This window comes from Camellia sinensis, chromosome 12, assembly GCF_055761805.1.
Source record: "Camellia sinensis isolate YWXY chromosome 12, ASM5576180v1, whole genome shotgun sequence".
NCBI lineage: Eukaryota > Viridiplantae > Streptophyta > Magnoliopsida > Ericales > Theaceae > Camellia > Camellia sinensis.
Window position 1 is genome coordinate 163,963,430 of NC_138972.1, and position 72,089 is coordinate 164,035,518.

Sequence of the window (72,089 nt, forward strand, 5' to 3'; positions counted from 1 at the left end):
AGCAATTTGTACCAATCCTATATGGATGTACTTATAATCTTTCAGAAAGGGGACAAAATCATTAACATGAATTAATCTAATAAGTTCATCATTATTCTGGATACAAGATGCATGTTCAAATGTCTTGATAATTGTTCTGCTGAGGAATTGGAATTTTCCTTTTCTGTATATGGTATATGGATCTACTGATGGTATGGTCCATTTATCTAGGGCCTGTTTAACATCCTGATAGGCAACTAATTCTGCAGCTTCGGCTAATGAGGAAACGGTATTTCCTACTGTGGTTACTGATTCAGTTCCTGGTATTTCTACGGTATTTTCATTTTGTTCAGCCATGGTTGTATTGTGATCATATATGTCTAATTTATTAAATTTATATGATTATTATATGTTAATTAAAACTTGGCTCTGATACCATGAAAGGTGCTCACTAAAGGTAGGTTTAGCACGTCTGTCAACGGTTTACGGGCATCAAACGGTCAACGCACTCTCTGCAACACGACCTAAACCCTTCGCGACTTGGGTGACGTCCCACTAACCCTATCATTTAATTAACCTTACAAAAGCACAAACCCAAGAATTTATATACATATAATAATGACATAAATAAAATAAATTAGGACATATATGATCTCATAATACCTTTACTGTTGGGGTGGCGGAGGCCTTCTGGTCGCCCAAGCCACCAGATTCTCGTTGATCAGCACCTGGATTTCTGCAAGGTTCTGTTCACACCGTGTTAATTGCTCTGAGATATATGGTTGCGTATATCGGTCTGGATTAAGGCTCAGATAATATCTTTTGCGATCAAGCCAGAATTGTTGTGCTGATAATGCTAATTCTAATAAATTAACAGAGGGCATACATTCTTAAACACGAATAGCAAACTTTTATTGAGAAAGTAAAATATTTTACAAGAGAGGGTTTGGAAGAAGGGTACAAGAGACAGAAAACGTAAAAATAAAAGAAGAATTGAAAATTTCTAAGTACCTCAACAAGGGTGAGGACATCCCTTAAATAGACAAAAGAAGATAAGATACAATTATTATATAAGGACAGGTGGAGATCTTCTATTGCACCGACAGATTACACCTATCTCTTTATCTTCAAAATTGGCGGAAGTGGGGAACATTTTTATCCCTGATACTGATGGAGCATCTGCTTTCTGAAAAGTTGTTTGTCCTGATGTGCCGACGCTCTTAAAGCTCGGGGCCCTTTCCTTTATTGCCTTTGTCTTGAGCCATTTTGTCTGCTATGGCAGCTGTAAAAGAGTCCCAAAAGTCGCCAAGAGTGACTTCTGCCTCATCTTCTGATTGTGATTCTCCTGCTAACACGTGGTCGGCTGGATCAGCTTCTGATTCGGATTGGGTATGACTGGTGCCTGACCTCATTGAGGTGTCATCTTCAGGATTAACGGATTGGAGGAATTGTTCTTTCAGATAATCCATACTTTTAAGAATTAATTCATTATCTGAAAGGTTAGGAAATTTCTGTTTTAATTCCTTCTGCATTTGGACAAAAGGATTAGTGACAGGGGAAGAGGGTGCTGGTGATAAAGCAGGCTGTTTGACAGAGTCCCAGCAGGCTTTGGTATGCTGTTGTATTTTCGGAATGAGATCCTTAAGATCCATTTTATCCCACCATTTAATAAAATAAATTCTTTTTAAACGGGGAACTTTATTCTGGTAATCACATGCAAAGTCCCATTTCCAGATCCATGGAATGCTGAAGCGGATAGAGAAATGGACTATAGCTTTTCGGATGGAAAGTTCTCTGTTTTTATTTAGATATGAATAGGCACGAGAATAAGCAACATGCCATTCATCAAATTCTGTTCTTACGGAGTCTGGTAAAATGTCAAGAGAAAGTCCGAACTTATCCCACCAAACGAGGAACCAGGAAGGGACATCGGTTTTGAGAACATCGGACGTGATACGGATAAACCAAGAATGATTCTTGATGGGGTTCTGGTAATAGAATACCTGAGTAAAGGCATCAATATAGTCCCAGTAAGAGTATTTGGTTTGTTTGTTCCGTAGATCAATATCCCGGGTGGTGTGCGGATGGATGCCCCAAGTAGCAATGGGCATAATATTACGGATGACCATTTTACTGAATTGAATAGGGCTGGCAGTCTTGTTGGCATCATGCAATGTATGCTTGATTTCAACAGCTCCAGTTTCAACAAGTATCTGTTCGTAAATATATCGGTATTGATCAAAATGAGGAGGGGACTGTTGGGTGGTGAGATAACGACGTTTAATCTCCCACGGGTCTGTCATCCACTGTTCATCTGACGGTTCGATCCAAAGGACCGTTTCATCAGAAAGACTGTTAGGAGTATACGGGTCTTCCGGCCTTAGGAGAACATCCCTTGCCGTTGGATTACTGGTTTGACCTCCTCCACGAGAGAGGGGTGGATATTCGGATGGATCATAGCGAGGGTTGGAACCCCGGCCACGACCTCGACCTCTTTGGCCTCTACTGGTCATTTGCTGATTTCTGCAAATATTCACGGGTCAAAAAGTCAGGCAAAGAGTTAGTTTCTCCTTTAATATATTCAATATCAAAATCAAAATTGGATAAATAACCCTGCCAGCTTACGAATATCTGTTTTGAAACAAGATTTTTAACATCTTGTTTAAATATCTGTCTAGCAGCAGAGCAATCAACTCTGATGATGAAATGCTGGTTTAATAAATCATCCTGGAATTTCATAACACATTTAACTATGGCTAAACATTCCTGTTTAATGGTTGGATAATTTAAAGCAGCTTGATTCCAATGTCCAGAATGAAAACGTAAAAGTTCTTCTTTCTGAGTTTTGGGATTAAACTGTTTTAAAATACCACCAAATCCTTCATTGGAAGCATCAGTTTCCACAATTTTCTTCCATTCAGGATTAGGTAAATTTAAGCAAGGTAACTGTTGGACTTTAGCTTTGATTTTCTGAACAGCTAAAGTGTGTTCTGGAGACCATGGAGGTGGATTCTTTTTTAACCTGGTATACAAGATGTTAGCATCTGCAGATAAATTCTGGTAATAGTCACGAATATAATTAAGACTACCTAAAAATCTCTGTAATTGAGTTTTGTCTTTAATTTCATCTGGAAATTTAGAGGCAAACTCCATACTTCTGTTAATAGGAATAATACTACCATTAGAAATATTATGTCCTAAATATCTGATGGTGGTTTGAAATAATTGCATTTTCGGTGCAGATAAAACTAAGCCATTTCGGATAATAACATTCTTAAAAATATTAAGATGTTTGACATGCTGGTCAATTGATGAGGAAAATATTAAAACATCATCAATATAGGATAAAGTAAATTCTGTAAATGGATTAAAAATATCGTTCATGATATGCTGGAATTCTGAAGGGGCATTCTTCAAGCCAAAAGGCATAACATTCCATTCATAATGCCCAAAAGGTACTGTAAAAGCTGTTTTATAGCGATCCTGTTCAGCAATTTCAACTTGCCAATATCCTGATTTTAAATCAAATTTGGAAAAAATTATGGCATCCTGGAGGCGATCTAAAAGATCCTTTTTGTTCGGAATAGGATAACGAATCCATTTCAATTTATCATTTAACGGTTTATAGTTAATTACAAGGCGAGGAACACCTCGTTCTAACTCTGCATTTTTATTCACATAAAAGGCGGTACAACTCCACGGGGAGTGACTAGGACGGATGAGTTTCTTCATAAGAAGATCTTGAATTTCTGTTTTGCACATTTCCATATATTCCTTTTTCATTTGACTAGGGCGAGCTCTAGTTGGAATATATTTTTCATCAAAATCTGGTTCATATGGTAATGTTACAATATACTTTTTACGATTCCAAAAAGCATTAGGAACAGTACCACAGACTTCTGATTGAAATTCCTTTTCAATTAATTTAATTTTCTGTTGAAAAGCAGATTGATTAAGCCTTTGTTCTGTTGTTAAAAAAGAGACTTCTTTTTGAATCAAATTTATCTGATTTTGTTTAACAGAAATTAAATCACGAATCTGATCTAATTCTTTGGTATACGGTTGAGTGATAAATTCAAAAGTAACTGTTTTTCCTTGTAATTGGGAATAAATACCTGTTGAATCAATTTTCTGGATAGGCATCAAAAGACAAAGGAAAGGTGTGCCTAAAATAATATTTGTAGCAAGATTTCTGACTAATACAAAAGATGTGGGAAGGCAGAGATCTTCATTACAAATATAAGCTTCTGGAATTTTATACCTGATCTGGAGAGAATTTCCACTTGCACTGGTAAGACTTTGGGTAGTTTTTGCAAAATACCTGGTTGGAACTATACCTTCTTGGATACAGTTCATATCTGCTCCACTATCAACTAAGGCAATTGCATCCTTAATGATAAAATCCGGTTTAATCATAAAAGAAATTTTTATGTACCATTTCTGAAAAGTAACCTGATTAACAAGTAATAAATAAGGAGTTGAGGATTCTGGTTCTTGCTTGTTAAGATCAAGTTTTTGTTCAGTTTCTTCTGCTTTCTGTTTAGGAATTTGAGTATGAAGATATTTAATATCTTTGATAGCGGCTGCACTTGCAGTTTGCAAGTGTTTAACTTCTGTTTTAAGGATATTAATTTCCATTTTTAAATCCTGGAGGGTAGTAGGCTGTTCTACTATGGATTTTGTCTGGATTCTGTTAATGACTGTTTGAAGATTATAAGAATAATCTGGTATATGAGGGGTTTCTGTTGTTGCTTGTTGGTGTTCATAACACATCTTTAAATATTTTATTTTTATTTCTGGATCTTGGATCTGGTCTGCAACAGCAAGCATATCCTTTTGGGTATCTGTTAAAACATTTATACTACTTGGTTCTCCTAAGTGTAAACCATTCATTTCCACTATGGATTTCCAGTAATTAATTTCTGATATTTGTTCCTGATTTGTACTACAGGGACATGACTCTTCTGGATTATCTTCATCAGAGGAGGAAGAGTATAGCTGGTTAAGCTCATCCTCAGAAGGGATTTCATCTTCAGTTGAAATTTCTTCAGCTTCTAAGGCTTGGATTAACTGGTCTTTAATGTCTGGATCAAGGTCTAATTCATTAACCTTAGATTTAGCTTTAGATCTACATCTATTAGCATAATGTCCTGTTTGGCCACATTTATAGCACTTAACTTCTGATTTAGATTTACCTTTGAGTTTACTGGTAGATTTCTTCGGATAAAACTTCTTGGTAGGTTTCGGATGGCTAGTCTTGGGATAAGACTTTTTTCTGTAAGGTTTAGAGGATTTCTTATGAGATATTTTTCTGGTTTTAGCAGGGTATTTAATTCCTGGCTCATAAGCAAACTGGTCACAGAATTCTCCTAATTCTTTTCTGCCTGTTAAATTTTGTTGTTTCATTTGATACTGGAGTTTGAGGTCATTACACAAAGAAAGACCTTCATCTGTAACAATGGACACAAGTTGTCCATAAGTATACTGTTCATAAGGAATAGACATCCGGTCATGGCGATCCCGAAGTTTTTTCCTGACACGTTCAGCAAAGAGGGTTGGAAGGCCATCAATAAATTTGGCTTTCCAATGAGTACTGTTAGCATCGGAGCGTTGGGTAACCTTAAGAAGGAAAACATCCTTATACCAACGGAAATGGGTTAAGGAAGGACAACGCAGATTCTGGAGGAGCTCACGGCCACGGTCCTGAGTAGAGGTACTGGTGCCAACAAAATGGTAAATGATAGTCTGTATAAGGGTATAAACAGCATCAGACTGTTGTACTTGCTGGTTAGTAGTGGGATCAAGTTCAAGCTTGATAGCAGTGAGGATTTCTGTTTGTTGGAGGGGAGTCATAATATTATCCCACCATCCTTTAAGAATACCGGTAAAGCCATTAATAATAAACTTAGCTATGGCCTGATCATTATTACTGTATTGGCGACAAACAGTAGCATACATCATCATTTGATGTAGCTTTTTGTAAATACCAAATTCTGATTCACCATCAATATTCCATTCATAAATGGTTTTACCATGGTAACTATTCTGTTCATTTAGATAAGCTTCTTCATAAAGAATATCTGGTGGAGTAGGTCTAGAATAGTAATTTCTGGTGTGAGGTAAAAATCCTGGTTTAGCTGAGCTGTAATAGTTTAGCTTATTTACTGATGAGGGTTCCTGAAAGTTCAATTGAATTTCTTGAATTTGGTCTGGAGATAAAATATCCTGGTCAGGGTTGGTGTCAGCTCTAAGCATGTGGATAGTGCCACTGCTAGATTGGTCTGGAGGTTTAGGAGGTTCTGGAGGGCGAACATTAAGAGTTTGCATTTTCTGTAATAAAGTGTCCATAAACTCAGTATTAGACGATTTTAACTTAAAGTTAGTAATGTCTAATGATGGTTTAATAGATACAGGATGGAGAGTCGAGACTCCAGTCACACTCGGACACTTATTCGGACTCTCTTTCACGATGGCGGATATGTAATTATGATGCTTATTTGCCATTTTTCATGCATTAGGGTTCGAACACTCGGACACTTATTCGGACCCTCTTGCATGATGTCAGATATGTAATTACGGTGTTTACTTCCCATGTCTCATGCATTAGGGTTTAAACACTAGGACACTAATTCAGACCCTCCTGCATGACGGCAGATATGTAATTATGGTGTTTACTTGCCATTTCTGATGCATTGGGGTTCGAAAACTCGGACACTTATTCGGACCCTCTTTCAAGATGGCAGATATGTAATTATGGTGTTTATTTGCCATTTCTCTTGCATTTCTCACGCATTAGGGTTTAAACACTCGGATCCTTATTCAGACCCTCTTGCATGATGGCAGATATGTAATTATGGGGTTTACTTTCCATTTTTCATGCATTAGGGTTCGAACACATGGACGCTTATTCGGAACCTCTTGCATGATGGCAGATATGTTATTACGGTGTTTACTTGCCATGTCTCATGCATTAGGGTTTGAACACTCGGACAATAATTCAGACCCTTCTGTATGACGGCAGATATGTAATTATGGTGTTTACTTGCCATTTCTCATGCATTAGGGTTCGAACACTCGGACACTTATTCAAACCCTCTTGCATGATGGCAGATATGTAATTATGCTGTTTACGTGCCATTTCTCATGCATTTCTCACGCACTAGGGTTTAAACACTCGGACCCTTATTCAGACCCTCTTGCATGATGGCAGATATGCAATTATGGTGTTTACTTGCCATTTTTCATGTATTAGGGTTCGAACACTCGGACACTTATTCGGACCCTCTTGCATCACGGGAGATATGTAATTACGGTGTTTAATTGTCATTTCTCATGCATTAGGGTTTAAATGCTCAGACACTAATTCAGACCCTCTTGCATGATGTGAGATATGTAATTATGGTGTTTATTTGCAATTTCTCATGCATTAGGGTTCACACACTCGGACACTTATTCGGACCCTCTTGCATGATGGCAGATATCTAATTATGGTGTTTGCTTGCCATTTCTCATCCATTGGGGTTCGAACACTCGGACACTTATTTAAACCCTTTTACATGATGGCAGATATGTAATTATGGTGTTTACTTGCCATTTCTCATGCATTTGGGTTCGAACACTCGGACACTTATTCGGACCCTCTTGCATGGTGGTAGATATATAATTGTGGTGTTTACCTGCTATTTCTCATCCGTTAGGGTTCGAACACTCGGACACTTATTCGGACCCTCTTGCATGATGGCAGATATGTAATTGTGGTGTTTACTTGCCATTTCCCTTGCATTAGGGTTCGAACACCCGGACCCATATTCGGACCCTCTTGCGTCATGGCCGATATGTAATTACGGTGTTTACTTGCCATTTCTCGTGCATTAGGGTTTAAACACTCGGACACTAATTCTGACCCTCTTGAATGATGGCAGATATGTAATTATGGTGTTTACTTGCCATTTCTCATGCATTACGGTTCAAACACTCGGACACTTATTCAGACCCTCTTGCATGGCGGCAGATATGTAATTATGGTGTTTACTTACCATTTCTCATGCATTAGGGTTTAAACACTTGGACACTTATTCAGACCTTCTTGCATGATGGCAGAGATGTAATTATGGTGTTACTTACCATTTCTCATGCATTACCCAGCACTTATTCGGACCCTCTTGCACGATGGCAGATATGTAATTATAGTTACTTGCTATTTCTCATGCATTTGGGTTTGGACACTCGGACACTTATTCAGACCCTCTTCCATGATGGCAGATATGTAATTATATGTTTATTCGCCATTTCTCATGCATTACGGTTCGAACACTTGGACACTTATTCAGACCCTCTTGCATGACGGCAGATATGTAATTATGGTGTTACTTGTCATTTCTCATGCACTAGGGTTTAAAAACTCGGACACTTATTCGGACCCTCTTTCATGGTGGCAAATATGTAATTATGGTGTGTATTGGCCATTTCTCATGCATTAGGGTTCGAACACTCGGACACATATTCGGACCCTCTTGCATCCTGGCAGTATGTAATTACGGTGTTTACTTGCCATGTCTTATGCATTAGGGTTTAAACAGTCGGACACTAATTCAGACCGTCCTGCATGACGGCAGATATTTAATTATGGTGTTTATTTGCCCTTTCTCACGCATTAGGGTTCGAACACTCGGACACTTATTCGGATTCCCTTGCATGACGGCAGATATGTAATTATGGTGTTACTTGCCATTTCTCATGAATTAGGGTTTAAAAACTCGGATACTTATTCGGACCCTCTTTCATGAGTGCGGATAAGTAATTATGGTGCTTATTTGCCATTTCTCATGCATTGTGGTTCGAACACTCGGACACGTATTCGGACCCTCTTGCATGATGACAGATATGTAATTACGGTGTTTATTTGCCATCTCTCATGCATTTGGGTTTAAACACTCGGACACTAATTCAGACCGTCCTGCATGACGGTAGATATGTAATTATAGTGTTTATTTGCCATTTCTTATGCATTAGGGTTCGAACGTTCGGACACTTATTTGGACCCTCTTGCATGACAGCAGATATGTAATTATGGTCTTTCCTTGCCATTTCTCATGTATTAGGGTTTAAACACTCGGACACTAATTCAGACCCTCATGCATGACGACAGATATGTAATTATGGTGTTTACTTCCCATTTCTCATGCATTAGGGTTCGAAAACTCGGACACTTATTCGGACCCTATTGCATGATGGCCGATATGTAATTATGGTGTTTACTTGCCATTTCTCATGCATTTCTCACGCATTAGGGTTTAAACACTCGGATCCTTATTCAGACCCTCTTGCATGATGGCAGATATGTAATTATGGTGTTTACTTGCCATTTTTCATGCATTAGTGTTCGAACGCTCGGACACTTATTCGGACCCTCTTGCATGATGACAGATATGTAATTACTGTGTTTACTTGCCATGTCTCATGCATTAGGGTTTAAACACTCGGACACTAATTCAGACCCTCCTGCATAACGGCAGATATGTAATTATGGTGTTTACTTGCCATTTCTCATGCGTTAGGGTTTAGACACCCAGCACTTGTTCGGACCCTCTTGCATGATGGCAGATATGTAATTATGGTGTTTACTTGCCATTTCCCTTGCATTAGGGTTCGAACACTCGGACACAAATTCAGACCCTCTTGCGTGATGGCAGACATGTAATTACGGTGTTTACTTGCCATTTCTCGTACATTAGCGTTTAGACACACGGACACTAATTCCGACCCTCTTGCACCATAGCAGATATGTGGTTACGGTGTTTACTTGCCATTTCCCTGGCATTAGGGTTCAAACACTCGGACACTTATCCAGACCCTCTTGCATGACGGCAGATATGTAATTATGGTGTTTAGTTGCCATTTCTCATGCTTTAAGGTTTAAATACTTGGATACTTATTCAGACCCTTTTGCATGATGGCAGATATGTAATTATGGTGTTACTTGTCATTTCCCATGCATTAGGGTTTAGACACCCAGCACTTATTCGGACCCTCTTGTATGATGGCGGATATGTAATTATGGTGTTACTTGCCATTTCTCATGCGTTAGGGTTTGAACACTCGGACACTTATTCGGACCCTCTTGCATGATGGCAGATATGTAATTATGTGTTTGTTTGCCATTTCTCATGCATTAGGGTTCGAACACTCGGACACTAATTCGGACCCTCTTGCATGACGGCAGATATGTAATTATGGTGTTACCTGCCATTTCTCATGCATTGGGGTTTAGAAACTCAGACACTTATTCGGACCCTCTTGCATGGGGGCAGATATGTAATTATGGTGTTTATTTGCCATTTCTCATGCATTAGGGTTCGAACACGCGGACACTTATTCGGACCCTCTTGCATGATGGCAGATATGTAATTACGGTGTTTATTTTGCCATGTCTCATGCATTAGGGTTTAAACACTCGGACACTAATTCAGACCCTCCTGCATGACGGCAGATATGTAATTATGGTCTTTATTATCCATTTCTGACGCATTAGGATTCGAACACTCGGACAATTATTCGGACCCTCTTCCATGACGGCAGATACGTAATTATGGTGTTCACTTGCCATTTCTCATGCATTAGGGTCTAAACTCTCGGACACTTATTCCCACTCTCTTGCATGATGGCTGATATGAAATTATGGTGTTTGCTTGCCATTTCTCATGCATTAGGGTTCGAACACTCGGACACTTACTCAGACCCTCTTGCATGACGGCCGATATGTAATTATGGTGTTACTTTCCATTTCTCATGCATTACGGTTTAAACACTCGGACACTTATTCGGACTCTCTTTCACGATGGCGGATATGTAATTATGATGCTTATTTGCCATTTTTCATGCATTAGGGTTCGAACACTCGGACACTTATTCGGACCCTCTTGCATGATGTCAGATATGTAATTACGGTGTTTACTTCCCATGTCTCATGCATTAGGGTTTAAACACTAGGACACTAATTCAGACCCTCCTGCATGACGGCAGATATGTAATTATGGTGTTTACTTGCCATTTCTGATGCATTGGGGTTCGAAAACTCGGACACTTATTCGGACCCTCTTTCAAGATGGCAGATATGTAATTATGGTGTTTATTTGCCATTTCTCTTGCATTTCTCACGCATTAGGGTTTAAACACTCGGATCCTTATTCAGACCCTCTTGCATGATGGCAGATATGTAATTATGGGGTTTACTTTCCATTTTTCATGCATTAGGGTTCGAACACATGGACGCTTATTCGGAACCTCTTGCATGATGGCAGATATGTTATTACGGTGTTTACTTGCCATGTCTCATGCATTAGGGTTTGAACACTCGGACAATAATTCAGACCCTCCTGTATGACGGCAGATATGTAATTATGGTGTTTACTTGCCATTTCTCATGCATTAGGGTTCGAACACTCGGACACTTATTCAAACCCTCTTGCATGATGGCAGATATGTAATTATGCTGTTTACGTGCCATTTCTCATGCATTTCTCACGCACTAGGGTTTAAACACTGGGACCCTTATTCAGACCCTCTTGCATGATGGCAGATATGCAATTATGGTGTTTACTTGCCATTTTTCATGCATTAGGGTTCGAACACTCGGACACTTATTCGGACCCTCTTGCATCACGGGAGATATGTAATTACGGTGTTTAATTGTCATTTCTCATGCATTAGGGTTTAAATGCTCAGACACTAATTCAGACCCTCTTGCATGATGTGAGATATGTAATTATGGTGTTTATTTGCAATTTCTCATGCATTAGGGTTCACACACTCGGACACTTATTCGGACCCTCTTGCATGATGGCAGATATCTAATTATGGTGTTTGCTTGCCATTTCTCATCCATTGGGGTTCGAACACTCGGACACTTATTTAAACCCTTTTACATGATGGCAGATATGTAATTATGGTGTTTACTTGCCATTTCTCATGCATTTGGGTTCGAACACTCGGACACTTATTCGGACCCTCTTGCATGGTGGTAGATATATAATTGTGGTGTTTACCTGCTATTTCTCATCCGTTAGGGTTCGAACACTCGGACACTTATTCGGACCCTCTTGCATGATGGCAGATATGTAATTGTGGTGTTTACTTGCCATTTCCCTTGCATTAGGGTTCGAACACCCGGACCCATATTCGGACCCTCTTGCGTCATGGCCGATATGTAATTACGGTGTTTACTTGCCATTTCTCGTGCATTAGGGTTTAAACACTCGGACACTAATTCTGACCCTCTTGAATGATGGCAGATATGTAATTATGGTGTTTACTTGCCATTTCTCATGCATTACGGTTCAAACACTCGGACACTTATTCAGACCCTCTTGCATGGCGGCAGATATGTAATTATGGTGTTTACTTACCATTTCTCATGCATTAGGGTTTAAACACTTGGACACTTATTCAGACCTTCTTGCATGATGGCAGAGATGTAATTATGGTGTTACTTACCATTTCTCATGCATTACCCAGCACTTATTCGGACCCTCTTGCACGATGGCAGATATGTAATTATAGTTACTTGCTATTTCTCATGCATTTGGGTTTGGACACTCGGACACTTATTCAGACCCTCTTCCATGATGGCAGATATGTAATTATATGTTTATTCGCCATTTCTCATGCATTACGGTTCGAACACTTGGACACTTATTCAGACCCTCTTGCATGACGGCAGATATGTAATTATGGTGTTACTTGTCATTTCTCATGCACTAGGGTTTAAAAACTCGGACACTTATTCGGACCCTCTTTCATGGTGGCAAATATGTAATTATGGTGTGTATTGGCCATTTCTCATGCATTAGGGTTCGAACACTCGGACACATATTCGGACCCTCTTGCATCCTGGCAGTATGTAATTACGGTGTTTACTTGCCATGTCTTATGCATTAGGGTTTAAACAGTCGGACACTAATTCAGACCGTCCTGCATGACGGCAGATATTTAATTATGGTGTTTATTTGCCATTTCTCACGCATTAGGGTTCGAACACTCGGACACTTATTCGGACTCCCTTGCATGACGGCAGATATGTCATTATGGTGTTTACTTGCCATTTCTCATGCATTAGGATTCAAAAATTCGAACACTTATTCGGACCCTCTTGCGCGATGGCAGATATGTAATTATGGTGTTTACTTGTCATTTCTAATGCATTAGGGTTTAAACACTCGAACACTTATTCAGACCCTCTTGCACGATTGTAGATATGTAATTATGGGGTTTACTTGCTATTTCTCATGCATTAGGGTTGAAACACTCGGACACTTATTCCGACCCTCTTGCATGATCGCAGATATGTAATTATGGTGTTTATTTGCCATTTCTCATGCTTTAGGGTTTAAACACTCGGACACTTATTTAGACTCTCTTGCATGATGGCAGATATGTAGTTATGGGGTTTACTTGCCATTTCTCATGCATTAGGGTTTAAACACTCGGACACTTATTCAGACTCTCTTGCATGATGGCAGATATGTAATTATGGTGTTTACTTGCCATTTCTCATGCAATAGGGATCAAACACTCGGACACTTATTCGGACCCTCTTGCTTGACGGCAGATATGTAATTACGGTGTTTACTTGTCATTTCTCATGCACTAGGGTTGAAACACTCGGACACTAATTCAGACCCTCATGCATAATGGGAGATATGTAATTATGGTGTTACTCGCCATTTCTCATGCATTAGGGTTCGAACAGTCGGACACTTATTCGGACCCTCTTGCATGATGCCAGATATCTAATTATGGTGTTTACTTGCCATTTCTCATCCATTAGGGTTTGAACACTCGGACACTTATTTAGACCCTTTTACATGATGGAAGATATGTAATATAGGTGTTTACTTGCCATTTCACATGCATTAGGGTTCGAACACAAGGACACTTATTCGGACCCTCTTGCATGATGGTAGATATGTAATTATGGTGTTTACCTGCCATTTCTCATCCATTAGGGTTCGAACACTCAGACACTTATTCGGACCGTCTTGCACGATCGCAGATATGTAATTATGGTGTTTACCTGCCATTTCTCATCCATTAGGGTTCGAACACTCAGACACTTATTCGGACCGTCTTGCACGATCGCAGATATGTAATTATGGTGTTTACTTGCCATCTCTCTTGCATTAGGATTCGAACGCTCAGACACATATTCGGACCCTCTTGCGTGATGGCTGATATGTAATTACGGCGTTTACTTGCCATTTCTCGTGCATTAGGGTTTAAACACTCAGAAACTAATTGCATTGTGGCAGATATATAATTGTGGTGTTTACTTGCCATTTCTCATGCATTAGGGTTCAAACACTCGGACACTTATTCAGACCCTCTTGCATGACGGCAGATATGTAATTATGGTGTTTACTTGCCGTTTTTCATGCATTAGGGTTTAAACACTCGGACACTTATTCAGACCCTCTTGCATGATGGCAGATATGTAATTATGGTGTTACTTGCCATCTCTCATGCATGATGGTTTGGACACCCAGCACTTATTCGGACCCTCTTGCATGATGACAGATATGTAATTATGGTGTTACTTGCCATTTCTCGTGCAATAGGGTTTAAACACTCGGACACTTATTCGGACCCTGTTGCAATATGGCAGATATGTAATTATGTGTTTATTTGCCATTTCTCACGCATTAGGGTTCGAACACTCAGACACTTATTCGGACCCTCTTGCATGACGGCAGATATGTAATTATGGTATTACTTGCCATTTCTCATGCATTAGTGTTGAAACAGTTGGACACTTATTCGGACCCTCTTGCATGATGCCAGATATCTAATTATGGTGTTTACTTGCCATTTCTCATCCATTAGGGTTCGAACACTCGGTCACTTATTTAGAACCTTTTACATGACGGCAGATATGTAATTATGGTGTTTACTTGCCATTTCACATGCATTAGGGTTCGAACACTAGGACACTTATTCGGACCCTCTTGCATGACGGTAGATATGTAATTATGGTTTTACCTGCCATTTCTCATCCATTGGGGTTCGAACACTCGGACACTTATTCGGACCATCTAGTATGATCGCGGATATGTAATTATGGTGTTTACTTGCCATCTCTCTTGCATTAGGATTCGAACACTGGGACACATATTCGGACCCTCTTGCGTGATGGCAGATATGTAATTACGGTGTTTACTTGCCATTTCTCTTGCATTAGGGTTTAAACACTCGGACACTAATTGCATGATGGCAGATATGTACTTATGGTGTTTACTTGCCATTTCTCATGCATGAGGGTTCGAACACTCGGACACTTATTCAGACCCTCTTGCATGACGGCAGATATGTAATTATGGTGTTTACTTGCCATTTTTCATGCGTTAGGGTTTAAACACTCGGACACTTATTCAGACCCTCTTGCATAATGGCAGATATGTAATTATGGTGTTACTTGCCATTTCTCATGCATTAGGGTTTGGACACCCAGCACTTATTGGAACCCTCTTGCGTGATGGCAGATACGTAATTATGGTGTTACTTGCCATTTCTCGTGCAATAGGGTTTAAACATTCGGACACTTATTCGGACCCGCTTGCATGATGGCAGATATGTAATTACGGTGTTTACTTACCATGTCTCATGCATTAGGGTTTAAACAGTCGGACACTAATTCAGACCCTCTTGCATGACGGGAGATATGTAATTATCGTGTTTATTTGCCATTTCTCACGCATTAGGGTTTGAACACATGGACATTTATTCGGACCCTCTTGCATGACGGCAGATTTGTAATTATGGTGTTTACTTGCCATTTCTCATGCATTTCTCATGCATTATGGTTTAAACACTCGGACACTTCTTCAGACCCTCTTGCATGATGGCAGATATGTACTTATGGTGTTACTTGCCATTTCTCATGCATTAGGGTTTGGACACTCAGCACTTATTCGGACCCTCTTGCATGATGGCAGATATGTAATTATGGTGTTACTTGCCATTTCTCATGCATTAGGGTTTAAACACTCGGACACGTATTCGGACCCTCTTGCAATATGGTAGACATGTAATTATGTGTTTATTTGCCATTTCTCACGCATTGGGGTTCGAACCCTCGGACACTTATTCGGACCCTCTTGCATGACGGTAGATATGTAATTATGGTGTTACTTGCCATTTCTCATGCATTAGGGTTTAAACACTCGGACACTTATTCGGACCCTCTTGCATGATGGCAGATATGTAATTATGGTGTTTATTTTCCATTTCTCATGCATTAGGGTTCGAACACTCGGACACTTATTCGGACTCTCTTGCATGATGGCAGATATGTAATTACGGTGTTTACTTACCATGTCTCATGCATTAGGGTTTAAACACTCGGACACTAATTCAGACCCTCCTGCGTGACGGCAGATATGTAATTATGGTGTTTATTTGCCATTTCTCACGCATTGGGGTTCGAACACTCAGACACTTATTCAGACCCTCTTGGTTGACGGCAGATATGTAATTATAGTGTTTACTTGCCATTTCTCATGCATTTCTCATGCATTAGGGTTTAAACACTCGGACACTTATTCAGACTCTCTTGCATGATGGCAGATATGTAATTACAGTGTTTACTTGTCATTTCTCATGCATTAGGGTTTAAACACTCGGACACTAATTCAAACCCTCTTGCACGATGGCAGATATGTAATTATGGTGTTTACTTGCCATTTCTCATGCATTAGGGTTCGAACACTCGGACACTTATTCGGACCCTCTTCCATGACGGCGGATATGTAATTATGGTGTTTACTTGCCATTTCTCATGCATTTCTCATGCAGTAGGGTTTAAACACTCGGACCCTTATTCAGACCCTCTTGCATGATGGCAAATATTTAATTATGGTGTTTACTTGTCATTTCTCATGCAATACAGTTCGAACACTTGGACACTTATTCGGACCCTTTTGTATGATGGCAGATATGTAATTACGGGGTTTACTTGTCGTTTCACATGCATTAGGGTTTAAACACTCGGACACTAATTCAGACCCTCTTGCATGATGGGAGACATGTAATTATGGTCTTTACCTACCATTTCTCGTGCATTAGGGTTTGAACACTCGGACACTTATTCGCACCCTCTTGCATGACGACAGATATGTAATTATGGTGTTTACCTGCCATTTCTCATGCATTTAGGTTTAAACACTCGGACAACTATTCGGACCCTCTTGCATGATGGCGGATATGTAATTATGGTGTTACTTGCCATTTCTCATGCATTAGGGTTCGAACAGTCGGACACTTATTCGGACCCTCTTGCGTGATGGCAGCTATGTAATTATGGTATTTACTTGCCATTTCTCATGCATTATGGTTTAAACACACGGCCACTTATTCAGACCCTCTTGCATGATGGCAGCTATGTAATTATGGTTTTTACTTTCGATTTCTCATGCGTTAGGGTTTGAATACTCGGACACTTATTCGGACCCTCTTGCATGATGGCAGATATGTAATTATGGTGTTTATTTGCCATTGCTCATGCATTAGGGTTTAAACACTCGGACACTTATTCAGGCCCTCCTGCATGATGCCAGATATGTAATTATGGTGTTACTTGCCATTTCTCGAGCATTAGGGTTTAGACATCCAGCACTTATTCGGACCCTTTTGCATGATGGCAGCTATGTAATTACGGTGCTACTTGCCAGTTCTCATGCATTAGGGTTTAAACACTCGGACACTTATTCGGACCGTCTTGCGTGATGCCAGATATGTAATTATGGTGTTTATTTGCCATTTCTCATGCATTAGGGTTCGAACGCTCGGACACTTATTCGGACCCACTTGCATGACGGCAGATATGTAATTATGGTGTTACTTGCCATTTCTCATGCATTAGGGTTTAAACACTCGGACACTTATTCGGACCCACTTGCATGATGCCAGATATGTAATTATGGTGTTTATTTGCCATTTCTCATGCATTAGGGTTCGAACACTCGGACACTTATTCGGACACACTTGCATGATGGCAGATATGTAATTATGGTGTTACTTGCCATTTCTCATGCATTAGGGTTTAAACGCTCGGACACTTATTCGGACCCTCTTGCATGATGGTAGATATGTAATTATGGAGTTTATTTGCCATTTCTCATGCATTAGGGTTCGAACACTCGGACACTTATTCGGACCCTCTTGCATGATAGCAGATATGTAATTTCGGTGTTTACTTGCCATGTCTCATGTATTAGGGTTTAAACATTCGGACACTAATTCAGACCCTCCTGCATGACGGCAGATATGTAATTATGGTGTTTATTTGCCATTTCTCACACATTAGGGTTCGAACACTCGGACACTTATTCGGACCCTCTAGCATGACGGCAGATATGTAATTATGGTGTTTACTTTCCATTTCTCATGCATTAGGGTTTGAACACTCGGACACTTATTCAGACTCTCTTGCATGATGGCAGATATGTACTTATGGTGTTTACTTGCCATTTTCATGCATTAGGGTTCGACCACTCGGACACTTATTCGGACCCTCTTGCATGATGGCGGATATGTAATTACGGTGTTTACTTGCCATGTCTCATGCATTAGGGTTTACACACTCGGACACTAATTCAAACCATCCTGCGTGACGGCAGATATGTAATTAGGGTGTTTATTTGCCATTTCTCACGCATTAGGGTTTGAACACTCGGACACCTATTCAGACCCTCTTGCATGACGGCAGATATGTAATTATGGTGTTTACTTGCCATTTCTCATGCATTTCTCATGTATTAGGGTTTAAACACTCGGACACTTATTCATACTCTCTTGCATGATGGCAGATATGTAATTATGGTGTTTACTTGGCATTTCTTATGCATTAGGGTTCAAACACTCGGACACTTATTCGGACCGTCTTGCATCATGGCAGATTTGTAATTACCGTGTTTACTTGTCATTTCTCATGCATTAGGGTCTAAACACTCAGACACTAATTCAAACCCTCTTGCACGATGGCAGATATGTAATTATGGTGTTTACTTGCCATTTCTCATGCATTAGGGTTCGAACACTCGGACACTCATTCGGACCGTCTTGCATGACGGCAGATATGTAATTATGGTGTTTATTTGTCATTTCTCGTGCATTTCTCATGCATTAGGGTTCAAACACTCGGACCGTTATTTAGACCCCCTTGCATGATGGCAGATATGTAATTATGGTGTTTACTTGTCATTTCTCATGCATTAGAGTTCGAACACTCGGACACTCTCGCCTGATGGAAGATATGTAATTACGCGGTTTACTTGTCATTTCTCATGCATTAGGGTTTAAACACGTGGACACCAATTCAGAACCTCTTGCATGATGGGAGATATGTAATTATGGTGTTTACCTGCCATTTCTCATGCATTAGGATTCGAACACTCGGACACTTATTCGCACCCTCTTGCATGAATGCAGAACTGTAATTATGGTGTTTACTTACCATTTCTCATGCATTTGGGTTTAAACACTCAGACAACTATTCGGACCCTCTTGCATGATGGCGGATATGTAATTATGGTGTTACTTGCCATTTCTCATGCATTAGGGTTCGAACAGTCGGACACTTATTCGGACCCTCTTGCTTGATGGCAGTTACGTAATTATGGTATTTACTTGCCATTTCTCATGCATTAGGGTTTAAACACTCGAACACTAATTCAGACCCTCTTGCATGATGGCAGATATGTAATTATTGTGTTTACTTGCCATTTCAAATGCATTAGGGTTCGAACACTCGGACACTTATTCGGACCGTCTTGCATAACGACAGATATGTAATTATGGTGTTCACTTGCCATTTTCATGCATTAAGGTTTAAATACTCGGACACTTATTCAGACCCTCTTGCATGATGGTAGCTATGTAATTATAGTGCTTACTTTCCATTTCTCATGCATTAGGGTTCGAACACTCGGACACTTATTCGGACCCTCTTGCATGATGGCAAATATGTAATTATGGTGTTTATTTGCCATTTCTCAAGCATTAGGGTTTAAACACTCGGACACTTATTCAGACCCTCTTGCATGATGGCAGATATGTAATTATGGTGTTACTTGCCATTTCTCATGCATTAGGGTTTAGACACCCAGCACTTATTCGGACCCTTTTGCATGATGGCAGCTATGTAATTACGGTGTTACTTGCCATTTCTCATGCGTTAGGGTTTAAACCCTCGGACACTTATTCGGACCCTCTTGCACGATGCCAGATATGTAATTACGGTGTTTATTTGCCATTTCTCACACATTAGGGTTCGACCGCTCGGACACTTATTCGGACCCTCTTGCATGACGGCAGATATGTAATTATGGTGTTACTTGTCATTTCTTATTCATTAGGGTTTAAACGCTCGGACACTTTTTCGGACACTCTTGAATCATGGCAGATATGTAATTATGGTGTTTATTTGCCATTTCTCAGGCATTAGGGTTCGAACACTCGGACACTTATTCGGACCCTCTTGCATGATGGTAGACATGTAATTTCAGTGTTTACTTGCCATGTCTCATGTATTAGGGTTTAACCACTCGGACACTAATTCAGATCCTCCTGCATGACGGCAGATATGTAATTATGGTGTTTATTTGCCATTTCTCACGCATTAGGGTTCGAACACTCGGACACTTATTCGGACCCTCTAGCATGACGGTAGATATGTAATTATGGTGTTTACTTGCCATTTCTCATGCATTAGGGTTTAAACACTCAGACACTTATTCAGACTATCTTGCATGATGGCAAATATGTAATTATGGTGTTTACTTGCCATTTTCATGCATTAGGGTTCGAACACACGGACACTTATTCGTACCCTCTTGCATGATGGCAGATATGTAATTACGTTGTTTGCTTGTTATTTCTCGTGCATTAGGGTTTAAACACTCGGACACTAATGCAAGCCCTCTTGTATGATGGCAGATATGCAATTATGGTGTTTACTTGCCATTTCTCATGCATTGGGGTTCGAACACTCGAATACTTATTCGGACCCTCTTGCATGACGGCAAATATGTAATTATGGTGTTTACATGCCATTTCTCATGCATTTGGGTTTAAACACTCGGACAACTATTCGGACCCTCTTGCATGATGGCGGATATGTAATTATGTTGTTACTTGCCATTTCTCATGCATTAGGGTTCGAACAGTCGGACACTTATTCGGACCCTCTTGCATGATGGCAGTCATGTAATTACGGTGTTTACTTGTCATTTCCCATGCATTAGGGTTTAAACACTCGGACACTAATTCAGACCCTCTTAGTTGATGGCATATATGTAATTATTGTGTTTACTTGCTATTTCAAACGCATTAGGGTTCGAACACTCAGACACTTATTCAGACCGTCTTGCATGACGACAGATATGTAACTTTGGTGTTTACTTGCCATTTCTTCCGCATTAAGGTTTAAATACTCGGACACTTATTCAAACCCTCTTGCATGATGGCAGCTATGTAATTATGGTGTTTACTTGCCATTTCTCATGCATTAGCGTTCGAACACTTGGACACTTATTCGGACCCTCTTCCTTGACGGCAGATATCTAATTATGGTGTTTACCTGGCATTTCTCTTCCATTAGGGTTCAAACACTCGGACACTTATTCGGACCCTCTTGCATGATGGCAGATATGTAATTATCATGTTTGTTTGCCATTTCTCTTGCATTATGGTTCGAACACTCGGTCACTTTATCGGGCCCTTTTGCATGGTGGCAGATATGTAATTATGGTGTTTACTTGCCATTTCTCATGCATTTGGGTTTAAATACTCGGACAACTATTCGGACCCTCTTGCATGATGGCGGATATGTAATTATGGTGTCACTTGCCATTTCTCATGCGTTAGGGTTCGAAAAGTCGGACACTTATTCGGACCCTCTTGCATGATGGCAGCCATGTAATTATGGTGTTTACTTGTCATTTCTCATGCATTAGGGTTTAGACACTCGGACACTAATTCAGAACCTCTTGCTTGATGGCATATATGTAATTATTGTGTTTACTTGCTATTTCAAATGCATTAGGGTTCGAACACTCGGACACTTATTCAGACCGTCTTGTATGACGACAGATATGTAATTTTGGTGTTTACTTGCCATTTCTTGTGCATTAAGGTTTAAATACTCGGACACTTATTCAGACCCTCTTGCATGATGGCAGCTATGTAATTATGCTGTTTACATGCCATTTCTCATGCATTAGGGTTCGAACACTCGGACACTTATTCGGACGCTGTTGCATGACGGCAGATATCTAATTATGGTGTTTACCTTGCATTTCTCTTCCATTAGGGTTCGAACACTCGAACACTTATTCGGACCCTCTTGCGTGATGGCAGATATGTAATTATCGTGTTTATTTGCCATTTCTCTTGGATTAGGGTTCGAACACTCGGACACTTATTCGGGCCCTCTTACGTGATGGCAAATATGCGATTACGGTGTTCACCTACCATTTCTCATCCATTAGGATTCGAACACTCGGACACTTATTCGGACCATCTTGCATGACGGCAGATATGTAATTATGCTGTATAATTGCCATTTCTCTTGCATTAGGGTTCGAACACTCGGACACTTATTCGGACCCTCTTGCATGCTGGCAGATATGTAATTACGGTGTTTACTTGCCATTTCTCATGCATTAGGGTTTAAACACTCGGACACTAATTCCGACCCTCTTGCATGATGGCAGATATGTAATTATGGTGTTTACTTGCCATTTCTCATGCATTAGGGTTCGAACACTCGGACACTTATTAAGACCCTCTTGCATGACGGCAGATATGTAATTAGGGTGTTTACTTGCCATTTCTCATGCATTAGGGTTTAAACACTCGGACACTTATTCAGATGATGGCAGATATGTAATTATGGTGTTACTTGCCATATCTCATGCATTAGGGTTTAGACACCCAGCACTTATTCAGACCCTTTTGCATGATGGCAGCTATGTAATTACGGTGTTACTTGTCATTTCTCTGGCATTAGGGTTTAAACACTCGGACACTTATTTGGACCCTCTTGCATTGTCACGCCCCCAACTTGCCCCTAAAAGTTCGGGCATGACCTATTCACAAACAGACATGCAACCTGGTGTTCATATAGTATATGGGGCCTTGACGGAAGCACAAACGCTCTAGAATATAAAAACCAAGCAAATTCCATTGAGCTGTTTCTAACATGCCAGGATCTCATACATTACATGCACCATGAAGGGTAATAGAGTCCAAAATATTCTTTAGCAGGAGGCATATATACAAACATATATACAGATCCAGCCCTAGCATCGGGCATGTAAAAGTTATATACAAGCTAATTATCTTAACACACTTCACAAAAAGTGGCCTCATGGGTGCTTGGGTACATGCAGGTTGACAACAGAAACTGCGCATCTTGGGTTAGGTTTGACCACCTGGATGGTTGCCTACAGAAACAGACATAGCAAAGAGTGAGCCGGGCTCAGTGAATAGTAATGCATAATGAAGCAATGCTCATCTTAAAACATGACATATATCAATATGTGTGTAAATACAGAAATTACAAGTCAGCCTGATTCTGTATGCATCTTATAACGGCCTTAGGCCCAATTTTGAACATAAGAGCTTGCTATATCACATTCTTAATTCATAACGGCTTGAAGCCTTAAAACATGGTGGCATAATGCCCTTGAACATAGTGGCACAAGGCCCTTAAACATGATGGCACGAAGCCCTTGTAACATATGGCACTAAGGCCCTTGGAACGTGTGGCACAAGGCCCTTGTAACTTGTTGGCATTGAAGCCCTTGAAAGTGGCATAAAGCCCTTGAAAGTGGCATAAAGCCCTTGAAACATATTTATACGAACTCAAGAGGTGTCTCACACGGATTCTAGAGGTGGCTCACACCGTAGCACTTAGTTCCGTGTAGCACTTTGTTTCATATCATAATATCTTATATTGAGTGGCCATAGGCCCAGAGTCTTATAGAATAAAGGTCTTTTATCTTTCCCATTCCTTTCCTTACATACTTAAAACATGCTTGGACATTAGCATATATTCATATATACTTGAACATTAGTATACACACTTAAATTATAAACATAGTTGCATACTTGAAACATTAACATAATTGCGTGAACGAAACGCTAATGAAAATCATTAGCTATATGCATAGCAGATAATGATATTACTACTCACAGTGTTGCGACGACGTACTTGTTCTTCCCGGAGTGTGCCCTGCACACATTCAACCTTACACAAGTTAGTTTTCTTTCCATATTAGATCACTTTCTGTTTCGTTTTACTTCGAAGGAATTTATACACATTAAAAGGCATCAAATACATATTCCGACAACATTAGAGGGTTCTACACGCAAAACGGAGCAAACCGTATTTTTCAGCATGAGCCGCACGTGCGGCTGTGAGCCCCGCACATGCGGCAGTTGGCCCCGCACGTGCGGCCTTGAGGTCCCGCACGTGCCTTTTTAGCAGAACAGAAGCCCCTGTTTTTCACCATTTCCCGCACGTGCGGCCATGACTCCCGCACGTGCGGCAACACCTCCCGCACGTGCGGCCATGACCCCCGCACGTGCGGCGATTCTGCCCAAAATGTCCGAAAATTTCTTACAAAATCCCATCTTTTGGTACATCCCCACAAGGCTCATTTTGACATATTTAGTTGACAATACTTAATCAAAAAATTATATTACAAAGGCTTCAAGTACATACATTAAAGTAGGTAACATTAGTTCTTGAATTCTTAACCATGATCAAATGTTCTCCTTTTTCAACAACATCACATATATTGCATCAACATACATATATAAGGTATGTTCTTCATGATCTTCTATGAGAAGGAAAGAAACGAAGCCAAATTCTCCACATACATACATAAGCAACCTAGTTCAAGCTCATCCAATGGATAAAACATGATTCAATTACCCCTTGGGTTCAATTGTCATGGTTATATCATCCTCAAATTCAAGAGAGGAATTATAAAAGTTAGACAAACTTACCTTGAGTTGAAATCTCCCAAAGTCTCTCTAGATTATGCAACCTCTAGCCTTTAGTGAGACTCCCTTCTCAATCCTCTCCACTCTTACTCTCCCTATTCTTTTTCCATGAAATGTGTTGAACTCTCCTCAAAGCTCAAAGAACACACACATATATATATATATATAAGGCTAATAAGACGAAAATCATTCGTTTAAACATCCGAAATTGAAATTTCACAGAAGTGCTTAATATTACTTAAAAATTATGCTGATTATAGATATGAAATCAGTTGCAGATAATTAAGCCTCTAAGGCTTCCAATTCCTGATCTAAGCATTCTCATGTAACAGATACTTTCCTTATTGAACAGATAAACATCTTTAATCCCATGGTTTACTTACTTAATTTAGATTTCCCATAGGATTCTACAATAAGCATTCAAAATCACAAAATAGGATCCGAAAATATAACAAAGAGCATGTATGAGGGTCGGGTTATTACATGCATGGTGCCAGATATGTAATTATGGTGTTTATTTGCCATTTCTCATGCATTAGGGTTCGACCACTCGGGCACTTACTCGGACCCTCTTCCATGATGGCAGATATCTAATTACGGTGTTTACTTGCCATGTCTCATGCATTAGGGTCTAAACACTTCAGACCCTCCTGCATGACGGCAGATATGTAATTATGGTGTTTATTTGCCATTTCTCACGCATTAGGGTTCGAACACTCGGACACTTATTCGGACCTTCTTGCATGACGACAGATATGTAATTCTGGTGTTTACTTGCCATTTCTAACGCATTTCTCTTGCATTATGGTTTAAATACTCGGACACTTATTCAGACTCTCTTGCATGATGGCAAATATGTAATTATGGTGTTTACTTGCCATTTTCATGCATTAGGGTTCGAACACTCGGACACTTATTCGGACCCTCTTGCATGACGACAGATATGTAATTACGTTGTTTACTTGTCATTTCTCATGCATTATGGTTTAAACACTAGGAAACTAATTCAGACCCTTTTGCATGATGGCAGATATGTAACTATGGTGTTTATTTGCCATTTCTCATGCATTAGGGTTCGAACACTTGGACACTTATTCGAACCCACTTGCCTGACGGCAGATATGTAATTATGGTGATTACCTGCCATTTCTCATGCATTTGGGTTCGAAGACTCGGACACTTATTCGGACCGTCTTGCATGACGACAGATATGTAATTTTGGTGTTTACTTGCCACTTCGCATGCATAAAGGTTTAAATACTCGGACACTTATTCAGACCCTCTTGCATGACGGCAGCTATGTAATTATGGTGCTTACCTGCCATTTCTCATCCATTAGGGTTCGAACACTCGGACAATAATTCGGACCCTCTTGCATGATGGCAGATATGTAATTATGGTGTTTATTTGCCATTGCTCATGCGTTAGGGTTCGAACACTCAGACACTTATTCGGACCCTCTTGCGTGATGGCGGATATGTAATTACGGTGTTTACCTGCCATTTCTCATCCATTAGGATTCGAACACTCGGACACTTATTTGGACACTCTTACATGATGGCAGATATGTAATTATGGTATTACTTGCCATTTCTCATGCATTAGGGTTTAAACACTCGGACACTAATTCAGAACCTCTTGCATGATGGCAGATATGTAATTACTGTATTTGCTTGCATTTTTCTCATGCATTAGGGTTCGAAGACTCGGACACTTATTCGGACCGTCTTGCATGACGACAGATATGTAATTTTGTGGTTTACTTGCCATTTCTCATGCATAAAGGTTGAAATACTCGGACACTTATTCAGACCCTCTTGAATGATGGCAGCTATGTAATTATGGTGTTTACTTGCCATTTCTCATGCATTAGGGTTCGAACACTCGGACACTTTTTCGGACCCTGTTGCGTGACGGCAGATATATAATTATGGTGTTTACCTGGCATTTCTCTTCCATTAGGGTTCGAACACTCGGACACTTATTCAGACCCTCTTGCGTGATGGCAGATATGTAATTATCGTGTTTATTTGCCATTTCTCTTGGATTAGGGTTCGAACACTCGGACACTTACTCGGGCCCTCTTGCGTGATAGCAAATATGCAATTACGGTGTTTACCTACCATTTCTCATCCATTTGGATTCGAACACTCGGACACTTATTCGGACCATCTTGCATGACGGCAGATATGTAATTATGCTGTATAATTGCCATTTCTCTTGCATTAGGGTTCGAACACTCGGACACTTATTCGGACCCTCTTGTATGCTGGCAGATATGTAATTACGGTGTTTACTTGCCATTTCTCATGCATTAGGGTTTAAACACTCGGACACTAATTCCGACCCTCTTGCATGATGGCAGATATGTAATTATGGTGTTTACTTGCCATTTCTCATGCATTAGGGTTCGAACACTCGGACTCTTATTTAGACCCTCTTGCATGACGGCAGATATGTAATTAGGGTGTTTACTTGCCATTTCTCATGCATTAGGGTTTAAACACTCGGACACTTATTCAGACCCTCTCGCATAATGGCAGATATGTAATTATGGTGTTACTTGCCATTTCTCATGCATTAGGGTTTGGACACCCAGCACTTATTCAGACCCTTTTGCATGATGGCAGCTATGTAATTATGGTGTTACTTGCCATTTCTCAAGCATTAGGGTTTAAACACTCGGACGCTTATTTGAACCCTCTTGCATGGTGCCAGATATGTAATTATGGTGTTTATTTGCCATTTCTCATGCATTAGGGTTCGACCACTCGGGCACTTATTCAGAGCCTCTTGCATGATGGCAGATATCTAATTACGGTGTTCACTTGCCATGTCTGATGCATTAGGGTCTAAACACTTCAGACCCTCCTGCATGACGGCAGATATGTAATTATGGTGTTTATTTGCCATTTCTCACGCATTAGGGTTCGAACACTCGGACACTTATTCGGACCCTCTTGGATGACGACAGATATGTAATTCTGGTGTTTACTTGCCATTTCTAATGCATTTCTCTTGCATTATGGTTTAAACACTCGGACACTTATTCAGACTCTCTTGCATGATGGCAAATATGTAATTATGGTGTTTACATGCCATTTTCATGCATTAGGGTTCGAACACTCGGACACTTATTCGGACCCTCTTGCATGACGACAGAAATGTAATTACGTTGTTTACTTGTCATTTCTCATGCATTATGGTTTAAACACTCGGACACTAATTCAGACCCTTTTGCATGATGGCAGATATGTAACTATGGTGTTTACTTGCCATTTCTCATGCATTAGGGTTCGAACACTCGGACACTTATTCGGACCATCTTGTCTGACGGCAGATATGTAATTATGGTGATTACCTGCCATTTCTCATGCATTTGGGTTTAAACACTCGCATAACTATTCGGACCCTCTTGCATAATGGCGATATATCGTTATGGTGTTACTTTCCATTTCTCATGCATTAGGGTTCGAACAGTCAGACACTTATTCGGACCCTCTTGCATGATGGCAGATATGTAATTACGGTGTTTGCTTGCCATTTCTCATGCATTAGGGTTTAAACACTCGGACACTAATTCAGACCCTCTTGCATTATGGCAGATATGTAATTGTTGTGTTTACTTGCCTTTTCTCAAGCATTTGGGTTCAAAGACTCGGACACTTATTCGGACCGTCTTGCACGACGACAGATATGTAATTTTGGTGTTTACTTGCCATTTCGCATGCATAAAGGTTTAAATACTCGGACACTTATTCAGACCCTCTTGCATGATGGCAGCTATGTAATTGTTGTGTTTACCTGCCATTTCTCATCCATTAGGGTTCGAACACTCGGACAATAATTCGGACCCTCTTGCATGATGGCAGATATGTAATTCTGGTGTTTATTTGCCATTGCTCATGCGTTAGGGTTCAAACACTCAGACACTTATTCGGACCCTCTTGCGTGATGGCGGATATGTAATTACGGTGTTCACCTGCCATTTCTCATCCATTAGGATTCGAACACTCGGACACTTATTCGGACCCTCTTAAATGATGGCAGATATGTAATTATGGTATTACTTGCCATTTCTCATGCATTAGGGTTTAGATACCCAGCACTTATTCGGACCGTTTTGAATGATGGCAGCTATGTAATTACGGTGCCACTTGCCATTTCTCAGGCATTAGGGTTTAAGCACTCGGACATATATTCAGACCCTCTTGCATGACGGCAGATATGTAATTAAGTTGTTTACTTGTCATTTCTCATGCATTATGGTTTAAACACTCGGACACTAATTCAGACCCTCTTGCATGATGGCAGATATGTAACTATGGTGTTTACTTTCCATTTCTCATGCATTAGGGTTCGAACACTCGGACACTTATTCGGACCCTCTTGCATGACGGCAGATATGTAATTATGGTGATTAACTGCCATTTCTCATGCATTTGGGTTTAAACACTCGCACAACTATTCGGACCCTCTTGCATGATGGCAATATGTAATTATGGTGGTACTTGCCAGTTCTCATGCATTAGGGTTCGAACAGTCGGACACTTATTCGGACCCTCTTGCATGATGGCAGATACGTAATTATGGTGTTTGCTTGCCATTTCTCTTGCATTAGGGTTTAAACACTCGGACACTAATTCTGACCCTCTTGCATGATGGCAGATATGTAATTATTGTGTTTACTTGCCTTTTCTCATGTATTACGGTTCGTAGACTCGGACACTGATTCAGACAGTCTTGCATGACGACAGATATGTAATTTTCGTGTTCACTTGCCATTTCTCATGCATAAAGGTTTAAATACTCGGACACTTCTTCAGACCCTCTTGCATGATGGCAGCTGTGTAATTATGGTGTTTACTTGCCATTTCTCATGCATTAGGGTTCGAACACTCGGATACTTATTCGGACCCTCTTGCAAGATGGCAGATATGCAATTATGATGTTTACCTGCCATTTCTCATCCATTAGGGTTCGAACACTCGGACACTTATTCGGACCCTCTTGCATGATGGCAGATATGTAAATATGGTGTTTATTTGCCATTGCTCATGCGTTAGGGTTCGAACACTCAGACACTTATTCGGACCCTCTTGCGTGATGGCGGATATGTAATTACGGTGTTTACCTGCCATTTCTCATCCATTAGGATTCAAACACTCGGACACTTATTCGGACCCGCTTACATGATGGCAGATATGTAATTATAGTGTTACTTGCCATTTCTCATGCATTAGGGCTTAGATACCCAGCACTTATTCAAACCCTTTTGCATGATGGCAGCTATGTAATTACGGTGTTACTTGCCATTTCTCAGGCATTAGGGTTTAAACATTCGGACACTTATTCGGACCCTCTTGCATGATGCCAGATATGTCATTATGTTGTTTATTTGCCATTTCTCATGCATTAGGGTTCGAACACACGGACACTTATTCGGACCCTCTTGCATGATGGCAGATATGTAATTACGGTGTTTACTTGCCATGTCTCATGCATTAGGGTTTAAACACTTGGACACTAATTCAGATCCTCTTGCATGACGGCAGATATGTAATTATTGTATTTGCTTGCATTTTTCTCATGCATTAGTGTTCGAAGACTCGGACACTTATTCGGACCGTCTTGCATGACGACAGATATGTAATTTTGGTGTTTACTTGCCATTTCTCATGCATAAAGGTTGAAATACTCGGACACTTATTCAGTCCCTCTTGAATGATGGCAGCTATGTAATTATGGTGTTTACTTGCCATTTCTCATGCATTAGGGTTCGAACACTCGGACACTTATTCGGACCCTCTTGCATGAAGGCAGATATGTAACTATGGTATTTACCTACCATTTTTCATCCATTAGGGTTCTAACACTCGGACACTTATTCGGACCCTCTTGCAAGATGGCAGATATGTAATTATGGTGTTTATCTGCCATTGCTCATGCGCTAGGGTTCGAACACTCAGACACTTATTCGGACCCTCTTGCGTGATGGCGGATATGTAATTACGGTGTTTACCTGCCATTTCTCATCCATTACGGTTCGAACACTCGGACACTTATTCGGACCCTCTTGCATGATGGCAGATATGTAATTCTGGTGTTACTTGCCATTTCTCATGCATTAGGGTTTAGAAAACCAGCACTTATTCGGACCCTTTTGCATGATGACAGCTATGTAATTACGGTGTTACTTGCCATTTCTCATGCATTAGGTTTAAACACTCGGACACTTATTCGGACCCTCTTGCATGATGCCAGATATGTAATTATGGTGTTTATTTGCCATTTCTCATGCATTAGGGGTCGAACACACGGACCCTTATTCGGTCCCACTTGCATGATGGAAGATATGTAATTACGGTGTTTACTTGCCATGTCTCATGCAATAGGGTTTAAACACTCGGACACTAATTCAGACCCTCCTGCATGATGGCAGATATGTAATTATGGTGTTTATTTGCCATTTCTCACGCATTAGGGTTCGAACACTCGGACACTTATTCGGACCCTCTTGCATGACGACAGATATGTAATTCAGGTGTTTACTTGCCATTTCTACTGCATTTCTCTTGCATTATGGTTTAAACACTCGGACACTTATTCAGACTCTCTTGCATGATGGCAAATATGTAATTATGGTGTTTACTTGCCATTTTCATGCATTAGGGTTCGAACACTCGGACACTTATTCGGACCCTCTTGCATGACGGCAAATATGTAATTACGTTGTTTACTTGTCATTTCTCATGCATTATGGTTTAAACACTCGGACACTAATTCAGACCCTCTTGCATGATGGCAGATATGTAACTATGGTGTTTACTTGCCATTTCTCATGCATTAGGGTTCGAACACTCGGACACTTATTCGGACCCTCTTGTATGACGGCAGATATGTAATTGTGGTGATTACCTGCCATTTCTCATGCATTTCAGTTTAAACACTCGCACAACTATTCAGACCCTCTTCCATGATGGCGATATGTAATTATGGTGTTACTTGCCATTTCCCAAGCATTAGGGTTCGAACAGTCGGACACTTATTCGGACCCTCTTGCATGATGGCAGATATGTAATTACGGTGTTTGCTTGCCATTTCTCTTGCATTAGGGTTTAAACACTCGGACAGTAATTCAGACCCTCCTGCATGATGGCAGATATGTAATTATTGTGTTTACTTGCCTTTTCTCATGCATTAGGGTTCGAAGACTCGGACACTTATTCGGACCGTCTTGCATGAGGACAGATATGTAATTTTGGTGTTTACTTGCCATTTCTCATGCATAAAGGTTTAAATACTCGGACACTTATTCAGACCCACTTGCATGATGGCAGCTATGTGATTATGGTGTTTACTTGCCATTTCTCATGCATTAGGGTTCGAATACTCGGACACTTATTCGGACCCTCTTGCATGATGGCAGATATGTAATTATGGTGTTTACCTGCCATTTCTCATCCATTAGGGTTCGAACATTCGGACACTTATTCGGACCCTCTTGCATGATGGCAGATATGTAATTATGGTGTTTATTTGCCATTGCTCAGGCGTTAGCGTTCGCACACTCCGACACTTATTCGGACCCTCTTGCGTGATGGCGGATATGTAATTACAGTGTTTACCTGCCATTTCTCATCCATTATGGTTCGAACACTCGGACACTTATTCGGAACCTCTTTCATGATGGCAGATATGTAATTATGGTGTTTACTTGCCATTTCTCTTGCATTAGGGTTCAAACACTCAGACACTTATTCGGACCCTCTTGCGTGATGGCAGATATGTAATTACGGTGTTTACTTGCCATTTCTCATGCGTTAGGGTTTAAACACTCGGACACTAATTCCGACCCTCTTGCGTGTGGCAGATATGTAATAATGGTGTTTACTTGCCATTTCTCATGCATTTGGGTTCGAATACTTGGACACTTATTCAGACCCTCTTGCATGACGGCAGATATGTAATTATGGTGTTGACTTGTCATTTCTCATGCATTAGGGTTTAAACAATCGGACACTTATTCAGACCCTCCTGCATGATGACAAATATGTAATTATGGTGTTACTTGCCATTTGTCATGCATTAGGGTTTGGACACCCAGCACTTATTCGGACCCTCTTGCATGATGGCAGATATGTAATTATGGTGTTTACTTGCCATTTCTCGTACATTAGGGTTCGAACACTCGGACACTTATTCGGACCCTCTTGCATGATGGCAGATATGTAATTATGGTGTTTACTTGCCATTTCTCATGCATTAGGGTTTAGACACCCAGCACTTATTCGGACCATCTTACATGATGGCAGATATGTAATAATGGTATTTACTTACCATTTCTCATGCATTAGTGTTTAAACACTCGGACACTTATTTGCACCCTCTTGCATGATGACAGATATGTAATTATGGTGTTTAGTTGCTATTTCTCATGCATTAGGATTTAGACACCCAGCACTTATTCGGACCCTATTGCATGATGGCAGATATGTAATTATGGTGTTTATTTGCCATTTCTCATACAGTAGGATTCGAACACTCGGACACATATTCGGACCCTCTTGCATGACGATAGATATGTAATTGTGGTGTTTACTTGTCATTTCTCATGCATTAGGGTTTAAACACTCGGACACTTATTCAGACACTCTTGCATGATGGCAGATATGTAATTATGGTGTTACTTGCCATTTCTCATGCATTAGGGTTTAGACAGCAAGCACTTATTCGGATCCTCCTGCATGATGGCAGATATGTAGTTATGGTGTTTGTTTGCCATTTCTCGTGCATTAGGGTTTAAACACTCGGACACTTATTCAGACCCACTCGAGGAAGTGAGGTTCCCTCAAATTTTCTAGTGGATCACACCGGCCAATTTACAACTAGACAGGTTAGCTCAACTAAACTTATTACTGTACATAAATGCATAAAATTGTTTTTATGATTGACTTAATATGTAGGTTTTCAATAGCAAAAATGAATTGATCAATTGGGTACATGATGTTGCTAAGAGTTATGGTTTTGGCGTTGCTATTAAGTCGTCGACCTATGATGAGAGACCAAGGATTTATCTTGTTTTTAAGAGTGGCACCAGTATAAAGAAGTGCATACGTCCTTTTACTTTGAAGGCATAAGAGAGAAATGAAAAATGGTCATTGAAAGTAATCGAAGGATTGCATAACCATCCACTTGCGGAGCATCATGAAGGATAATTCATATGTTGGGAGATTTTCAAATAATAACAAATCATTGTTAATAGATATGTTGTTGTTGGATAATTCATATGCTGGTAGATTTTCAAACAATATGTTGTTGTCATGATAGAATGTTTGTTTGATACGGGTTTTATGTTTGCTAGATGTTATATTTGTTTAAGTTAATGGTTGAACAATGGGCATGTTTATGTTTTGAAAATTTTTGACAAATTAATGTTGAATAATATGTTTGCTTAATGTTATGTTTTTGTTTAACTGGTAAATATTATGAGAGCAGTTTGTGTGATGGGTATGTTATTATTATTTTTAAAATTTATGATAGATTGAATTTTTCTTGTGAATATATTATGTGAAACCGTGGTTCCAAACCGAACCGAACTGAACTGTGTTTAAATGGTTTAGTTTGGATTGGTTCTATGATTTTAATGACCTGGTTTAGTTTCCATTTTTATAAAACAATGATTGGTTTTGATTTTATCCCACACCGATCCAAACTGAAATGAAACTAGACCATACACACTCCTAATCTCAAAGAAATTTTAGTTATGTTAAAAAATTGGAATGCCTTAATTGAGCCAGATGTTAAGCCCAATACATGCAATTAGCGACATAAGAAAATCAATATTTCTACTCGTTGTAACCTGTGTGCATTTGAGTTGGTTGAATCTGGACATAATAGTTAGTCATCAAGAATACTCGATTGGCACATTACCTTTTCTCCAAGCAAGGAAGAAGCGACGTGTGAAGGGGATGAGACAAGGCGAACGTGAAAGGAAAAATATACATTAATGGATTAGGTAAATCTAGTGCATATGTTGATTGTAACAAGTCCACGAAGGGGACCTCGCTACAGTTCGGACTCGATTTGTGTATTGGTTCTTAATCTGAACCGAAGAGTCCAAATCTGGCAAATCGTTTTGAGAAAACAGATTTTTGAAAAAGTAATGCCAAACATGGACTGCTTTGCCAGATACAGAGTCGCCACCTAAATATTTTTTAAATGGGGAAATTTAGGAAACCCTGACTCGGTGCCGAAGGCCACATGTCCGTCATCACCGGAGTTGTCTCGGCTCGGGAGCTTGGGTACGATCGGGGAAGGTCAGCTATGAGCACCCCCTTTCGCCCGGTCCGAAGACCGGCCTCTACTAACCGTGATATCTGATTTTGAAAACATTACGTGTTCTTATTCCATTTATTAGCCTAGAATTACTATGTTATGCGCGCAGCAAACAAGTATAGACCAGATTGCCTAATTTGGAAATAAGCATTGCCTGTCCGTTTGTTTTGGAAAATGTTTTGGATTTGCTACTCGCAAGTAGGCTAAAATGCGGATTTCAACGAGTTTTTCCAACTCAAACAATCCAACCTTCACCCACAGGCATTCAAAACATTTTATCACATAAGCATCTAGCCACATGGTAAATATGCTGTCATGTTAACATTCACACGCATGCGAGATGCTAAAGAGAAAATACTTACATCGTACTCCGTGCCAAAACAATAAACTAGTTAGCAAACATGCGTGTCCTAGTTCATGTTAAATTGCCTAATGCAACACATACAGGATGCAATTAGATAGGCTCGGCTAACCTAAGCATGGCGTATGAAATGCGATCAACTATCACATATTCAATTTTTGAATTGAAGTACAAATGCAGTTAGCGTGATGTACCGAGCCTAATGCATGCAATACAAATGCATGGATGCACACATGCATAGCATAAGGTATGCTAAATTAAACGTGCCCTAATCTACCATCATAAGCAGGTAAATAAAAGGGAAGAAAGACGTGAGGTTGGAAGACATACACACACTCACGCACACTTATTACAGATTCGCCCTCACTCGGAAGGACCAAATAAATATTACAAAGTAATTAACTACGCAAGCTAATTAATATTACAAATTGCCTAATCAACTAAGCAAATTAACTAATCCTAAGAAAACAGGAAATCGCCTCGGGAAATGAGCCGCCATGCGTGAGCTGCCTCTATTTTCCTTCCTTCACTCCTCTGGAGGTTGCCAAAACCTCAGGACTGCTTCCTTGGATGCTAGGAGACATCACCGGCTGCATGGAATTGCCACCGGCAGTGGTATGTGGGCACCGGCACGAAATGAAGTTGTCGGCAGAGAAATTATTGCCGGTCGGCACCTTACACTGCCGGTCGGCAGAGTGTTCCTGCAAAATCTGCAAATGACAGCAACAAAGGGCAAGGCAAAGCATGGCAGCACAATTCAAGACATATATGCACCAACCATGTCCCTTATCATGATAATGACTCAAAGGGGCATGTGCCTCGATTCTCGGACCACCAATCACGCATTTCCATGCATGATGGCCCAAAGAACCAAGTATGCAACTTCCATGTCAAATGAAATGCAAACCAATCAAACAAACAAGGCCCAATTCCTATCACCAAGTCAAGGAATAAGGCATGCATGTAAGATGCAATGCAACCTAGGCATACAAGCTAAGGATGCAACATGGCATGGCAACAAACTTATGCAAGCATACAAGCATACATATGGCAATGCAAATAGATGGAAAGATGGATTTAAACATGAATTAGGAAACTCTAAATAGGCCTAAAACAGTAGCCAAAATGCCCAAAAATGGAGGCTAAACACACATGCACACATACACATGTTATGGTCCAAACCTCAAGCATTAAGCAAGCAACATTCAAGCACACTCGCAAAGGGATTTCATGGACAATTAGCATGCAACATAAGCATTGAAAATCATGTCATAAAATGATGCCAAATCATGTTAAACAAGACAAGCAAATGCATGCAAGCATGGTCCAAGTACTTGAGGCAAGTCATGAAGCTTTGAAGCACATTTATCACAACAAACATGGCATGCATTAAGCAACTAAAAACAGGTTTTTAGCATGTTAAAACAAGGCTAAAGGACTACTTAGATGGCATCTAAGTGGCTCAAATTTAGAGGCATGCACAAGTGCCAAAACAAGGAGCATTGCTACACAAGCTTATGAGGCATTAAGGATGCATTAAAGGCAAACACATAGGCATGAAAATGGGACTGAAATAACATGTAAGGTGACCCCAAATCACCAAATCAATGCAAAGATGTCATGCTATACATGCACATACTCAAGGCCAACAAGCCCGAATACAAAGAGGCTATATAATGCATGCCAAAATCAACCCAAACACTTATGGACAGACCTAAAACATGTCAAGATAAGCACAAAATCTTCACGAATGCAAGCCTAAAACATGCTAGAAACAAAGGCATACAACCTAAGGCATGTTAGGGGATCACAAGGCATTACAAGGCAACTATGCTAAACATGCATGGAGTACCAAAACCAAGTAAAAACAGAGGCATAACATGACATATTAAGCATAAAAAGAAGCCAAGCCATGGTCAATACACCCTCTAACATGGTGCTCCCTCAAGAGGCCAAAACATGCCCTTTTCAAGGACAACAAGGAGAGGGGGTGGCCCTCTCCTTCTTGGGACTTCAAGGCATCACCTTCACCACTGAAATCCCTCAAGATTTCAGTGGTGAAGAGACCCCAACACCAAAATCCCGGAGTTCACACAAAAGGGCACAAAATGAGGCCTTTCAAGGCCTAAGGGTATTCAAACTTACCCAAACCACAAAACACTTTTAACAAACAACCAAGAGGGCTTAAAAACAGAACTTTTTTGTATTATACACTAAGCTCAAAAACAAATTTAAGATAGGTAGAAATACAATGCAAAAATGGGATAAAAATGGGTGAGATTCTTACCCTTGAAGCCTTCTTCAACAATGATGCTCCAATGGCCTTCCTTAGCTTGAATCCAACACCAAAACTTCAAAATCAGTCCCTTAGAACCTCAGTTCCAAGAGGAAGGTGAAACACTAGGTGCTTGTGTGCAATAGTATGGACTAAAACACACACAAGAGCACAAAAGAGAGGGAAAGAGAGATAGGATGTGTATCTAACCCTAACCCTAGAACTTAAACCCTACCAATGGCTGTCTAAGCTCTCAAAATATCTCAAGTGTCTAACCTCTTAAGCCAAGAGACCAACCCCTCTCTATATAGAAGCTTTTGTCTTGTAAAGCTTACAAGACAAGCTTCCAAGAGAGAGATCCCTCCATACACGTGTATGGAGGGGAGCCAAAAGCAAGACAGCTGTCTTAAAATATCTGCAAAAGCAGATGCATAGTAGTCGGCCGGCCAAAAATGCCATCTTGGCAAAAAAGAGTGCCGGCCGGCACTAAATAGTGCTGACCGGCAACAAATAGTGCCGGCCGGCAATATACATTGCCGGTGGCAGCAAAAACCAGCCGATGGCCTCTGGCCACTGCCAGTGGTGGGTGGGGATGGTCTACAAGCCCTACCCTGCCTCTCCAAGGCAAAACACAAGTGTTTGGTGTGAAACCAGACACTAAACAGTCAAGTTCGGAGATCCTGAGACAAGGCGCGCGAGCCGAGGCCTCCGGGAACTCCAAACGAACACAAACATGGATAATCACCGAGTGTTCAAACGGTGACGTCCAAGTCTTGAGAACGGTCAAAAATGGGGTGTCTACATTGATGCTCTCCATATTGGTTTGAAAGAATACAAGAAGTATATCAAGGATGTAAATGCGATAGTAATTGAGGTTTCTTGGCTACTGTCGATTTAATAGGTTTTACAAAGACCGCAATATACCAGACAGAATGTTAGCAGACAGTCTGCCTCAAAGCACGATAAATGTGATACATGGGATCATTGAACTTGAGTGAGTCTGTGAGTTCAAAGGGATGATAAAGAAAGGCAGAGCACATGAAGGAGGTGCAAAGTGTACAACTAACCATGAAGAAATGAAAGACAGAAGCAAAAAATGTCATCCCTTTCTCAAATAAAAACTTGGCAAGGATGCAGAACCCCCTCAACGACGCACTGGTGGTTACTTTGCACGTCAAGAATTTCAATATCAAGAAGATCTGGATAGACCAGGGGAGTTTTCATGTGAGATAATATACTATGAGACCTTCAAGCGACTGAAGTTGGAAAACAAAGATTTAGCACCAGCAACGTCTCCTTTGGTTAGTTTTAATTCAATGCCTGAATGGTCGGTCGGCAAGATAATTTTGTCGGTCAAAGCAGGCTCGACGGTCAAGCAACTAGAGTTCCAGGTGTTGAAAGTTCCCTCCACTTATAACATGATTCTTGAGAGAGCATGGGTACACGCCATGCGAGCTGTAGCATCAACTTACCATCAAATGGTGTGATTCCCAAACGAAGCAGAAGTGAATGAAGAAGTCTTGGGAGACCAGATCGTGTCCAAGCAATGCCTCGAGATGCTGCCAAAGGGTTCATGCAGATGGTAGAGAAACTAGAAAACAATGAAATGTTTGTAGATGTTGGCAAGGCAGCCGAACAGAATGCTGTGAAAGATCTAGTGGAAGTGAGGATCGATGAGACTGACCCAGAGAGGTTCATTTTGTTCGGCTTATCTTTGTCCAACACTAAAAGAAAGGATATCATGGAGTTATTGATCTTCAATCTCGAAGTGTTTTCCTGGACGCCATATGACATGCCTAGTATTGATCCAAACTTTATTTGTCACCAACTCAATGTCAACCCCGCCAGACCAATTATACAGATGACTTGCAGATCGGCTATACACCACGCCGAAATAATAGTCGAAGAGATGGGGAACCTACAAGAAGCAGAGGCAATCAGGGGGAGTCCATTATCCAAAGTGGATTTCAAACACCGTGGTGGTGCTCAAGAAGAATGGAAAATGGCGTGTTTACGTGGACTACAAAATGGTCAACAAAGCGTGCCTAAAGGATAGCTTTCCTTTACCGAAAAGTGTATATAGTTTGGTTTAATTTGTTTTTTCAAACTTTAGTTTTGAATTTTTTAGTTTTCATATTTTTTTGTCTTTGACACTGTTTTTCTTTGATAACCCCTTCATTTTTCTTTTTAGATTCACTTCATTTGATACTTTTTTTATTTTTTAATTTTACTTTTAGATTTAGATTCACCTAACTAAATACACTTGGAAAATAATTTGTTGCGCATTTTTTTTGAAAAAAAAATTATTAATATTAAATAATACTAATGACAAAAAAAAAAGGAATTTTTTTTAAGGTCCCTAATAAGAGTAATTTACAGCATAAAGGACACCAAAAATAGGAATGATGTCTCAAGTCCCTCACTAACGACAGGCGCGTTTTTAATTTTTTTTTGGATCAAAATACCCTTCACAGATCAACATAGAATGCTCAACTCAATTGCATTCCGACGACTCAATTCATTCCAAACATCCAACCATTTTCATGAGTAAGAGAACATAAGAATTAGGGTTTCACTATCATCTTCACTGTTGCCATTACGGTTTCATTATCTTCTGCCAAACTCTTTTCAATTCATTCCTCACAAATTTCTTTGACCCGTTTTCATTGTTCATCGTCATCTCAGTTCATCTTCATCTCATTGCATCTTCATCTCAAGCCATTTCAGTTCGAAATTAGGGTTTTCATCATCACTCTGGTAAGTTTTCTCCAATCCGACTAGTTTTTCTCCGAAACACAGTTGACTAGCCTTCCATTAATTAGGATTTCAATTTCGTAATAAAAACCTACATGAATTTGAAAAATGTTATTTCTCTAAGTTTCGAACTTATTCTTGAAGATGTTTGTGTGATTTTGTCTGTAAATTTCTCTGTCATTTGAATTTCTCTGGTATTTGCTTGATCTATGTGTTTTCTTTGAATTTTCTTTGGCATGTTTATTCCCCCATTTGTTTCTGGTTATTCCATATTTTTCTCTGGTTTTCTGTAAATTTCTCTGGCATTTTCATATTATGGAATTCATATTTTTTTTGGCTTGCCATTTTAATTTTCTCTGTCATATATGTAATTTTCTCTGGCTTGCCATGTGTAATTTTCTCTGGTATGTTTATTTTGTTCCATTCTTAAATTTTCTATGGCCACATCTCTTTTCTCTTTTGTGTGGTTCTGTCATGTTCCATTTTCTCTAGTTGTTTGTAAATTTCTCTGGCATTTTCATATTATGGAATACAAACGTGTTTAATTTTCTCTAGCTTACCATGTGTAATTTTCTCTGGTATGTTTATTTTGTTCCATTCTTGAATTTTCTCTGGCCACATCACTTTTCTCATTTGTGTGTATCTGTTATGTTCAATTTTCTCTGGTTGTCTATAAATTTCTCTGGCATTTTCATATTATGGAAAGACATTTTCTCTAGTTTGCCTTGTTTAATTTTCTTTGGCATATATGTAATATTTTCTGGCTTACCATGTGTAATTTTCTCTGATATGTTTATTTTGTTCCACACTTGAATTTTCTATGGCCACATCATTTTTCTCCTTTGTGTGTGTCTGTCATGTTCTATTTTCTTTGGTTGTCTGTAAATTTCTCTGGGACTTTTATATTATGGAATGCATTTTTCTCTAGCTTGCCTTGTTAATTTTCTCTGGCATATATGTAATTTCTCCTGGCTTGCCATGTGTAATTTTCTCTGGTATATGTTTGGTTTGTTCCATTCTTGAATTTTCTCTGGCCGCATCACTTTTCTCCTTTGTGTGTGTTTGTTATGTTCCATTTTCTCTTGTTGTCTGTAAATTTCTCTGGGATTTAATGTTGACATCTTTATGTTTTCATTGTCTAACAATGACGAAACGTAAAAGCAGAAAAACACCATAAACACCAAGTAAGAAACAGAAACTCTATAAATAAGATAATCTAATTTGAATATTTCTTAAAACTAACTATACCTATAATTTGTATGCAGTGTGGATTGTGGCCTCTTCATTTGCTACATAATGAGACAATATAGCAACCATGAACCTATCAGCTCAACATTGTCAAAACAAGACATAAGGTTCACGAGGATAGAAAATCATAGAGAGATTTGCGACCAAAATTGGCCGGTCATGGACAGAACCAATTGAAATATCACCAAAAGAAGAACTAAAAGTATAATAGTGAAAGCATACTAGTGAAATGAAGACACTGTACACAATGTAATAAGGAATGACCCTTCAATTTTTTTTTTCGTACATTGAAGAAATGATGTTTTTGACATATATGTATATATATTGTTTTAACTAATGTAAATTTCATAACTATCAATGGTTAAATATTTTTTTTTATAATGCATATTTAGTGGTGATTATCAACACAATCCACGCAAAGAAAATTGTCTAAAGAAATTTTTCTTGTATGAAGTTACCATAATTTCACAGAAAAATTTAACTCGTATTGTGCCAAAAGGGTGCCTATATGATCATGTAATTTGTAATGCACTGTGTTGGTACGAAACAATCATCAAATTCAAAAAACACAATGCACATTGTAGTTTTCTCTGCTATTGGCAAATTTCTCTAGATGAATTTGAGCACACAAAACATAGTGCACTATTAGCAAATTTCTCTGGATGAATTTGACCTCACAAAACATAGTGCAGAAAATAATTTTTTCTGCTAGTGGAAAATTTCTCTAGATGAATTTGCCACAATGCACATAGTAAATTTCTCTGGATGAATTTCACCTCACAAATTTCTCTAGATGAATTTGACCTTACAAAACATAGTGCACAAAGTAATTTTCTCTGTTACTGGCAAATTTCTCTGGATAAATTTGCCACAATGTACATAGCAAATTTCTTTGGATGAATTTGATCTCACAAATTTCTCTACTATTGACAAATTTCACTGGATGAATTTGACCTCACAAAACGTAATGCACATTTCAACAAACACAATGCACATAGCAAATTTCTCTGCTATAGGAAAATTTCTCTGGATCAATTTGATTGGTATTATAAAGGCACTCCCAAGTATGTTTCTAAAAACGCAACATAAAAAGTAATTTTCACTGCTATTAAAAAATTTCTCTGGATGAATTTGACTGGTGTTATATATGCACTGTCCAAAAAGTACATTTCACAAAACAAAATACACAAAGTAATTCTCAAATGTATTATTCAATCAATAAATGTAATATCGTCAACTATTTAACAAAGGTTCCTTTCATGTCCTCTTATTATGGCGATCAATCCTATCACATCGACTACACGTAATCACCCTTTTAAACGCTTCAGTAGAAGCAATTTTGTTCATCTTTGGCCTCCCAGCTGGTCTCTTACTCAATGCAAGTAAAATCATAGCATCATCAATTCAATTCGCATGAAACATTAATGATAATAGTATCATTCCCATATTTGCACAGCAACAACACTGTATTGTCCATCTAAACTAAAACAAAAAATACCAAAAATAACTTGTTCAATATAAAAATACTTCACAAGAACAACATAAAAGTCTAGAAAAATTTCTAATAATTATAATTTTCTCTGGATTGTAATACCTACCTTATAATGTTCTCTGGACTCAAATAAAAGTCCAGAGAAATTTACAAACTTAAATTCACCTTCAAGATAAGAAAAACAAAATTACAGAAGAATTAATGAATCTAGAGAAAATCACAGAGATATTCAATGCTAACTATTAAACACAATCATAGACAAAAATCACACAGAAGATCAGTTATCAAATTATAAGCTTCTCTGTGATTTTCACTGGACTATAAGCTTATAATTTTCTTTGTGTGATTGTGCATTATTGGACTCAAATCAGAATGCAGAGAAATTTCACTGGAATATAAACATACAATTTTCTCTGGAATATGAACATATAATTTTCTCTGGAATACAAAGCAAAGTGTAGAAAAATGAAAAGTGCAGAATAAATGAAAAAAACAGAGCACAAAACTTAAGACAGTGAAGAAAAACAGAGCCGGTCTCCAAACACGAAGAACAAAACTTATCATTGATAAACATGTAACACAGAATGAAAAATCAACGCCATTGTCAATAACAAAGAATGAAAAATCAACTTCAAAAATCAAAAAATAATTCACTAAGCTGGCTTTTCTATCACTTTGATCAAAACTGAAAATAAAAACCTAATTTAAAATAAACTACAAAAACTTATTTGAAATCGAAGTCCATATATACAAATCAAATGAAAAATAAAAAACTTAAACTGATTATTAAACTTACCTGATTCAGCTCTACTGGAAATTCGAGCTTCAACACGACTTCAACTTCTACACGATCAACGAAACTCAACTACTATACGACTACAAAATTCCTATAAAATTTCCACGAAATTTACATCATCGAAATCTCCATCGATCGCCAAGTTCATCCCAAAGTAATCTTCCATAAAAATAGTAACGTAATCTTCAGATTCCAAAATTGAAAATCACGTATAATATACAAAAGGGTAAAATAGGTATTTTATAAACTAAACTAACATTGAGGGACCTTAGACACCAGAAAATATTATTGTGGATCTCTCCTCATACTAAAAGTTGGATAGGGACCTTAGACCAATTTTCCCCCAAAAAAATATATAATAATAGAAAATCATTACATATTTGAATTTATAAAAAATTTTACCAATAATTTACTTCTAATTCTATTTAGATTATTATATATTAAATTTTCATGTAAAAGTATAATCTAAATGTAAAATGTAAAGAAATTCCAATATCTTTAATCACCAAAACTAAGATAATATAAAAAATAAAAAACTAAAGATTTAAAATATAAAACCAACGAAACTGGTTCTTTTTTAGAATTTTGACATCATACCTTGGTTATTAAAGTACCATGTAAAATATTACAGTTCATAAAATATAATTTAAATAAAAAGAAAGTGTATGAAAATAATCTGCAAATGTTTGAGATGAAACGCAAATCTCTGTTTTAAAAACGTATCTACTTTCCTCTGTCTAAATTGGAACGAATGCATACAATTTTAAGATTTAACCAAGATTATTCGCAGTGATTTAATTCATGATGGACAACTATAAATATTATGTATATCAATATAAAAGCAAACACAGGAAATAAGCAGTGATTGGTACCACTAATTTTGAATCACTAACAGCTCTAATGAGCTGAAAAATAATTTTTTTTAAAAAAAGATACAACGCCAAAACATCCCATCATGTGGGATCTACATCAATATTAGAGCTATTAGAGCTCTTGGATTAGTGGTCTAGAACATTTTCCATCACATATCATAGGCATAACAAATTATCTTCTCATAATAAATTGTGCAAAAAATTTAATGAAATCTTTTTCCAAAAATAGTGAGAGTTGGGGCTAAATATTGTTAATCAGTGAGATTCCTCTCAGAATTACACCAAAGGTGGAAAATTGAAAAAAAAAATTACAAATCCATAAAATTAAGATAAAACTACCTTTATCGAGGGAGGTAGGGGAGGAGAGTGGAGAGTATCAAGGGTGAGTGTCGAAGGGAGAGCAAGTGGTGGAGGAGACGTTGTGAGGGTGGAGGCAAAGAGCGGAGGAGGTCGGAGGAAGAGTTGGCAGAGAGTTTGTAGAAGAGATGGAGATAAAGATATTTTGCCCTAATTCCATACATCTGTAAACAAAAAATTCCACCTATAATGTAATTCTCAGAAAATTCCCATTGATTTGCAATACTTGACCCCAAAGTCATATAATAACATCAAACTCTTAGCCCATGATACTGACTGAACCAGGTAACCAGCTGCTTTATTTTTGGCACCAACAATTGATATAAAAAAATAAATAAATAAGTAAAATTTCATTTCCTCACAAATTCCAAACCTAAACATAGCATGAATAAATTATATAGAATTTTTTAGAAAAATTGCTACACAATCTCACATTCCCTATTCACAAGACAGACAAGCAATAGAACTAATCCCTTGCAGTTTCTGACTTTCCCTACAGTTTAGCTGTGCACTCGTGATGGTACACTGCATAGAGACCACAACCCATTCTGTTGATTGAACACACAATAAAAAAATACAGTCCCCACTATGATGCTCAAAAGAATCAAAGGATTTGGCATTCAATTTCCCTTGTAATTATTCAGATGTGCTTGTATATAGCCTCTCTAAGTCTTATAGTTTTATTCCCTGATATCAAGCATACTTACTGTGATGGAACACATGATGCACTCAAACCTCATGACTATAAAATGACTATGGACAAACTGAACGATAGCAGTCTTGTAGCGTGCACTGTTTTAGAAATTGTAATACTAAAATGATATTATAGTTCATGGACTGTTATGGTGCACAATGAAAGTCAGGAAACCTCTGAAATTAAAAGCGTAAGTGTGCTATATGACAAAGGACACCAAGTACAAGTTAAAGGAGATCTCTTTTACAGTGTCCGGCTCCATTTCAGATGGTGACAGTAATAGATCAAAGCAGTGCCCAGATATTGTACAAACCAAAAGCACATTTGTAGGGTCCAAAACAGCTTCTCTGCATGTATCATCACAAACTGCATGAACAAAGAACATAAACCAATAAACTTCAATCAAGTTATGTATAAAAATCTATGCAATTGTACCAAATTTACAAACAAGCAAGGTTGCTATATTCAACAACCACAACTAGTGATGCATACCATGGACCTGTCCGGTCTTCTCACAAACGAATACATCTCCAATTTGATAATAAGAACATGTTTCTCCAGAGCAATCATGATTGGGGACCACCTTATCAGTTAGGCCTCTGCTGCTTTTCCATATAGATACTTGATCAGCAACAGTCTTATCAAGAATAATCTGGTCATCATTCACCTTCAGATACACAAGAAAAATAAATGATAAATGAAGGAAATGCCTTTGTCTTATTGTTATGAGCCTCATTTAAAGAAGTCATCCTGCTATGCATGGTGCATATACACTATAGCAACATCCCAGCTCCACTCCCCCCCCCCTCCCCCCCCCCCCCCGACACACACACACACAAAACACACACACACACACACAAAAAAAAGAAGAAGAAGAAGATAAAAGCAGTCTTTCCAAAATGCGGTCTAGTAAGCGACAATTCTGAGCCAAACAACATGTATGTGAAAATTATGACAAAAAAAGTAAACCTCCGATAAGCTTCCAATAGCATTCTTCATCCGAGAGAGAGAGAGAGACTTGTTCAGGAGGGGGATAAATCAAGCATACCACTAACAGATTATTGTCAAGAAGTCTGCTATAAAAAAATCCTATATCGTCCCATAGATTTGTATGAAATGTACAGAAAAGAAATGAAAGTGATTCCCCATCGCCCCCGTAAAAACACATAAAAGGCAAAAGTTTCAGCCCAACAGCTACCCTTGTTTACCTGAGAAGGGAGAGGTGCTTGGCTTCATTTTGCTGCCTGCATTTGGATGTAATACTCTTTGAGCTCAGAGGGGCAATACCTAACAAATTCAACCATGTCCTCTCCATCACGCTGCAAGAAAGTATTTCTTGTAAACTATAAGTTTCTTAATCTAGCTTTAACAAGGAGCATCAAATGGGTCAGTTAAAAGAAGTTCAAATCAGACTTGGAGAGGAGAGACACAGTACACGAAACTCATAGGCCAAAGGGACAAGTTTCTATAAATAAGAAGGGCCTAAGTTATGAAACATCAATGTTTAATATGATTTTGATATGCTCAACAACAACGATATTTAAGTAGACCCGAAATATACCTGAATGTAAAGCTTTTATCAAGCACACTCTAGCAATTTTTTTGTAGGGGGCAGCAGACCCCATCGCATACGGTACCTATAAAAAAAATTACTAATGCATTATCAAATACATATCTGTTTTAATACACACATACTGACAGATTTATATGTGCAAAAATCAACTCAAACATTAAAACAAAATATTTGGCTGCCATGATAGAAAGTCCTAAAAGAAATGTGGAGGCTTTGTATGTATCCTGATGTATTACTGAGTTTTGACAATGGCACAGTGAAGTTAATAGGAGAGATTAGATCACCAACTGCAATATTCCTTGGTGAAAATTTATGCTTTACGAACTAGGGGATATCATCTAACAACCATAAGCATTACACACAAGCACAATACACATGCAAGTCAAATGAGCAGAACCAACATTTGAGAATCCAATAGGTCTACTAAGACATTTAAGATAACCGCTAAAACCAAATACTTTAAAAATCCTTCTAAAGATATTGCATAATTTAGGAAGAAGATACAAGTTTCTGACATAGCTGTTAGCATTTAACAAGGCAAATACAACATGGGATGTTCTTCATGTAGGAAGAAGATAACCTAAAGAGTTTAAAAGCTTGAGCCTCAACAATACATGATTAGGAATTCACTGGAGTGATATTCCAGCAACAGACATGCACACGCGCATTTTGTGTGTTATCTACAAAAATCTTTTAAAGACCATGTCCCTCAATTCTTATAGCCATGAATAGATAGTTTCCATTCAGAAAAGTAGAAACTAATGGAATGTGTAATTATATCCCCAACCAAATGCATAACTTCACATGCATCCTTTATGTATTCTCTAGTCTAGACTCTAGTTCAAACCATAGAGAGACATCACATAAGCTGGACATTTACCACAAATGACGGAAATAAGCCAAATTTGATGGAAATCAACAACGTAGTTGGAGGTCTCATTTGACAAAGAAAAAAGAAAATATTATTTTAAAACAAAATTTTCATTTACAAACTTACGAATTCTGATGAATAAGCATTCATAAAAATTGATTTGATTCATGGCCATTAGCAAGTTTTTGGAGAAAAAGAGAACACTGTGACAGGAAAAAGCTTTTTATACACATCATATATTCTAATTGAAAAAGCAATCAATAAATACGAAAATGTTTTTCTTCTCAAACTTGAAAGAATGAAACAATGTAGGAATTCAATAAAAATTCAAAACCAACAAAAATATATATAAAAGATGATAAAGAAAACCTCATCACTCACAAGCGACGCCACAAAGACTCATTTGAAGCTGCAAAATTGAGAAATCTACAAACCAGCGCGCATGAAACAAGATCCTGCATAGATTGCCATCATACAAAATAACCCAGATCATAAAACCCCCAAATCTCTAAAAAAAACAAAAACAAAAAACAATACTTTTGCCCTAATATACCAAAAAAAATTTGGCCCAATAATATACATACAGACTCGTACCTCAGAAGAGAGGAATTTGAGGATGTGATGGAAGAGTTCAGGAGGGATCTTGCTGAAGAAACCAGTCTCCATCCTCCTCGGTGTCACTCTGATGTTGAATCTATCGCTACTACCACAATTATCACTCTCTAATATTCTACTCTTCGAAGGAGATGAAGCTTGAAATTTCACAACCGATTTCTCTTCGCCTTCATTGTCCCCCACACGCAACCTCTTCGATTGTCTCTCCTCCTTTTAATTTTCGCCTCTTCCTGAACCAAATCCCCAAAAAATGACCTAATCTACACATGCATATGATTGCCTTGCAGTAGCCTACAAAATGAACATTATTACTTTTTCCCACAAAATAGAAGCTAACTGTTTAACCACTAATTCAACATAAAAAATAAACACAACTATGTATTTGTGATGCATTATGCATGTGCGCATTAGTACATTGAAGTTGATGCTCCATCCACAGATGGGTCTTGCTGGGGTTGCTCTACTCTTGGTTCTTCCTCTCATCAGCAATTTCAGCAGCTTGGGCACTTTCAGGATTATAACCCAGCGGCCGGACATACATAAAGCTCACAGCCTTCATCATTTTCATCTATACACCAAGTCACACACACCGCTACATCAATAGCTTAATCCTTCATGGAAGTGTGTTAGAACAAGTTCAAATCCAAGAGCATCTCCAATCCTAACTCTCTTTTTTCACGAAATTAGAGTAAAAATTTGTTTAAAAGCTTGATCTGGTATGGAACACTCCAATCCTTCTTCTTTTTTTCATGAAATCTTTTTGAAAAGTTGCAAACTTATCCTAAAAATCTGTTTTAACCTTTTTTATGAAAGAAAATCGTCTCCAATCTTTGTTCTTCTAAAATTTTTGTCAAAATCAAAATTTAGTAAAAATATGACTTTTTGGAACTTTGATGAGGGATTTGGTTCATCCTTCATTTGGTAAAAATTTCGCCTATGCTCTGATTTGATACAAGTTCAATGAAATGATTAGAGCTTACTTTTAGCTCTTTATTCATCAAATTCAGAGAAACTCAACAGCATTCATTGTCTCCATATATCCAATAAGTCAAAGGTAACTAGTGAAATCACATATATATATATATATATACATTTCATTTATGTGAATTTAAATCTGGGTATACGTGATTACCTTTTCTTTCTCTTTTTTGGAGACGAGCAGCCTGGCAGAAGAATTCCTGCTCATGGGCAAACTGCAAAGAGATAGATTTGGGGGAGATAGTTAAAACAAAGAAATGGGTTATTGAATTGAAGAAAATTGAGAAATGGGTAATTGAATTTAAGAAAATTTAAGAAAATTGAGAAATGGGTAATTGAATTGAAGAAAATTGAAAAGAAACCTCGTGGGCTACTTCTTCGGCGCGGCGTTCGCGCTGGACGTGGGTCTGTTCGGCGATCCATTTGCGGCGCTGGTTGGGGTAGGAGAGAGGGTGCCATGGCTTCTGGTTGAGGTAGGAGTGAGACCCCGCGGTGCCCGATTTGGTCTTGAAATCAACGTCACCGCCTTTGTCCGAGAACCTCTTGCACACCCTCAACCTTCTTCTTCTTCCTCCATCCTTCTGTGTAGCCTTGATTTTGGTCATGTGCTGATTGATTGATTTTTATCAGATGAGAGTCGCAGAATCTGAAAAAATCCCTAGACTTTACGGGCTCGCGCGCGCGCACACACAAACACACAAACACACACACAGGAGTTATATCATTATTTCTATATTGGAAATTCTTCCATGTAAGCTCAGATTTACATGGGTATGTATGCGTATATATATTTCGAATTTGTGTTTGTGGTCGATACGATCTTTCTCGCCTGAATCGAGACTTTTCATTTCCACAACCCATTTCCAGAATCTTATCGCGAGTGTTTTCATTTCCAAGACCCATTTCCATTAACTTATCCTGCGTTAGTTCAATTGAACTGGTCGTTCTGACATTTTTACTCCAGTCACAATTTCTCTGACCTGATTGAACTTTTCTATTTTTCAGACTGCTTCCTTTTGATTGTCTCAACGCCTAGTTGACCGGACTGAACTGCTTTGCTGATCTGTTTTACTCCGGCCAGAATTGCCCACAAAAATGTCTACACAAGAAGGCGATCTTTGGTTGGACAATCTAAGTCCGAGCTTCTTCGACGGTGACTTTCTTTTTTTTTTTTATTCATTTTTTTTTTTTTTTATTCATGTTCGACGGTGACTTTCTCCTTCGTATATTTTACGAGTTTTGCTTTATTTAAGGGTTTCTGATGTAGCACCATAGCAGTAGTGTCTTATTTTATTACGAGGAATACAAAAAAATGCCAATCAATGTAGTTTTTTTTTTTTATGTTATATTTTTTTTATAACAAATAAATCATATATGATAGTATAAGAAAACCTAATAAATTAAATTCACAAAATCATAATAATGAATATAAAATACAACACAGGCCAATACAAAAAATCTCTTATAATAAATACAAACACAATGAATCAAATTCACGCACATAAAAAGATTCGAAGTACTAACTTCTTAGAAAATATATAAAAGTTTTCAACGGTATATTTTTGCAAAATTTTCACATCCAACATATGTTTCATTTCATCAATTTATTTATTTATTTAGGATTTTTCAATTTTTTGATATCTTCTTTGATTCCATATTTTATCTTTAATGATAAATTATATTTTGTCCCCTTTTATATTTGATCACTTTATCATTTTGGCCCTCAAAATTTTTTTTTTCTCATTAATGTTTGAAGTTTTTTTCAATTTTCTTTTAAAATTAATTTTTATTCAAAATTAGACAAAAAATGCTATGTTGTTAACTGCTACATGATAAAAAAAATATATTATATTGAGATTTAGGTTTTCAATTACTTTTTTACACTACGTGGCTATAAATATGTCATTTTTTTTTGTTTAATTTTAAAAATAAATTAATTTTTAAAATAAATTAGAAAAAAACTCATGAAAAGGCAAAAGTGGGGGAAAAAAATTGAATGGCTGAAATGAAAAAAGTGACCAAAATAAAGGGCAAAGTGTAATTTGTCCTATCTATCATTTATTGTTTAATCACGGTTAGCTTCACTCTGACCGTTGTTTAATTTCGGGAAAGTTTTATATACACCAATGGTACATTGTATGTAGTCTAATTATATCATTTTCTTATTTAATTTTGATTTATTTTTTTTCAGTTATAACATTATTTTAATAATGATTTATAAAATTTTAAATTTTCTTATTTAGTTATGATTAATTTTTTTAATTATATCTCATGTTATATTGAATTATAATATATATTTTAGTTATGACTCAAAAAAATTAAAACTATACTATTTTTTTAGTATTATTATATGTATTAATTAGTATACTGACATATATTATGATATTATTGTTGACCTTATCCATTATTAAGAAAATGGTTAAAAACTAAATTTTTAACTTTTTTTTTTTGAAAAAAATATATAAAAAAATGTGAAAAATAATATAACTTGAAATAAATTAAAAAGATAAAAAATAACTTTTAACCTACTCCTAAAAAAAATAAAAAAAATAAAACATATATATTAACATATAGCATACCAAGCATATAACATTTTTCAAATTTTTTTTTTTAGTGCTTAACTTCGAATTGAAGAAAGGAGAGCGAGTATCGTCACTTTGCACGGAGACAAAAACCACCACAGTAGTTATAAGATATCACCATTGCTTAGAAAGAGAGAGAGAGAGAGAGAAAAACTTCAAACGTCAAGAAAAAGCGCAAAAACCAGTTCAATTCAATTATTTTTCTTTTTTAACTGTTTTCAGGTATGCCATCTACTTTGTCAATACATAGTATCATCAATCATATATATATATACACGCAATGAAATAAATAAAATAAATAAAATATTTATTATATATTGTGTGCTAGTCAAGTGGTAAGAGTCTTATTCATTTGGCATAAGTCTAAAGTTCAAGTCCCTACTCTCATCTATTTAATTTTTTTTTTAATTTTAAATAAAAAAGTAGACACGTGGCAGCATAAAAAACAAAGGTTTCAGGACACCATAAGAGGTGTTCACTGTATAATTTTAAATAAAAAAGTAGACACGTGGCAGCATAAAAAACAAAGGCTTCAGGGCACCATAAGAGGTGTTCAGTTTATAATTTTAAATAAAAAATTAGACAAGTGGCAGCATAAAAAACAAAAGTTTCAAAACACCATAAGAGGTGTTCACTTTATAATAGTATAGAAGATAGATTTTATTGCTTATGTCCACCTAGTTTATTATTTTATTGCTTATGTCCACCATAGTAGTAGTTTCCATAGATTCGGAACAGAGTAGCAGTTTCAGGAAATGGCTTTATATTGCTTTATATTTTTGGTCATTGCTTTTACCTTTCCAAATCTGGTTGTTTCTTAGTTAGGTCTATAATTTGCTTATAAATATTGGGTGTAAGCCTTAGGGCTCTTCAGTTTTTTGATCATTAATCTATTTCAAGTTTTATACTCTTCATTCCAACTTTGGTTAATTCTTTGTGAATCAACTTTTGTTGAGCCTTTAAACTCGGTATTCTTGGAGAATCAACGGGTCTAGAGAGGTCTTATTTCCGGTATTCTTGTTTGAATCAACGGATTTTAAGATTGTTACTATTGTTATGACTCGCGCTGCATCAGCTTCTTTATTCACCTCAATTTCTTTTGCTTTGTTTAGGTGTTTCTACACAAGAAGGCGATGATTGGAGGGCCTATCTTAATGAGTATCCTTATGGCCGAGAAGGCGAATTAGAACAAACTCTGCCGGGGAGGACGACGGCTCCAATATTTGACCATGCTTCAAAAATCGAGCATGTGCTCGAAAAATTATGCAGTCAGCAATCTTTCCATCTGCTCGTTCAATTCTGGACCCCCAAAATATTGAACGGCCAGTATTCGCTTAAAACTCAAAATTCACAGTTTTTTCTTAAAACGTCTGATGATGCACTTTGTGGGTATCGGAAGATATCTAGTGAGCTTGACATTAACTGTGGAGAAGACTCCTGCTTTCTCGGAGCGGTATTCAGTTGCCAAATGCCCAAGGTTTGGTCTGACCATGCTTTAGCGTCTTTGTGCTTGCCTGTAAAGTTGCCTTCCAATGACCCATTCCTGTGTCAGAATTGTGTTGGCATACTTGAAATCGTATCCAAAACCGAAGCGGTATGTCAACAAGTTTTTAAGGAAGGTCGTGTTTGTGAACTCTTTCAGGTTTGTCGCTAACGCAACCCATAACTTAGGCCTCTTTTGGAAACATAGTTTGTAGTCAATTTTTTTTAGTTTGTAGCAGAAGTTTAAAGTTAATTTTTTTTATATTTAAAGACATTTGGAAGTTAGTTTTTAGCCATTGGTAAAATTACAATTCTACCTATCATGGGCAAAAATATGTCACATGGGTAAAGTTATAAATATTTTAAATTGAATAGGAGTAGTTCGGTCATTTCATTGTAATTTAACATCATAAACAAATATTAATAAATAAATAAAAACAAAAATAACTTTTTACCAACTTCCCAAATCATTTGTCTAAAAAAGCGAAAAGCTTGGTTAAAAGCCAAAAAGTTATTTTTTACTATCTTCCCAAAACACCCCTTAAACATGTTCAATTTCATTTTTAAAAAATTATGTTTTCTTATATTGGCAATTGTTCTCAACATTTAAAAGTTTTCTAAGGATTTATGAGTTGTATCATCTTTTTTATTGAGTTAAATTACAAATATATTATGTTTGTTTAAAATACGAATTGTTCTTTATAATTTGGAAAATTACAAATACTTTCCTATCAGAATTTTTTATTTAACAAAATTAATTAAAAAACTAAAATTTCTAACTGTCCACCTATACAATAATAAAATTATCTAAATTATTAATTAAAATAAAATTTTAACATTATTAAAAACTGTTAAGTAATTTGATGATTTATTAATAAAATGACCTATTTGTTGTGAAATTAAAAACTTAGGGGGCATAATGTAATTTCTAGAACCACATGAGATAATTTGTAATTTAAGTAAATCTCAGAAGGTGTGTTTGTAATTTATCCTTTTTATTATTCCCTTGCAGGAGGTAGGTCTGATATGTTCAGGACTTGAACCCTTGGACATGCAAGTAAGTGGCAAAAAACAAAGAAGTATTCTTTGTATTATGAGTTTTTCTAGTAAAAAACAAAGAAGTATTTGTTTATTTTTCCTACTTAATTAGTTAAGAAACTCTGTTTCATAATGGACTAATTATTATTATTATTAATATTTTTATTTATTTTTTATTTTTTGCAGCTCCATGTCTCAACTCAAGGAAGTGAAGTTCCTTCCAAATGTTCAGTGGATCACACCAGCCAATTTACAACTGGACAGGTTAGCTCAACTAAACTTATAACTATACATAAATGTATAAAATTTGTTTCTTATGATTAACTTAATATGTAGGTTTTCAATAGCAAAAATGAATTGATCAATTGGGTACATGATGTGGCTAAGAATTATGGTTTTGGCGTTGCTATTAAGTCGTCGACCTACGATAAGAGACCAAGGATTTATCTTGGTTGTAAGAGTGGCATGGATACAAAGAAGTGCATATGTCCTTTTACTGTGAAGGCATCAGAGACAAATGAAAAATGGTCATTGAAAGTAATCAAAGGATTGCATAACCATCCACTTGCGGAGCATCGCGAAGGATAATTCATCTGCTGGGAGATTTTCAAACAATATGTTATTGTCATGATAGAATGTTTGTTTGATACGGATTTTATGTTTGCCAGATGTTATGTTTGTTTAAGTTAATGGTTGAACAATGGGCATGTTTATGTTTTGAAAATTTTTGACAAATTAATGTTAAATAATTTGTTTGCTTAATGTTATGTTTTTGTTTAATCAAAACTATCCAAAAAAAATAAAAAATTTAATCGTACACTATTCCATTCACATAAACATGTTTGCAAAAAAAAAAAAAAAAAAAAAAAAAAAAAAAAAAAACACTTCGTAACAACAATCTCAATACCTACGATTGTATGGTGTAGTTGGGGATGCTAATCGGCTTTGCACAGAATAGCAAAAAATGATTCTACCATCTTTGTACGAAAACCAAAAAATGACCAAGAAAAGAAAAAAGAAAAAGAGTAAATATTATTATAAAATCAACTATTAAATACAAAGAAAAAATGTTTGTCATTATACATACAAAAAGGCATCATCATTGTATATCTCAATAAAAACATAGATCTTTATCATTAGGTATCTCTTTTTACAAAAAAAATATTAAAAAAAAATCATGTAAATAAGAATAAATTTAGAGAAATATTAGTCAGAAAACAAACCACAAAAGCTTTGTAACACGTGATTCTTTCGTAGCTCGAAATTTCGAAGGCTCGAGTGGCCAGAAGTTCCAAAATGACGCCATTTTGGAATTTTTTTTTCTTTCTTTTCTCCGAAATTGGTTTGAGAACAGGAGAGAGGAAGAGAGAAGAAGAAAACAAAGAGAGGGGGAATAGAGGAGAAAAATTATTGCTAGGCTTTGTTGCTTCTGTGAAAATTCTTTCTCCATATATCTGAATCAGGGTTACAGGTAAATAATTTGATGATTTGTAGCTTCAAGAGGGGAAGTGAGAAGTGGAGAAGAAGAAGTGAACTGTGGAGGAGAGAGAGAAAGGTAGAGAGAGTGTGTGAGTGGTTTTGGTTTTGGTTTCCATTGATGAGAGATTTGTGGATTTTGTTCTTCAGAAAAAGTGAAGGATTTTGGGAAAGATTAGAAGGGGAGAGAAGAGATGAAAGAAGAATACAAGGAGAAGTGGAGGAGAGAGAAAGGTAGAGAGAGTGTGAGTGGTTTTGGAATGAGGCCGAGAAAGACTGCGAAGCTCAAACCCAAATAGGAAGATAGAAGCTTTTCATGGTCTCGTAGGTTGCTCTGAAGTTTAATTGTGGTTGTGGAGGTGGGTAGTTGTTGTGGGTTTTGTTGAGTTTCTTGAATTTCCTGATCATCATCAGCATGTGCTTGTGCTGCCATTAGTGAGTGTGAGCCCCTCCCTCTCTAAAAACACACTGTGTGTTCGTTTGGGAAAATGTGAGAATGTGTTCGGGGGTCTCTGTGAGTTTTGTTCTTCAGAGAAAGTGAAAGATTTTTGGGAAGATGAGAAGGGGAGAGAATAAATGAAAGAAAAAAGACAAGGTTTCGGGCCATTCGAGCCATAAGGTTTCGAGTTGATTCTATGTGTACTGTTACATTAACAATAATCAATTCTAAAAATACAAATTGTATATATTGGCAAAATTTGAATACATAAATTTAATTACTAATTTCTCACCTTAAAAAATGAAAAATAAATAAATTTATACAAACAATTACAATGTAAAAATTTATAAAGTCCTCGTTTAAATTTAGTTTTAGGTCCCAACTAAGGTTGAGCCACGTCATGAGTAACATCATCCGATACAACTTCATCTTCCATGACAATATCCGACATATCTGGTGTATCGTTGTTATGTGCTAAAGCATCGCTAGACCACGGCCACATTTAACGTCCAATGCATGATGTCTTCCATTTGAAGCAGTAGTGTCACACCCCAAACTCGCCCCTAAAAGTTTCGGGTATGACCACCTCAAAAACAAACATAAAATCCAATATGTATAACATATGAGGCCTGAACGGAAGTATTAAACAACACAGAACAACATCCATTGAGCTAATCCTAACATGCCAGGATCATACACTTGATATCAGGTAATGTATCACATAGTAAATACATACATGGCAATATATTTATATAGACAAATATACAGTCTTGTCCCCGAGTCTGGGGATGTAACAAAATTGGGCTAAGGGAAGTTAATCATGTTACACAACATCCATCAAATGGTTCAGTGCACAAAGCTAAAGGCTCTGCGGGGACTCCCCAGAATGAATGAGCTTCGCCCGAGTGTTGGGTTGTGATGTAAAGACAAAAAGGCAAGTGGTCCAAGCTGGACTATGACTGACCTTCAAACTGAGTACCTACAGAATAGACATAACATGAAGTAAGCGAAGCTTAGCGAATAATAGTACGTGATAATCCAACAAATAGCTAAAATCACAAAGTATATAAATGCAGAGAACTTATAGTTAGTCTTATCTTGTAATTGTTTCCAGAACGGCCTTGGGCCCAGCCTTCAAACAGAGTGGCCTTAAGCCCAGAATGCAGAACGACCTTAGGCCTGATAGATTTTGTAGATTGGCCGTAGGCCTAATAGATATTACAGATTGGCCATAGGCCCAGATGTCACAGATTGGCCATAGGCCCAGGTTTCATAGAATGGCCGTAGGCCTCGCAGATTTCACAGAACAGCCATAGGCCCCACAGATTTCACAGAACGGCCATAGGCCCAGAATACTAACAGATTGGCTTTAAGCCCAGTTCATATATGTATGGACTCAAGAGGTGTCTCGCATGGATTCTAGAGGTGACTCACACTGTAGCACTTATTTCCGTACAGCACTTTGTTCCGTACAGCACTTTGTTCCATACCAGAAAAATAATAGGTCTTACAGATTATACAGAATGGCCATAGGCCCAAATATCGTAGAGCAGACTAGTCTCAGAGTTATATAGAGGCATATAGATTCCTTCAATCATTCTCATGTGTTAACATAGTTAACTTGCATTTAACAGAGTGCTAATGATAGCTATTGGCAATAGGTAAAGCGTATTTTACAGATTGGCACAGTTGTCTTGCGTATAACAGAATAATAACAATAACTATTAACAGGGGCACATATATCATTACAATACGCTTAATAAGGACAGAACGATTCACATCCTAACGTGGGTCACATAATGATGTTAGACCTTTACAGATTGGCACAGTTGTCTTGCGTATAACAGAATAATAACAATAACTATTAACAGGGGCACATATATCATTACAGTACGCTTAATAAGGACAGAACGATTCACATTCTAACGTGGGTCACATAATGATGTTAGACCTTTACACTCAGATTATAGGTTCTGAACGACCTCGGATCCATGTATAACACAACAAAATAATCTTAGATTCACACATATACTGTTGTTCAAGGATGAACTTAAGTTTCATTTATTCGTTAAGAAACAACGTAGTTTGCTTACGAATAGCAAAACATTAACATTAATTATTAATAGTACACCAATTGTACTACACAATACTATTACTCACAGTATGGTGGCGGAGCGTTAGTCTTTCCCGGAATGTGTCCTGCGCATATACAGAACTCGTAAGTTAGTTCATTTTTCTTTGTTAAATCATTTCCTGACTCACTTGTTTCAAACGAATTTACAGATATCATAAAGGCATCAAATACAGATTTCAAAAATATTCGGCAAACATGCACGTAAAACGGAGCAATCCATTTTTTCCAGCATGGGCCGCACGTGCGGCGGTTGGTCCAGCACGTGCGGCTGGGAAGCCCCGCACATGCCTTTTTAACAGAACCAAAACCCAGAAATTTCCCATTTCCCGCACGTGCGGCCATGACTCCCGCATGTGCAGCGATTCCCCTGTGAGAGCAGTCCGAAATTCAGACAAAACCCAATTTTGATAGGTATTTATAAGGCTCAAAATAAGTTCATAAATTGCTAGACTATGGTCCAAAAATCATGTGGGTAGGAATTACAAACACATATATCAATCTAATATGGATTAGATCATTAATCTTAAACTCATAAACATACCCAATTTCATGAGATTTCTAACCGCACGCACACATTGACATATACACACAAGGCCATGTCTACATAATTTAGTTCAAGTATGTCAATTGAAGAAATAGAATGTAACTTTTCATAGATAATTCAAGTTGAGTCAAAACAATCAAAGGTAAGGTTATCTTCCCAATTAACTTCTTGCACACACAAGATCACAATTACAACCCTTAAGTGACATGAATCAAGAGGGAATTCTTACCCAACTCCAAGACAAAGGTTACACAAGATGAATTAAATTTACCTTGAGCTTGTTTCTCCTAAATTTCTCTTGATTCCGACTTTCTTGATGAATGAAGCTCTCTCCTCTTGAGCTTCTCTCCAACCCTCTTCTTTCCTTTCTCTCAGGAGATTTTTTGTATAGGGTTTTAAGTCAAATATTCCAAGAGGCACACACACACATATATATATATATATATATAAAGTTGAATAGGACAAAATTCTATTAGTTTAATGATTCCGAATCAGATTTTTATAGAAAATCATATTATAACTTAAAAATTACGCTGATCACAAATGTAGAATTAATTTCAGACAATTAAGCCTCTAAGGCTTCCAATTTCTGATCCAAACATTATAGTGGTAACAGATTTTTCCCCTACTAAGCAGATATGAATCTATATTTGCAAGATTCACTCAATTAGACGTCACTTCACACTAAATTTCACAATAAGCATTGAAATGCACAGAATAGGGGACTGAAAGTATACCAGAAAACATATACGAGGGTCGGGTTATTACAAGTAGGTGGTAAACGTTTACCATGCTTAATATCCATAGTATATCTGCAAGATTTATGTGATCAACAAGAAGAGGGCAAAAATCAATTCAATATCAGTATCATGTGAAACCATAATGTGAATTCAATTCAATTCAATATATAGATAATGACTCACAACCTAGGACATTGAAAGTTCAATATCATGTAAAATCGTATGTAATTCATGAACTTGTCTAAAATTAGAAAATCAGCATCATAAGTTGCTTAGAAGTTCAGGTCCAAAAAAGTTACTCCAATTCAGAAGAATAGGTTTGAACAAATGAGAATGGTTTGATAATAGTCTATAGTTATGTTAACCATTTAACAATGTCTAATAAACAACGAGTCTCTGATGCTGATCACAGTATATGTGAATTAACAAAGAGTTCAAGCACAGACAACAGGCTAGGACAACTATTTCTATCACATGGGAAAAAAAATGTCCATAAATGAAGGCTTAGGGTTTGTTAAGCATTTCAAAAAATATTTAAGGCCATACTAGCAATCCTAGCTAAGCATAAGTAAGAGACCTCTGAAATTAAAGAGTATGTTGCCTTTATTTCATATGATTTTCTACTAACAAATTAAAGTGGGTGTGGGTCCAACTTCTAATCAACCTTAAAAGAAAAAATGAATGAAATTTACTGAAATTTGTTTTCATTTAACCTAATGCAAACAATCCTTCTTCTACTTTCTTTGCCCTTGCCAAGCAGCTTAACTTTCAATTATAACAGGAAAGAATAACAATAAAACACACACACAAAGGGAGAGAGAGAGAGAGAGAGAGAGAGAGAGAGAGAGAGAGTGAGTTACCATTAGGAAGAAAGTCCCCTTCATAAAACTTCTCACCAGAATTTGGCCAATCTTCATGATGAGAACCATTGATGGAGGTATATCCAAGACATAACAAGATTCAATAGGATGCAAGAGTGTGAACATTTGGTGCACTCGCTAGCAAGCAACCAAAGCTGCTAAACAATGTAAATAACAAACTTCCATGCATGGAGACCAACGAGAGGAGAAAATAAAACCTGAAAGCCTACCTATATGAAGAGAAATGACCAAAAATTTATCCAAACAGATATTCTATTGAATATACTTCAATGCCAATGAAAAATACAAATTGCCATGTACACTTTGGTAGAGTATATTTCAAGGAAATATTCCAACAAAATACTGAAACACTATTTAGACTTATATAAAATGGAATAATTGAAGGTCAAATGTACAATGTGCAATAACCCAATCTGACTAAGCTAACTAAAGAATATGAACCCATGTTCCCAACTCCAAGTAATTGGGATTAAGGCTTGCTAAGCTAATTTTATTAAGCTTCAATTATCTGACTTTATTTTTGGAGCATGCACGTAGGGGCAGGAGAGTGAAGTTAAAAGGAACGAGAATTCTCTTCTTCAGCATTTGAATATTCAATAGAAATCCTTAAGTTACCAACTTGATAGAACTAATTCAAAAATCCAAGCGCATAGTTATCTATAAATTTGAAAAAAGACTAATCCACTAAATCTGAAGTTAACCTAAAGTAAGATGGTAGCCGAGTATAGTCAAAATTGAAAATAATAAAAAGGAAAAGGTAATAGTATTATAATAATTCAAAGCAATAACCAGGTTGCTTGGATAGTGAAACCTAATCCAAGCCTTGTATGAAATACTTACAAGAAGCAGAATAACATTTCGTTGAATCAAGAAATTTGCCTCGTCTCTTCCAGGCCATGGCTGGAACTTACATGATCAAGTTTGTGATTTGTACATTTTTTTTATGAGACTACTCAGCTGCCCAAACATTACTTTAGAAAATGTTCCCATTCATTTTTCTAGATGTTTCCAGAAGACAAACAGAGGTTAAGTGAAAGTGGTAAACAGAAACTTTTCATGACAAAAACAAATATAATAAAGGTTCTCCTAAGAACAAATATCAAGACAAAAACAAGGGGAAAGATCTAACTACTACAGTACCAAAAGTAAAAAAGAACTAATCTAAAATCTATGATGACATGATGAAATTCAAGCTATGAACACCAAACTAACCAAAATATCATCAAATCGATCCAAACAAAAATATATATAAGATTTAGCATTCACCCTACGAACTAAAAGTTCCAACTTTCATTACAATCATATGAAATTTAAAAACTATCAAGACAATGACCAAAAAGTCCACTACAAATATGAACATATAACATCAATCAAAAACTGCATACACATGGGAGCTTGCACATACAAGATAAATGATGGGAGAAACAAACACTAGTTCAACAACCCAAATCAAATACAACTTCGCGAAAATAAAATATTCTCCCTCTTTATGTGAATCTATTAGGAAGCCATTAAATAGAGCACAATATATATATATATATATATAAAACAAAATGGAATCAAAGGCACATGCACAAAAACATGAGCAATTTTTACTTGGAAGTGAGAAGGAAAAACCACGGGACCATAGTCCACCAAAACCTCCATATCAACAAATAATGGATGTACAACAAGTTCTCTCTAGCTATAACTAGAGCCAAACAACAAAGATACAAACTCAAGAAATAAACATTCTTGGCAACAAAAAGAGAGATCTCACCAAAAACAGGGGGCTGTTCCAGGACCCAAAAACTGCTACAGAATGCTTTAAAACCAATCTCCATCGTTCAAAGTTTTAAAACATAACATTAAGAAATCATTGTTAATAGATATGTTGTTGTTGGATAATTCATATGCTGGGAGATTTCAAACAATATGTTGTTGTCATGATAGAATGCTTGTTTGATATGGGTTTTATGTTGGCTAGATGTTATGTTTGTTTAAGTTAATGGTTGAACAATGGGCATGTTTATGTTTTGAAAATTTTTGATAAATTAATGTTGAATAATATGTTTGCTTAATGTTATGTTTTTGTTTAATTGGTAAATATTATGAGAGCAGTTTGTGTGATGGGTATGTTATTATTATTTTTAAAATTTATGATAGATTGAATTTTTCTTGTGAATATATTATATGAAAACATGGTTCCAAACCGAACCGAACTGAACTGTGTTTAAATGGTTTAGTTTGGATTGGTTATATGATTTTAATGGTTTGGTTTAGTTCCAATTTTTATAAAGCATTGATTGGTTTTGATTTTATCCCAAACCAATCCAAACTGAAATGAAACTAGACCATACACACTCCTAATTTGAAAGAGATTTTAGTTACGTTAAAAAATAGGAATGCCTTAATTGAGCCAGATGTTAAGCCTAATACATGCAATTAGGGACATAAGAAAATTGATATTTCTACTCATTGTAACCTGTGTGCATTTGAGTTGGTTGAATCTAAACATAATAGTTACTCATCAAGAATACTCGATCGACACACCTTTTGTCCAAGCAAGGAAGAAGCGATGTGTGAAGGGGATGAGACAAGGCGAATGTGAAAGGAAAAATATGCATTAATAGACTAGGTAAATCTAGTGCATGTGTTGATGCTCTCCCTATTGGTTTGAAAGCATACAAGAAGTATATCAAGGATGTAAATGTGATAATAATTGAGGTTTCTTGGCTATTGTCGATTTAATATGTTTTACAGAGAATGCATGGTGTCAAGTTAGGCGTGATTTACTAGGTGAGTTGCACACCCACAAAGAGAAATACACTGCACTTGTGCAGACGACTGGAATAAAGCATACGTTCGACGTATTCAACATTTTAAGGACATCATACATCAATCACATTATAACTACTCCAAAGAGATTTAATATTGTAGATATTGATTGATGTATAATTTTATTTATGATAAAATTTAATGAACTTTTTTATTTGTATTATGTTTTCAAATTTGCATTAGTAAATATAAGCATCATAATGTTCCATTCACATAAACATAACCATCCAAAACAACATCATTGTCACATGTTCCATAATTTGTAAGAATAAAGTAAGCATTACAAAAGTGCATTCACATAAACATAATCATAACTATCCACAAAAAAAAAAAAAAAAAAAAAATTAATCGTACACTATTCCATTCACATAAACATGTTTGCAAAAAAAAAAAAAAAAAAAAAACAATACTCTGTAACAACAATCTCAATACCTACGATTGTATGGTGTAGTTGGGGATCCAAATCGGCTTTGCACAGAATAGCAAAAATGATTCTACCATCTTTGTATGAAAACCAAAAAATGACCAAGAAAAGAAAAAAGAAAAAGAGTAAATACTATCATAAAATCAACTATTAAATACAAAGAAAAAATGTTTGTCATTATACATACAAAAAGGCATCATCATTGTATATCTCGATAAAAACATAGATCTTTATCATTAGGTATCTCTTTTTAGAAAAAAAAATATTTAAAAAAATCATGTAAATAAGAAAAAATTTAGAGAAATATTAGTCACAAAACTAACCACAAAAGCTTTGTAACACATGATTCTATGGTTAATTTTATAGTTGATTCTGTGTGTACTGTTACTTTAGCAACAATCAATTCTAAAAATACAAATTGTATATATTAGCAAAACTTGAATACAAAAATTTAATTACTAATTTCGCACCTTAAAAAATGAAAAATAAATAAATTCATACAGACAATTTCAATGTAAAAATTTATAAAGGCCTCATTTAAATTTAGTTTTAGGTCCCAATTAAGGTTGAGCCACCTCATGAGTAACATCATCCGATACAGCTTCATCTTCCATGACAATATCCGGCATATCTAGTGTATCCTCGTTATGTGGTAAAGCATCGTGTAGACACCCCATTTTTGACCATCCTCAAGACTTGGAGGTTATCATTTGAACACTCGATGATCATCCATGCTCGTGTTCATTTTGAGTTCCCAGAGGTCTCGGCCGCGCACCTTGCCTCAAGATCTCTCAACTTGACTGTTTTGTGCTTGGTTGTGGACCAAGCACTTGTGTTTTTTCTTTTGAGGGAAGGGGGTGGCTTGTTGGCCATCCCCACAACCCATCGGCTAAGGCATGATGCCATTGGCCTTATCTCCTTGCCGTCGGCGAAAAGTGGTGGCCGATCGGCACTCCTTTTGGTCGATCGACACTCCTTTTGGTCGATCGGCACTTTGTTTAGTCGATCGACCATATTTTTGAGCCGAGCCCTTTCCATTTGCTTTTTGCAGATATTTTGTGCCAACTGTGACAGCTGGTATGCACAATTCTGATCCTCCATACATGTGTATGGAGGGATTTGCTTCAAGACTCAAGCTTGTTCAACAAGCTTGAGAATTGAAATTCTATAAAAAGGGAGCCTTCCCTCCCTTTCCAGGGGTTCAAGAAATCTGATATACAAGATATATATCACTCTCTCTCTATATCTCCCTCTTTCTCTATATTTGTGTGTGTGTTTGTGCCTAAAAGGGTGTTTTGTTCACACTATTGCACACAAACACCTAGTATTACACCTTCTTTTGGTTGCTGAGGTGCTAAGGAGTTGGTTTTAGAGTTCTTGGAGTGATTTTGATCAGAGGATGCTGCTGGAGTTGTGTTCTTGAGAGTGTTCTTCAAGGGTGAGCAACTAACCTTTAGATACCTCATTCTTGCTTAAACTTTTAGACCTATTTGCATATTGTTTTGAGCTTGACTATAAACTGTAAAAATTTATGATTTTGTGTTCTTGAGATGATTCCTTAAGGTCACTTTTGTGTTGGGGGTTGTCTACTCCCTCTTAGGCCTTATTTGGCTTCATTTTGTGCCTTTCTTTTTGGGCTTTGGAACTATCTTGTTTTGGCCTTCTCACCATTGAAATCTAGAGGATTTTCAGTGGTGGAGAATTGGTTTTGGTGTCTTGAATAGGAGAGGGATACCCCCCTCTCCTTGTGTTTCATATTCTGGCATTAAGGACTCATATTGGTAGCATGTTTGCTTAGTTTGTTTTAACTCCATTTCAGTAAGTATTTGGTGTTATTTTGCCATGTTGTACCTCTGTTTCATGTTGGTTTGTTGACCTCACGCATTCACCATGCACGTGTCTTGCAATCCTCTCTATTGCCTTAACATGCTTTGTGCTTTAAGCTATGTTTTTAGCATGATTTTGGCTCGACCCAAAAGAGCTTTTAGCCTTGTTTTTGCCATGATTAAGCTCTATTTCATGTTGTCTTGGTGATACTTGCACTGTTTTGTATAGCTATGGTTCAACCTAGCTTGTTGGCTTTGAGTGTCCAAGTTACTAGCATGCATTGCTTTGACTATTCTCATGATTTGGCATCATTTGAAATCATATTTCAGTCCATGTAGTGTATCCTTACACTTGCATTTGTCTCTCTTTCTATGCTTCAAAGAGTTGTTGTTTTGTGCCTCATGAATGGACCATTGTGTATGCCTCCATGCTTAGGTCTTTGGGATGCCATCTAAGTGGGCTTTTGGGCTTATTTTGATATGCCATAACTCTATTTTTCATTGGATAATTCATGCCATGTTTGGTTTTGATAGGTGTAGTGTAACACCCCTTGGTTGCCTTGCATGCCTCATGACTTTTGAAGTTGTATTCTAGCTTGTGTTGGCTAATTTCGAGCATGTTTTTGGTCTTGTCTTAACCTGCCTCGAGACTGTTTTGATAGCCCTTGGCCTTTTGGGGCTTGATTCTTATGGCCATGGTTTGAGTCCCTTGGCTAGCCTTAAGCCTTGGGCTTTCTTGTATGCTTTGCTTGCTTTGTTTGGTTGGTTTGACACATTTCCATGCATGATTTCAAAGCTTATAATATTTGCCACATGTCCATATTTGTCCCCTTTTAAGTGCTCTTGAAAGTTGCCCTCCTATGCCAAGGTGTTGGACCGTTCACATGTGCATGTTTGTTCTGCAGTTTCATGCTTCCAATTCACCATTTTGGCCACTAATTTGGGCATAGCTGAGGTCTGCCCATTTTGATTTAAGTCCATCTTTGCATGCTTATCCATCTTTGCATGCCATGCATGTTTGTATGTTTAGGTTGCATTTTGTATGCTTGCTAGTTTGCATTTTGTCACATGCTTGTTTAGGTTGTATTGCATTTGGCATGCTTGTTACCTTAGCCTCATGTGCATACTTGAGTCATATTGCATTTGGCATGCTTATGTTACATTACATTGCACTTCCATGTTGCATTGTATTTGGTATACATGCATTGCATTGTGTTTGGTTTGGGATGTCAAACCAAACACGAGGACCGAGGGACGTTTCGTACTTGAAGTGACGAAACGTGCCTCAATCCTTAGTCGTCGACGCTCTTGATCTAACATGATAGAGTGTGAGGAATTCATGTGTTTTGTACATTCATTCCATATTGATTTGTGCAATTGGCCTCTTTGGCCATCATGCATCGAAATGCGTAATTGATGGCCCAAAGGTCGAGCACTACACTTCTTTGAGTCCCAAACATGATAAGGGGTGTAGTTGCACAACATTTTCTTGCAAATGTATTGCCATGCCCTTGTTTGTCCTCTACTGCAGCAACAGGAGCAATCTGCAGGAAGAAATGGCCGATCGGCTATCTTCAGTGTCGATCGGCTAAAAACTTTTGGTCGATATCATCAAAATTGGCCGATGGTCATTTTTCTCTGGCCGATGGCCTCATATTCTGGCCGATGACCTCTCAGCATGGCCATGAAAGGATTTAGAAGCATCATAAATATTTTCACAGTTCTCGGAGCTGCAGAATAGTGCAAACAGAGGCAACATATGGCATGGCAACGGATTTCCGAGCGAAGTCGATCGAGCATGCATTTGTCCCTCTTCTCGAGGCCATTTTAGCTATTTTTTAACTTAATTAATTTGCTTAATCAGTTAAGAGTTATGTAATTATTAATTAGCTTGTTAGTTAGTTAAGTAGTTGGTTTGTATTATTTATTCGGACCCTCCGTCGAGAGGGCGAATTTTGTAATAAGTGTGCGTGAGTGTGTGAATGTCTTCCAAGCCCACGTCTTTCTCCCTTTTACTTACCTGCTTTTGATGGTTAGTTTAGGGCATATTTCAATTAGCATCCTTATGATAGCATGCGTGCATCATTCATTCGTCTTGTATGCACCGGGCTCGGCGCAAAGTTGAATACATGTATCAATTGTTGCATTTCACATGCCATCTTAGAATAGCCGAGTCTATCTTAGTTGCATCTTGCATGTGTTGCATTAGCCATCTTAACATGAACTAGGATCATGCATTGATTACTAACTAGTTTCTGTTTTGGCTCGGAGTACTCGGTGAGTGTTTATGCTTTAGCACCCTTGCATGCGTGTGAGTGAATGCCATGATAGCATGCTTGCCATGAGGCTATTTGCTTATGTGATATAACTGTTTGAATGCCTGTGGGTGAAGGTTGGATTGCTTGAATTGGGACAATTCATCAAATGCGAGTTTTAAACCCACTTGAGAGTGGCAAAATCATGTTTTCTAAGCCCACCTGAGGGTGGCAAATCCACGTCTTAGCCTACTTGCGAGTAGCACTTTCAAACCATTTTCAAACAAACATGAGGTGTTTTGTTCCAACTTAGGCGATCTAGTCTATACTTGTATGCTGTGCGCATCACGTAGTAATGCTGGCTAATACACCGGAATAAGAACGCGTGTGTTTTCAAAAACAAGATATCATGTTAGTAAAGGTCGATCTTTCGATTGGGCAAGAGGGGGTGCTCATTGCATGACCTTTCCCTCTCGTACCCAAGTTCCCGAGCCGAGGCAACTTTGGTGATGACGGACACGTGGCCTTAGGCACGAGTCAGGGTTTCCTAAATTTCCCAAAAACAAAACATTTAGGTGGCGATTCTGTATCTGGCAAAGCAGTCCATGTTTGGCACTTCTTTACAAAAATCAATTTTCCAAAATGATTTGCCAGATTTGGAATCTTTGGTGATTTATTGGTCTTGCATTACACTTTGCGAGATTAGATTCAGAACCGTGACATTTGAGTCTGAACTGTAGTAAGCCCAAATGAACAGAACGGGATTTTCACGCCAATCTCGCGCGCAAAGCTCGGGACGTTCGGGCACATCTACACATCGCTAGACCACGGCCACATTAAAATCCGATGCATGATTATTTGAAGTGGAAGTCTTTGTTGTAGAGAGGCTAAGCATGACTATTTTAACTATGAGTAGCTAAGCATTTTGCCAAGGTAAGGAGTGAAGCCACAAGGAGTGTTTGATGTTTGACAACTATTCTTTATGGTTTTAATGTAATGTTTTATTTTATTTGATTGGTTATTTTGTTTGGAAAAATATTTTATTTTGTATAATTGTTGGCTTTTTGGCTTTCGAAGGTTATTTTTGTAATTGCGAGTGTGCCAGCAAGGATTAATCAGTCCTTACAGAAAATTAATTGCCAACCATTTATCAGACGATTGTGTTTTAGTTCTTTCAGCCTCAATGAAGATGACTTTTTACTGGTGGCTTGATTTAGAAGAATTAAGCAAAATAACAATTAATTGAAGAACAATTGAAGCGTTCCATTAGAATGAAAAACTTACAATGATCCAAACTCAGCCTCGTAGAGGTTTACAGCAACAATCTACTTGAAACTACTCCTATGAACCAAGTGCAATGCAGGAATTTTAAAGTACAGAAATGTAAAGAACTGGAAATGTAAAATTGGAAAAAAAATAAAGTAGAATAAGACTGGTTTTTTTGATTTGAGTCTGGGGTTTTTTCTGGGGCCTTTTCTGCTATTTATATTTCTCAAGGATGACCATCGAATTGCATTTTCAACCGTCGAACTGCTCCTCCAAGATCGCTGATCATGTTGCCTTATAATTAGCTCCACTATGCCATCACTTGCAGTTAGGCTTCCCTCCTAATTTTGAATTTGAATGTGAGTAACCGTTGAAGCCACATCACTTCGGATCCCTTTGATCCAATACTACTCAGATCTCGTAATAACTAATGCTAACTGCCACGTGTGCGATTATGATTGAAGACTTGAATAGTCTTCCTGTATTACCCTTATTTTGCCATGCGTCGAATTGTAATTGGCTTTTACAAAATATGTAGCCAACATTACCCCCCGCACTAATATACCCAATACTTGGTGATATTAGTGGATCAAGATCTTTTATCCACAACTTAGAACGTGCATGGGCTTTGCATTCTTCCAGAAATGCAACTGTCTTTCATCATTTGCATTAAACTCTCCATCAATCTTTTGAATACCCCTATCACCTTAGTATTCGAACAGACTGATACATTTCTTTTTTTGTCGAATTAATTTTTTCCTCTATTGATCGAGCACACGAAGAGTCATCTGATGATGCTGTTCCTCCTCAAAAGAACCTCCATGCATTAATTAGCCACCTTTACCCACCTTTCTATATTCAAGTCATCGAAGCCTTTGCAACTTATCAACCCTTGGGCTACGAACACATTGCCCTTAATCCTTTGATTCAGAAAGTTACAAATATGGACATGGGAAGTTCTTCTTCTGATTCACCCTCAGACTACGAACAAACTTCCCTCAACCCTTTGATTCAGAAAGTTGCAAATATGGACATGGGAAGTTCTTCTTCACAACCCTCTACATGGGATGTGGCTTCTTGTTCTTCTGGGGCTTCTGACTGGGCAAGCTGGTCGAAACCTGAGGCCTGTGATTTGAGGGAGCGAATTAACTATCACTTCATCGAGTTCATTGATCCTTTAGAGTTTCCTTCCTATACGCGAAGCTCGGTGGTTTATCCTTACGTGCCCATCGACCAATGACGCAGTTTGGAGGGCAATTTGCTTGTAGCATGGTATACATCCTCCATGCCTACAAGGATAGTGCACACTACCCGACGCCCAGAAGAGGCACAAGGGTACAACCCATCATTCTTAGCCCAGAAGGCAAAGCTTTGCTCTTCTGACTGGCTTGATTATATTAATGCCTTTGTTCCTTCTGCCCTTGCTCCTCCTCCTGAAGTGAAGGCTTCCCTATCTTCTTCGCCAACTCCTTCCTGGACAGAAAGATTGAGGCTTGCCCTCTCCGCAGATAAGGTCTTTCCACCTTACAAGCCTCCACCTTGCCCTACTCCAGCTGAGCGGAAGCAAGCCCAATTCCTGCTTGCAGCCTTCTCTCACTTGCCTTTCAGTGTTCTTGAGGACGAAGTCCCTCTCAAGAACCTTCGATGGGCTTGTCGGGGTCATGTTCTCAATCCCCTCGCCAAGCAGAGCTTCACATGTTTCTGGACCAACTCCCATTGCTTCTTCACTGGCATCGGATCTCTACGTTCACCACTCAATCTTTGGACCAACTCTCATCCCTTCGAGTTCATGCCCAGTACGAAGCAGAGAACTTCATTGAAGAATTCGATAACTTCAAGAATAAAGACTCTGCGTACTGGGATGACTTGGATATTGACGAGTTGGAACAAGGATTGAGAGAAACAGCATTCGAAATAAAG

At 37.8% G+C, this 72,089-nt stretch overlaps 1 pseudogene across 1 annotated transcript; it reads right to left on the bottom strand.

Annotated features, from left to right (window-relative positions):
• Positions 1-46,329: 46,329 nt before the first annotated feature.
• On the bottom strand, positions 46,330-50,341 carry LOC145803403 (F-box protein SKIP31-like; annotated as a pseudogene). Its single transcript, XR_014345508.1, has 6 exons — positions 49,267-50,341; positions 49,054-49,127; positions 47,790-47,865; positions 47,437-47,547; positions 46,721-46,895; positions 46,330-46,594 (listed from the first exon to the last, which is right to left on the bottom strand). The product of XR_014345508.1 is annotated as an F-box protein SKIP31-like (transcript).
• Positions 50,342-72,089: the final 21,748 nt, after the last annotated feature.